Source organism: Prunus avium, chromosome 2, assembly GCF_965620075.1.
Source record: "Prunus avium chromosome 2, drPruAviu1.hap1.1, whole genome shotgun sequence".
Taxonomy (NCBI): domain Eukaryota; kingdom Viridiplantae; phylum Streptophyta; class Magnoliopsida; order Rosales; family Rosaceae; genus Prunus; species Prunus avium.
The window spans coordinates 12,114,685-12,186,773 of record NC_142285.1 but is presented as its reverse complement, the minus strand read 5'-3'; the positions used below and the strand labels follow the sequence as shown (position 1 = coordinate 12,186,773).

The 72,089-nt window shown below is 37.0% G+C and overlaps 3 protein-coding genes, 1 long non-coding RNA gene and 3 pseudogenes across 19 annotated transcripts; 5 read left to right on the top strand and 2 right to left on the bottom strand.

Annotated features, from left to right (window-relative positions):
- Window positions 1-10,338: 10,338 nt before the first annotated feature.
- Window positions 10,339-17,435, top strand: LOC110765992 (uncharacterized). 7 transcript variants are annotated; one of them, XR_002528074.2, is made up of 4 exons: window positions 10,343-10,501; window positions 15,443-15,541; window positions 15,774-15,847; window positions 15,948-17,435. It is a non-coding gene; the product is annotated as an uncharacterized LOC110765992 (long non-coding RNA). The 7 variants fall into 7 exon arrangements; XR_002528078.2 differs by having other exon boundaries at window positions 10,339-10,501; window positions 15,443-16,178; window positions 16,313-17,435; XR_002528073.2 differs by having other exon boundaries at window positions 10,340-10,501; window positions 15,443-15,847.
- On the top strand, window positions 13,729-13,871 carry LOC148296521 (5.8S ribosomal RNA; annotated as a pseudogene).
- A 19,101-nt stretch (window positions 17,436-36,536) lies between the features above and the next one.
- Window positions 36,537-37,506, bottom strand: LOC148296520 (uncharacterized; annotated as a pseudogene).
- Window positions 37,507-40,860: 3,354 nt separating this feature from the next.
- Window positions 40,861-41,446, bottom strand: LOC148296519 (uncharacterized protein At2g29880 pseudogene; annotated as a pseudogene).
- Window positions 41,447-47,637: 6,191 nt separating this feature from the next.
- On the top strand, window positions 47,638-51,629 carry LOC110765993 (uncharacterized). 8 transcript variants are annotated; one of them, XR_015834071.1, is made up of 7 exons: window positions 47,667-47,962; window positions 48,106-49,586; window positions 49,661-49,846; window positions 49,937-50,041; window positions 50,288-50,444; window positions 50,583-50,631; window positions 50,752-51,621. XR_015834071.1 is itself a non-coding variant. In XM_088249539.1 (6 exons), exons 3-6 carry the CDS (start codon window positions 49,189-49,191, stop codon window positions 50,709-50,711), a joined length of 831 nt encoding a protein of 276 aa, XP_088105665.1. In that variant the 5' UTR covers window positions 47,654-47,962; window positions 48,106-48,291; window positions 49,168-49,188; the 3' UTR covers window positions 50,712-50,745. The 8 variants fall into 8 exon arrangements, 5 of the variants coding, with proteins under 5 accessions (XP_088105665.1, XP_088105666.1, XP_088105664.1 ...); XR_015834072.1 differs by having other exon boundaries at window positions 47,638-47,962; window positions 49,683-49,846; window positions 49,937-50,444; window positions 50,752-51,629; XM_088249539.1 differs by lacking the exons at window positions 50,288-50,444; window positions 50,752-51,621 and having other exon boundaries at window positions 47,654-47,962; window positions 48,106-48,291; window positions 49,168-49,586; window positions 50,570-50,745.
- An 8,071-nt stretch (window positions 51,630-59,700) lies between these two features.
- Window positions 59,701-64,304, top strand: LOC110765994 (histone-lysine N-methyltransferase, H3 lysine-9 specific SUVH5-like). Of its 3 annotated transcripts, none has more exons than XM_021969253.2 (4): window positions 59,701-59,882; window positions 60,645-62,095; window positions 63,473-63,570; window positions 63,803-64,304. In XM_021969253.2, exons 2-3 carry the CDS (start codon window positions 60,679-60,681, stop codon window positions 63,544-63,546), a joined length of 1,491 nt encoding a protein of 496 aa, XP_021824945.1. In that variant the 5' UTR covers window positions 59,701-59,882; window positions 60,645-60,678; the 3' UTR covers window positions 63,547-63,570; window positions 63,803-64,304. The 3 variants fall into 3 exon arrangements, with proteins under 3 accessions (XP_021824945.1, XP_021824944.1, XP_021824943.1); XM_021969252.2 differs by having other exon boundaries at window positions 63,768-64,301; XM_021969251.2 differs by having other exon boundaries at window positions 59,702-59,882; window positions 63,670-64,294.
- Window positions 64,305-69,739: 5,435 nt separating this feature from the next.
- Window positions 69,740-70,372, top strand: LOC110765998 (uncharacterized). Its single transcript, XM_021969256.1, has one exon. The coding sequence runs from the start codon at window positions 69,740-69,742 to the stop codon at window positions 70,370-70,372; it is 633 nt and encodes a 210-aa protein (XP_021824948.1).
- The last annotated feature ends 1,717 nt before the right edge of the window (window positions 70,373-72,089 follow it).

The window sequence follows — 72,089 nt, the reverse complement described above, 5'->3', positions numbered from 1 at the left end:
AAAGGAACAAGCCATTTGAGAGAAAGTACACATCTATAACAAAAGATTCAACATATTCAATTGGACAAGTTTTGTTCATACCAATTTTTAGAGAGTTATAATGATTGCGTTTGGATGATCTTTGGATATGTTATAAAGAGGAGAATTTGGAGTAACTATCATGAAGAAACCATAGTGTTTTGAGCTTTTGAAATGAGTGTTTTGGACTGAAAACGAAGGAAGAAAACTAAGGTCGAAGACTATAAACAAGTTCCACTCTAAACGTTCCCAAGGTGGCTTTAGAAGTCCGATCAATCTGAAATTTTGATATATTATAATAGACAGCATTTCAAACAACGTTGATGAAGGAACTAAAGTCATTTGAGTACAGGAAATCACAGAAACAAACTGAAACCGAGCATACTGCTGTGAAATCAGGAAATGGTAAACTTATTGTGATCATACCAACGTTTCAGAGCCTATACTAGTCGGATTGAGCTGAATTTGAGTATGTTATAGGAATCACGTAAATGAACAACTGTTATGAAGAAAGTTTTCTCATTTGAGCTTCCGAAATTTGAGTTATTGGCTGCTCAAAGGAAGTGACGAATTTTGAATTTTGAAGAGGAACAAAAGAAGAATGAGGATGAAACTAAGGTGAATGAGGAAGAAAGGGATGATACAATGAATGATGATGATAAGAGTAAATTCATGATTGAAGAGCCTTAATTAGACTAGGTGAGTCATCCATTTTGAAGAGGGTGATAATACAACGAATGGGAAGAAGAGGATAAGAAAGAATCTTAGGCTAGACTAGGTGACTCACTCACTATAGGTTTACAACTCATCCCAAAATCAGATTTTGAAGAGAATGTAAGTGGGAAGGGGGGAAGAATGAAGGAGGGAATAAATGCTTGGCTTACACGTTGCCTCCTTCTTCTTCTTTTTTTTTTTTTTTTTTTTTCCTACAAGGGTATTTTGGTAATCTTTCACACATAGGGGTATTTTGGTCATGTTTGTCCAACTTGAAATTAAACACACTTAATTTAATAATCTCAATCCAAAATCACTTGATAAAATGCCCATAATCATTCTCCACCATAATATTATTTTTCACTAAAATATGAAAATCCACCTTGAATTTTTCCGGGTATTACACAATTGAACCAAAACGATGTGTTCCGAACTGGGTGGTGGAGAAATAGAGTGTGCAGTGAAGTGGGCTGCGTGGAGAAAGTGATGGGGGATGCTAGATGGGGTTGGGATCGATCAAGGTCTTAAATATCGATGTATCGGAAATATTAGTGGTCCAAAAATACGGAAATTTCGATGGAAATATCGGGACAATATTGATATCGATAAAAATTGAATAAAAACCACAAAAATTGTAAGAAAAACTTGGAAATTTTTATTGAAACTCTGGAGGATGTTTATTTAGTCAATTATATATTAGTTTATCACAAAAAATTGGAAGGAAATTCATTGCATGATGGGTTTAACTGATTTAAGTTGATTATATAGCGAGCTGACAAACACTGTGAGTGTAGAAAATATGTAGTAATTAATGAAAGAAGGTTAAACACACCATAATCATTTATATAATGATTTACTACAATATTTTACACTTTATACATTGTATGGTAAGATACATGATGAGTGGCTTTGAGGTTCAAAATTTTCAGTATCTTCATTATCTCTATGTGTAGAGTAAGTGTATTGTGAGTAGTCATCAAATGATAAATCCCTAAATTAGTTTTCCATGTAATTGTTAACATGCCACCATATGGATCCGAAATTGGTTGACGTTGTCCATAAGCAAAATCATTTGAAGATTGGGTCTCGGATTATTTCCATAAACTGCTCGATTCCATCCCAAAACGAAAGGTCAAAGACTCACATTCTCATGTGAAAATCTAATTATTGCAAAAACAGTTCAAAACAAAACAATATAAATATACATATTTTAGCACATTATCACAAAAACATAAGCAACATGGTGGTTAAGGTGTTGGAGGAGTGAAATGGCAAGGGTTTGAATCCCCTTGCGTATGTGCTTTGTGGTTTTTTTTCCATTACATCGATATTTTTGATATTTTCGATATTTTCGATATTTTCGATATTATAGTAATATTTTGACAAAATATTGCTGAAGTGTGAGCAAAATTATTGTCATTGATATTTTCCGATAGTATCGTCGATATTATCGATATTTATTATACGATATGTGTATGGATACGTTCCGAAATATCCGTGACCTGAAAAAATAATAATATCCTCGATATTTCGTCAATATTATGGATATTTTAGACTATGGGATCGATGGGTGGAGAAGGAAGGGTGGGGTTGCGTGCTGTTTTTATTATTTTATTATTTTAACTTTATAATTTTCTATGAAGTAATTTTAGTTTTAATGACTTTTATTTTAGTTTTATGTATTTGACTTTTATTTTAGTCAAAATTACAAATTTACCTTTATTATTAATGAAAAATTGGATGTATTGATAAGTTCAAGTGCTAAATTGACTAATTTTTTAGTTCATGCAGTTAAGTTAAATGCGGGTCCGAGTTCAAGGGGTATTTCAGCAATTTACTCATAACTAAATTAGACATGGTAAGGTATGAATTAACGGATCGAAAAAAAGAAGACGAAGAAGACGAAGAAAAGAACGAAGGTGAGAAAAGCGGCAAGTGGCTTGTAGTTAGGGTTTTTATAATTTTTTTTTTTATGAGAGTGAAAGGGTTATAAAGAAAAAAAATAAAAAAAGAGTGGGCCAGCAAATTCAATTCCATCTTTTTAACTGGAGAGCCAAAAAAAAAAAATTCATATATAAGAAATTGATTAATCAATTCCCATCAACAAAATAATTAGTCAAACAAGTAACTTTACTACCAATCCCATCATTCTGGGGATTCGAACTTGGGTGCATAGCAAAGAGCACATTTGCTATAGCCAACTTGGCTAAGCCCATGTCTACGAGAATTTTACATATTTTAGATAAGGTTAATGACTAAAATATACTATCCAATTTTACAATAATTTAATAAAAAAAACCTCAAAATTACACACATTGCCACTCCTATATTTTAACAAATTTATTTGAAGTCAATCACTCTATGCCACATGTCCGGTGACCCATTGCCGGCTAGTTGTCGCTGCCCCACCACTACCCTTTATTCACCCTAAAAAAAATAGAAAATTTTATGTATTTGAAGGGACTCGAACCTTGACCCTTGAGGAGGAAGCCTCAATCACAAATTACTACACAAACCTTGTTTTTGTGATATTATTACAGTTACACAATATTTATATTAACAGTCAAAGGTTTCTTGAAAAAAATATTATTCATTTCAATACCGATTTACGCACGATTTGTACCAAATCCTTGATGCTCTAGAGTTATACATTAATAGATCAATTTAAAGTTACAAAAATTTATAAATTTTGAGCCCTTATTTATATTATATTGGCATTTTTTAGGTTTATATAATAGAAAATGTACATATCAATTATGTAAAACAAAAAATAAAAACAGCAATAAACTACTACTCTATAACAAAACAATGTAGATATCAATGATGTCAGCAAAAACAAAAACTGCAAACAAAAACAAAAACCAATTTAGAAACTACAATAATTTGTATTTTTAAGTTATTCTAATATTGGCATTTTTAGGCTTATATAATAGAAACTACAATGCCGTTTGTATTTTTATGTTGCTCTTATATTGGTATTTTTTAGTTTTATAAAATAGAAATTGCAATGCATTTTGTATTTTTATGTTACTATTTGTTTCCCTCTTTTCGGACGGTAAGCCAATGGAAGGAGTTTTTGGTCCTTCTTCTCTTGAGATGCGTAGGCGTGCCACCACCAAACCACTTGATGGCTTGGATGGAGAGATTGTGTGAGTGTGTTTGCGCTTCTGACTTCTTAATCAAACGATTGATCGACCAAGCAAGGAACCTCCTCTTGGCCTAGGTTCTTTTTCTTCCTTGAGGTCAAGGATGATTGAGCTTTGTATGACTATTTTTAGGATTTTTGTGATAAGTGTAGTGAATGTAAATGCAGGGAATGAAATGACAAAAATATAAATGCGATTAAATAGATTAAAGCGATAAAGACTTGAATTAAATCCGAATGTAAAGACAATTGAAATTAAATTGCAAGAAAGTAAGCTTACACTAGAAAAACGAAGAACTCGGATAATCTGAATAGCTTGAAAGATAAAATCCTAGACTATGAATTGAAAAGTACAGGATAAAGAGATAGATTTTGGGTGTTCAGTTGGCGGTCCTCTTCTCTTCTTTTGACGACCAATTTATAGAGCTTCCTTCAGCTCATGGGTTTGGCCATTAAATGGCCTCAACTAACTTTCATTGAAAATCCTCCCGATGTTAATGCCTTCCGGAGCTCTATGCACGAACCACCCGATGTCTTGGAAGTCTTCCCAACATTAATGCCTTCCGGAGCTCTAGGCGTGAACATCCTGACAATTTGTTTCTCTCACACCCTTGCTCAAACACCTTGGAGAACTCAATCTACCCTTGGTTTTTCATGAACTCACTAGCTTCCAGCTACTTCACCTCTCTCTCATAGCTGCACTTTTGCCTCTATCTTTGCTTAGCTATATCTTCGACTGAAGATGAGAACATCTTGAAACAAGTCCTCAAATATGTTTCCTGCAGGTTGTTCTCTCCTTGGCCAATCAAAGGCAACTTAAAACAAAAGCCCTGTATGGAAAAACACCCAAGGAACCCAAAGAGAGAGGTTAAAAACATGTAGACAAAATAGCACAGCGGAAACTAGACGGCCGGTTGCTTTTCTTCAATTCCTTGTATCTTTTAGTTGAGCCAACTTCCTCCAACAGATCTTTCCATCCAACCAAGGATTTTTCCACTCAACCAAGGATCCTTAAATTCGACCGAGGATTTTTTAGTTCGACCGAGGATTTTTCCAAATAATTGGTGGGTGGGTCTAATAATACCAATCATGACATATATATATATATATATATATATATATATATATATATATATATATGATAGTTTTTGTTGGCCAACTAATTCAAACCGTGGGGCCTATTCATTATATATATATATAATGAATTGCAAACACTAAAGCTTCCTTCCATCTTTCTGACACTTTCTCCCCACATATAGTTTTATATTACAAAAGTTGCACTCCTCCACCTTGTTGAGCATCTTTCCTCAACTTTTTGTAGAGAAATCCCATGCCCCATTCATCAATTGCATCTGCTCAACTCCAACTCCAACTTCTCCATAGCTGTAACACGCCAAATTCTTTATCATACTTAAATTTAAACTGATAACAACAGGCCAATTGATGGCCTTTGAATTATTTTCAGATTTTAATGCATTTTTTCCTCTCACAGCCATGGTCTGCATACACACACACACAAATGGCAATAGGCCAATTAGTGGCCTCTCAGTCATCTTCAGCAAATTCTCACGCCATTTTTGTTCTGCACACACACACACACACACACACACATATATATATATATATATATATATATATATATATATAAAACTTAAACAAATGGCAATAGGCCAATTGATGGCCTTTGAGTCATCTTCAGCAAATTATAGATATGAATGAATTCTACCATGCCATGCAAACATTGCCCCTTCCAGAAAGGTAAACTCAAAGTACTCATTCCATTCAGAGAGCAATTTTAATGAATTGGTTTGGGTGTTTCCCAATGTTGTGTAAAACCACAGTGGTCAGAGCCCACTAACTCTGCCTTTTGCATGCTGCTGAGTGCCGCATGGACCAAATGTTTGAATATGCTGTGGCTCAAAACCAATGACAATATTATATTATAGATAGATAGCTGATGTTACTGGGCGAATGGTGTTGGGCGTGTGGATGCGGACCACACGATGGCTATACATCATTGATAAATATTGTTTGAGTGCCCCAACTGTAGCCATAATTGAAAAAGCCACGCCATCATATACTGGGATATTTCTGGATATAAAGGCAACTCATTGAGTGCATTTATATAAATACATTAGTTGAGGCTAACAAACCATTCTATCAGATGCAACTTGATCTGATGTGCCTTCTGCATGAATAGATATGAATAAATATATATTGGTGCACCATATTGTTGAAAGCATTCTTATGGGTTGTAATTAATTGCTGTGAATTTTCAACCACACTCAAACACTATTATATTGGTAGTTTTAGGATTATAGAATATAACCTTTACACATATATTCACTACAAGAAAAACACACTTAGTTGGCAGATAAAAAGCGTCAACATAACCATCTCTTGACTGGTCAAGAAGAGTCAAGAGTGCCAGTGTCAATAAAAGGTACCCTCAAACTTGACGCTTATTAGCCGTCAAGGAATAGTGTGCGTCGACAACTAAAAAGCGTCACAAACCAATCGAAAAACTCTCAGTGAACCCTTATACCCATCAAGAATTATAATTCCTGACACTTAAGTGTTCTTTGTTGACGCCTTTTAGACGTTAAAAACAATATTAATAATATTAAAAAATAAAAAATAAAAAAGCATCCTGGACAATTAAAAATAAATAATATCAAAATAACAAATTGAAACTCAACATCCACTAAATAGAGCAATTAGATACAAATATTAACGATCTAGACAAATTATATTGAAACTACTTTGCAAATTACATTCAAAACTTAACATACTGAAATTAACAAGTTAATTGTCACATATTATACGGAACTTGTCACTTGGAAGCTTTAGTTTCCTTATCACTTTATGTACCTAAGTCCGCCTTTGTTGTTTGAGAGCCTCCCTAATCAGCCCGCCGTTGTAGTTTGAGTCTCCCTAATCACACTAATTTTAGAAAATAGAAATTGCAACGCAATGTGTATTTTTAGGCTTGTAAAATAGAATCAACAATGTAGTGTCCATTTTTTACTCTTATATTAGTATTTTTAGAAACTGCGCACAATGTGTAATTTTTTTTTTGTGTTTATCTTTATATAAATAAAAAAACTTTAATCAATGAACAACTATTTAAGTTATCCAATTTGATAATAGAAAATGATCATTTGTGTAGACGAAAAAAAAAATATTTAAGTTGATGGTCGAGAATATAATATAAATACTAGAAAAACTAAACATCTATATATATAAAGGCAGAAGGCCTTAATAAGAATAAAGTAAAGCCTAGCTTTGTGTGGTTAAGTGCCACCTTCTGTAAAGTTGAGGTCATGGGTTCATGTCCTATAAGTTGCATATTATTATTTTTTAATTAACTTAAATGAAAATGGTGTCACATGACATTATGTGGTGGGGGATGGTCGGAGATGGTGGTCAGTGGGTGGCGCAGCTAATGGTGGCAGGGGACGACCGAGGTCCGGGTTGGGGTTTATAGGGGTGCAAAAAAAAAAATTGAAGGGAAAATGGAAAGAAAATAGGCCACTTACCATATGTTTACTATTAAAGTTTTTATTTATTACTATATACTAATTTTTCTTTTTAGGGGAATTTAATTGTACAAAAGATACAATTACCCAAAATATATATTTGTTAATAGCTTAAAGTCATGCGAAGCGTGAGTGATAAATGCCTCTCGCCTCTCGCACACATGATTCTATATTCTACTGGGACCTTGTATACAGTCTTTTAAAGTTAAATTTGTCGGGAAAATAGGACTTAATTGGTTTATCTTAGTAGCACATAAAATTAAAAAATAAATAATGCAATTCAGATTAAATTGAATGCCTACACACAGATAAGCAAAACATAATGTCTAATGCAAGTAAGTGTTTGCGGTAGAAAAACTCGAAACCGGTCAAGACTCGTGGTTTACTAAATCTTATCACTTAAGATACGATGATCAGATCACGGCCTTAAGAAAGGGGCACTCCAAATCCAAAGAACAAGTAAACTATGAATTAGAAAATATAGAGTACCTAAAGATAAAAGTACCATGTGTAGTCAAGTAAGACTCTGGTTTAGTAAAATTGAAAGGCGCCTTTTTACAAAATGTATTTTTAATTTGTCCAATGTATCAACAACTCGGTCACAATCTCTACATTCTAGTTCTAAAACAAGGTAAGAGGTGTGACTGTTGTATTCTTAGAAGAGCCACTTCATAGTGTCGAGATGGACAATGACAGTTTGGTTTCAAAGATACGCGACTGAAAATGCACAAAACCCATGGAAGCTAAATTTTCATTCATTTAGATCGTATGTACAACACAATTTTAAAAAAAAATATTTAATTCACTAACACATCTAATGGATGACTGAGAGTATAAATCATTAACTAGTCTTTCCCTCACCATTTGGGTAACCCAACAGCTTTTATTGTAATATGTAGTATTTAGTGCGAGTTCAATTTTCCTCCCAAACCTTAGCCCCCTCTCTCCCCAAAAACCCTTTAGAGAGGGGGGAGGAAGCTACTGTTCTTCCTACCCTCTCCCCTCTTATCTTCCTCCCTCTCTTCTCCCCTCATTTTCAGAGACAAAAGGTTTTTCCTATCTGTCTTCGTTTTATTATGATTTTCCTCCAACCATCACAGGTGGCTGCGTCTCGACATCGGATCTCCACCTACGTTTCAGCGTCGGATCTCTGCCACCATCCTTTTGGCAGTTTCTTTATGTTTGGAATAAGTCACAGAGACTCTTTGGATTCTCTGTGTAGTTTTCACCTCTCCTTTGTCAGAGCTTTTCATCTCTCCTTTGTGAGAGTTTTATTTGTATTGTAAGAAAAAGAAAAAAGAAAAAAGAGTGAGTTCAATTTTCTTATGCCCAATTTCCCTGCGCCCTCCTATTTATTTTTAAATATTTTTCCACCTGTTTTCATACTAAACAGAGATATAACAACGGTTAAATCCAATTGAATAATGACACAAATATTGAAAAGAAAACTTTTTTTTTTCTTTCTCTATGCACTCTTCTGTTAGCAACCCCAAACCAGTCAATCCCGTCAGTCACTCACCCAGTCGGGGACAACCCCCTGCCTTCCCGCGGCTGGCAAAGCCTCTTTTTTTCTACCTCTGTCCCCCTTCTCTCTCCCTTGATTTCTCTGATTTCTTCTCGATCTCCCTCTCTCTTTCAAAGAAGAAATCAGAAGAGCATGTTTTAATCTTGTTTGTGGATCCATATAAAACAATATGCAAAGCTTAAACTTCGTATGATTTTGAACAGATTGGGGGATGTTGATTTTCGATACGAAGAAGAATGACTTCGTATGATTTTGAACAAATCTAGGTTCATATTTGGGATTCACTCTCTAATTGGCCCGAGTGACTTCTATAACCATTTTGAAATAAATCTGGATCTAGCATCAAGGGGGAGAACGAGAGATACAAAAAGGGAAGGGAAACAGAGAGAAGGGGCTTGCCGACGATAAGGAGGAGAGGGGTTGTGTTGCGCCGACGGGGTGGGGTTGTTGACACAATTGGGTGGGCTTGAGTTCTGATGGCAGGAATTCTAATATATTTAATTATCTATTTATATAAAGCAAAAGGCAGATAATGGTAAAACATTCAAAATACCAAAAAATGCCATTGGCTAATGGAAACATTAAGAATTGAAATTATTAATTAAATGAGGATAATATTCAAAATACCAAAAAATGCCCTTGGTTAATGGAAACATTAAGAATTGAAATTATTAATTAAATGAGGATAGTATGGTAAATTCACATTTTTTTATATTAAAAAAATTAAAATTAAAAGAAAAATCAAATAATGGATCCTATTTTTATGGAACACAACTATCCATTATCTTTTTTAATTCTAAAATAATTTTTTTTTTTTTAAAAGCTTCTCGCAGGCGCTGAAGCGCGTGCGGAGAGACTAGTTTTAATTTAAAAAAGGGCTAAAAAGGAGTTAATAGAATTAACTCCTGTTAAGTTGTGTGCCGCATGTCACAAAACTAAGGAGGAAACAAAGGACGCAGGGAATTTGATAATAGGAAAATTGTATATACAACACAATTTTAAAACAAAAATATTTAATTCACTAACATATCTAATGGATGACTGAGATTATAAGTCATTAACTAGTCTTTTCCTCGCCATTTGGCCAACCCAATAGCTTTTATTTGGAGCATCTCAAAGCAAGATGTCAAATACAAAATATTAAATTTGAATGACTTGTGGGGCAATTTGACACATAGTAAAAAATTTAACTCCACTCAAAATGACAAATTTCATATTATTTTATTATATTTTTAAAATTAAACAGGACCTATATGATGCCTAATTCATGTAGAATTTGAATAGATCAGGAATGTCCACATGGCAATTTGCTGATTAACTTTTCCTAGTGGTAAATTCAGGGTAAAGTCGTGAGTTCCTAGGAATCCTTCTAAACTTGGGAATTAAGAAACCCTACACTCTTCTAAGGCCCATATATAAACCGAGGCAAAGAGAAGCGGAACAGACGAAACAGAGGAGCACAAAACCAGAAGAAGAGATTCAGTTACCAAGACTCTCAAAACATAAACAAGGAGAGAGAGCGAGAGACTGCACCACGATTTCTAGTTTCTACTTTACCAGGTATTTTTATTCTTTCCAAGTTATATTTGTACCACTATTTCTTCTTCATATGTTTTTTTTAGATGTGAAATATAGTTTTTATTTTGCTGTCAACGTTTGTGATACTCTTGCATTATAAATTTGAAAAGGTATAGTTTTTCTTCTGTTTCGTATCATAAATCACTTATTTAATCTTGGGTTTCAAACCAAAAGTGGTTTGTTTCTTCTGGATTTTCGTATATGACTCTGCTTGTGACCGGTAATTTTGGGGTTTAAAATATATCATTGTGACCGGTAAATATTATAATATTGATGAAGGTTTTTAACAAATCCGTAAGTTTAGGTCTTCACTTGACTTGAGAATCGTCTCTCTGATCTGAACTGTCTAATTGTATCGGACTCAGGTCAAGGGTTATCTTTACAAACTATTAGGGAAATAAAAAATAATTGGTAATCTATGTATCTTGATATTTTTGTGGTTCAAAATCTATGTAAATTGAGCACTCATAAAGAATAATTAATGAGAGGTTGCCTCTCAATTAAGAAAGAGGAATTTGTTTCCTTGTGGACCTTGGTTTCCAATTGTTCATTTGGAGAGAGCACTTTAATTACTTTGCTTGGAAGTAAAATTTTCAATTACGCGTTCTACCAGTTATGGTGTATTATTATTTTTTGGTCGAAAGCAGTTATGGTGTATATGCAATGCTTTTTAGATTAGCATAGTTGATGTTGGGTCCGTTGCCACTTTTTACTTTCTATGTAGGCGTTCCTGCAATACTTTTGAATCTTAGCTCTTTATGGACAAAACACTAGAGATACGAAAAGTCGGCCTTCTTCCCAACAAAAAGAGGACGAGAGTTGATGATAGAGATGGAATCATTCATAATGTCAAGGAGGCTTTGGATGAATATCGAGAGACATTAGCTAAGCTCCGTCAAAAACATGGTAGTGAAGCCAACAAACGAGATTGTTGGAGGCCTGATATTGAAGCAGTAATGCGTCTGAGAAAAGAAGGAAAATTGGTTAACATGAGGAAACAATTAGGACCGATTCTAGGAGTTGAGGTTGGTGACGAGTTTCGTAACAGGGCTGAACTAATTGTTGTTGGCCTTCATCATAACTTTCGGCGTGGTATTGAGTATATGAAGAAGGATGGGAAAATTTTGGCAACAAGCATTGTTAATTCTGGCCGTTACGCTAACCATGTAGGATCTCCTGATATCTTGATTTATTCAGGTGAAGGTGGAAATCCTAGGGTTGAATGTAAAAAGCCAAAGGATCAAACACTTGAACGTGGAAACCTTGCACTAAAGAATAGCATGGAAGTACGAACTCATGTAAGGGTAATTCGCGCCGTTAAACATTTTGAAGTGGGTACACGTGCTAAGAAACGTTCTTTCACAACTTATGTTTACGATGGTCTCTACAAAGTCGAGCATTTTTGGCAAGAAAGAGGGGAATTCGACAAACTTGTGTTTAAATCTTTGTTGAAAAGGATACCAAGGCAACCAATAATCACATGGGAAAAAGTTTCAGAACAGTCGAAAAAGCCTATGATGTCGAAGGATATTGTTTGTAAAAATGATATCTCTGAAGGGAAAGAGACGATGCCTATTCGTGTGGTCAATGCAATAGATAGTGAGAGTCATCCAGCTTTCAATTACACGCGCTACGTGATTTATCCAAATTTCTTCAAGGCAACAAAACAAAGGGGTTGCGATTGCCTTCATGGATGCTTAGAATGCAAGTCATGTCCTTGTGTAATGAACACTGGAGGGGGTTTTTCATACAACAACACAATAACAGATAGGAAATCCCTTATTTACGACTGCGGTACTATGTGTAAGTCCTCTTCTTGCAAAAATAGAATTTGTCAACGTGGGATTCAGTTTAAACTTGAAGTCTTTAGGACTAAATCAAAAGGATGGGGTGTCAGATCACGATCATATATTCCACGTGGAAGTTTCATATGTGAGTACGTAGGAGAAATTCTTCAAGAGAAAGAAGTTAAACAAAGAAGGGGGAGTGACGAGTATTTCTTTTGGACAAAGGGTAAATTTGTTGACCATGCTTTTCGAGATGCTTCTCAACATGTCTCTTTTCCTATGTTACCAAATTTCTTCGGAGACGGTTTTGTCATTGATGCCACACAACATGGGAATGTGGGAAGATTTGTCAATCATAGTTGTTCTCCTAATTTGACTGCCCAAAGTGTCCTTTATGATCATGACGATGTGAGAATCCCACACATGATGTTATTCGCTAAGAAGAGCATTCCACCTAACCAAGAGCTAACTTATGATTATAGTTCTAGAGTAGGTAAGATTGCACCATAAGATGGCAATTTCAGGATGAAAGTTTGTTATCATGGTGGGATGTTGCGAAGACTCGTATTATTGGAAGAAATTTATGTGTATATTTATATATTTATATTTTATATATATAAGGAGTGCTCAGGCGCTAAACGATTAGTAATAAGTTAATGAGGCGAACTACTGGTTTGGGCCCACTCGACAATGTCATATCTTCTTCAGCATAAGTGTTTTCTATAGAAGTAGTCCCAACGGGCCCTTAGAGCCTGTTTGGGATTGCTGTCAATGTTTGGTAAATAATATTTTTAAAGTGGTGTTAGTATAAAATGCAATGTCAAAACTGTTTGGTAAATTTTAATGTAAAACTATTGTAATTGTGGATAATGAATTAACTAGATATGATGTTTGGCTCTATTTCTCATCATATCATGGTTATAGGAATTTACTCTTATAACTACGATATGACACACCCTTATTCGGAAATGCTCTTAAATTCTGGATTAAGGGGTGACATGTGGGTGGTAGAAGTGAGTGGTGGTGGTGAAAGTCGTGGTGGTGACAGAGGAGGGGTGAAGGAGGTGGTGGTGGTGGTGGTGGTGGTGGTGAAGGTGGAGGTTGTGGTGGTGGTGGGGATGAAGGTGGAGGTGAGGTGGGGGTGATGGTGGTGGAGGATATGGTGGTGGTATTGGTGATGGAGGTGGAGGTGATGGTTGTGGTGGTAGACAATGTCATTTTTAAAAATTAATTATGGTATTATGGGAACTGAAAAATATTCATTAAAGGCTATTCTCCCCTTCTTTTGATAGCAGCTTTCAAAAGCAACCTAGAGGATCTTTTAAAAGAATTGCGCCAAGGAACTTGAATGAGAGAGCACATCCTTGTTGCCCCTGAAACAGTGTGTTCGGATGGCGTCGTCATCTCCAAATATGTCAAAATGACTCTCGGCAACGAATATCTTGGCTCTCGCATCGATGAACATAGCGAAATGCAATACTTGCAGAATCCCTTGAACCATCAAGTCTTTGAACTCAAGTTGCGCTCGAAGCCATTAGGCTGAGGGCACGCCTACCTAGGCGTCACACGTCGTTACCCCCACTACTCCCTCGAATTGCGGGGGCGGATGATGGCTTTTTATACGCTCCGTTGCGCAGTTGACATAAATACAAAGTCCTCAGCGACACACGCCACGATACAATTAGTGGTTGTGAAATCTCAGTTGCCTGTCGTGTGCGATCATCGAGCATCGAGGGCTCGAAAAAAATGCTTGGCTCTAGCTTAGTTTTTAACACGACCCCAGGTCAGGCAGAGTTACCTGCTAAATTTAAGCATATCAATAAGCGAAGGAAAAAAAACTTACGTTGATTCTCGTAGAATTGGGCGCCTATGGTGTCCGAATTGTAGTTTGGAGAAGCGTCCTCAACGGCGGAACGGGCCCAAGTCCACTAGAAGGTGGCCCTGGCAGGGTGAGAGCCCTGTTGTGCCCGGACTATGTTGCATTATGAGGCGCTGTCGGTGAGTCGGGTTGTTTGGGAATGCAGCCCTAATCGGGCGGTAAATTCTGTCCATGGCTAAATCTCGGTGAGTGGTCGATAGCAAACAAGTACTGGGAGGGAAAGATGAAAAAGACTTTGAAAAGCAAGTCAAAGAGTACTTCAAATTGTCGGGAGGGAAGCGGATGGGGGCCAACGATATGCCCCGATCGGATGTGGAACAGTCACAAGCCGGTTCGCCAATCGGCTTAGGACGTTGACTGATACGGATTGCAACAGTGGCGGCGGCCAAAGCTCAAGCTATTGATATGCCCGTGGAGACTTCGTCGACGCTATCGTGGTTGCCAGCATGCACTGTCTTGGCATGCCTTGGCATCTGCGTGCTCCTAGCATCCGCCTTTGGGCTTTCCATTTGGCCCGTCTTGAAACACGGACCAAGGAGTCTGACATGTGTGCGAGTCAACCGGCGATTAAACCCGTAAGGCATAAGGAAGCTGACTAGTGAGATCCCTTTGAGGGTTGCACTGCTGACCGACCATGATCTTTTAAGAAGGGTTCGTGTGAGAGCATGCCTATCGGTACCCGAAAGATGGTGAACTATGCCCGAGCGCGGTGAAGCCAGAGGAAACTCTGGTGGAGGCTCGTGGAGATACTGACGTGCAAATCGTTTGTCTGACTTGGGTATAGGGGCGAAAGATTAATCGAACCGTCTAGTAGCTGGTTCCCTCCGAAGTTTCCCTCAGGATAGCTAGAGCCCATGAATAAGTTCTATCGGGTAAAGCCAATTATTAGAGGCATCAGGGGGCGCAATGCCCTCGACCTATTCTCAAACTTTAAATTGGTAGGATGGTGCGGTTGCTTTGTTGAGCCGCGTCATGGAATCAACAGCGCCATGTGGGCCATTTTATAGTTCTCTTCTAGATCATGCATTTTCAAAAGTTACATAAAAGTTTTAGTTCAGTTAGGTGTCAAATTAAGAACTAGCTGTGTGTAAATTTATCATTTGAACTTTATCTTTGAGTTTATCATCAGTAGAAGCTTTTTATGTGTAAAAGAAAGGTGATGTTATCTTTTATACTGCATAGCTTGTATTGTGGAACATGGTTCTCCCATTTTTGACTTAAATTTTTATTACTCGGTAATGCTCCTGCTTGATGCAGGTGATTCAAGTGGCACTACCATCACAGAAGCTCCTCTTCCACAAACCATCTGGAGTTGCACCTAATCTCATCGAAGGAAACTCTTTTTAGCAAATGGAGGTACGCTCTAGTGCTATAGTTTGGATGGACGTTTTTTGAAATTTTGGTGTTTTTTGAAATTTTGGTAATCTAGAAGCATGCAGTTTCTGCAGACAAATATTAGTTCCATACGCGCATATGTTTTTCGTTTTAGTTTTGGGTTAAAATCTTTCTTTTCTTTTAAACAATTTTACTAGACGTATTTTTTTCGCTGTTATGCCTGATCATCTCTGATCATTTTATCAAAGATTAGACAATGGAATGATAGATGTAAAAGGCCAATGGAAGTCTGAGGAATATGAACTGAAAAAGTTCAAGTTTGCTTTGGTGAGTGTGTGTAGAGTCTGCCCCATATTCTAATTATTTACTTATTTCTGTTTACACAAATTTAATGAGCATTTCATCAGATGGTTTTCTGTTTTTCCAGACATATCCTCCTCAGATACGTATAAGATATGCTTGGGGACAACCCTATACTTCAGTTATATGGTTTGGGGAAAATAAATATCTAAAATTTCCCAGAATCTGTTATGAGAAACCCTCTTAATTGGAGGCCTGTTATTTTGTAAAATTCCGCAACCAGAACCCTTCGAGCCAACCAAACGGGTCTTACTGATGGGTTTCAGTTATGCTCCTTTTTATTGTTGGAATTTTGCAGGTATGTACTTAAAAGCTTAATGATCTGTTGCTGTGTTATATTTCAGTCTAGTGATAAATGCAGGGGTATTTTGAGAATAAGGTGGAATTGTTTGGGGCTGTTGAAAATAACAACCAAATTTGATGCTTGCGAAGAGGTTGCGGCCGAAATCTTGGAGTTTTCGTGGCCGGGCTGCACTGGAAGTTGCGGTTGGTTTTTTATTCTATTGAGGCAAAGGTCACGGCTTGGTGTTGTTACTTGGAGTTCCAAGATGGAGCAGATGGGGTTTTGTTTAGGCTGGGGCAGATTTGCATGCTTGAATGTGGCTGAAGGCTTCCAAGTACGGTGTAATATAATATAATATAATATAATATATATATATATATATATATATATATATATATTAGAAAGTGAATACGAACGTGTAACCAAGCTGGAATTCAACCTTCATCATTGCATACTTTTATATATATATATATATATATATATATATGTAATAAGTTGGTTGAAGAAAAATTGGCTGAAGAAAAGTGGGCTGAAGAAAATAATAGGAAGAATTCATAGAGGCGGATTCTAGGTGGCCGAGTGTTTTCTCAAAAAGTGGCCAAGGTGTTTTCTTTTGCAAGAATGATTGGGCATATCTTTAAAGTTGGTCGAACACTACTCTTGCAAAGAAAAAGTTGGGCTAAAGTGATTGGGCATATCATATTGATATATTCATTTATATATATATATATATATATATATATATAAATGGGTGGATGCATGCATGAATACGGCCAAAGTTTGGAGTTCTTTGGAATTGATATGGCCAAAAAGTTTTTGTAAAGCAAATTGCAAAGGTGCGGCGGGGCACGGCTGAAATTACTAGGATAGTTCGGCGGGATTTTTGTACAAGTTGCGGCCGGATTTTTTGGTTTGGAGCAAACACAGTTTTGGAGAATGGCGGCCGGGGTATTTGGTTCCTTTGCAAACCGGGCTGGAAGGGTTTTGAGTTGGGAATTAATTGACTTATTATATATATATATAGTGAATGAACGTGTGGAGGTGGGATAATCCACCCAGGCACCTTGGAGAAATCGACCGGGCTAGGAGCTGGAAAAATGCGGCCGAGTTCTTGGGCAAAGATGTGGCGGCCGAGTCTTTTAGTTTGGAATACTAGAATTGTTGTGGCTGGAGGGTTTTTGCTTGAGCCCTCCTTATCCTACTTCATGATAGTATAATATGTATATGTATATAAATAAGGGAATGAAGACATGCGGCCAGATTGGAAAGCTTGAGCCTTCCTCATCCTTATGCTATTATTATATATATATATATAATGAGTAGTGAAAGCATTCAAAGTTGGATGTTTGGCCGAAAGCTTCTTTGTCTTTGTCTTGCTCTTATATATATATATATATGTAATGGAGGAATTTGCTTTCCAAGATTTGACAAACAAATGGCTATAGAATAATAGTAATATATTACTTTGATAATATAATTATTCATATGGGAGGCATCCACTCATCGTTTGGGCGGAAGACATCTGTTCATCATGCGGCCGACAAGGTATGGCCATATAAACAAAAAATAGAGAATTCCTTTGCCAACAGGTTCTCAACCAAGGTTAGAATTTCCAAATATTTGGAGAATTCATCATGCGGCCGATATCAAATATTTGGAGTTCACATGCCACTTAATGTTGGTGGGAGTCTTCATCAAGTCCAAAGCCCAGCCTACAAGTTCCAGCAGATGTTTTCCTACAAGTGGCGGAGTTTAAAGATAGGAAGACATTAATATTGGGAAGATTTCCAAGACATCGGGCAGTTCGTGCCTAGAGCTCCCGAAAGCATTAATATTGGGAAGATTTCCAAGGCAGAGTTAGTTGAATGACCAAACCCATGAGCTGAGGAGCTCTATAAATAGAACATCAGATGAAGAAAGAAGGACCGCCAACTGAACACACAAAATCTATCTTTTCATCCTGTACTTTTCAATTCATAGTCTAGGATTTTATCTTTTCAAGCTTTTCAGATTATCCAAGTTCTTCATTTTCCTACTGTAAGCTTTACATTCTTGCAATTTAATTTCAATTGTCTTTACATTCAAGTTTAATTCAAGTCTTTATCGCTTTAATCTACTTAATCGCATTTACATTTCTGTCATTTCGTTTACTGCATTTACATTCATTGCACTTATCACAAAAATCCTAAAAATAGTCATACAAATATCAATCATCCTTGACCTCAAGGAGGAAAAAGAACCTAGGCCAAGAGGAGGTTCCTTGCTTGGTCGATCAATCGTTTGATTAAGAAGTCAGAAGCGCAAACACACTCACACAATCTTTCCATCCAAGCCATCAAGTGGTTTGGTGGTGGCACGCCTACGCATCTCAAGAGAAGAAGGACCAAAAACTCCTTCCATCAGCCTACCCGGCCGAAAAGAGGGAAACAGGAATATTAAGATATGAAGAATTAGATGGGTAACAAAATTGGAAGCTAGAGTTATTAGTTTAGACATTCAAATTAAACCAGGTGCAGCACTATAGCATGGGCAATGTTTTTGTGTTCTTTGATCGGTTGGATTGAGCATTTGGGGTCAGTTGTGTGTTGCGTTAGTTGGATCCGTTGTAGTTAGATTCATAGATGTGATTGGGCAACTTTGTTCAGAAAAAGAATATAATAATTTTTCGACAAAAAAAAAAGAATATAATATTTTATAACATGGTAATAATTTATCTAGAGTTTTTTCTTTCTTTTTTAAATGGACGTTAACTAGAAAGAACTAATTCTTGCAGCCTGCCTGAAGTTATCTATATTCATGAGAAAAAAAAAATTATAAAATCGGAAGTCATCATGATGAGAGGTGAAAGTATAGTTCCCAAAGTTGTTCTTAACCTAGTGGTATTTCTTCTCCCAATATTAGAAAAAGGTCTTATTTTGAATTCTTCACTCACTTTAAATTAATGCACATAAATAATGGCTTGGTGAAGGGGAATGCAGCACTCAGGAGGACCACAATAAAATCTGGAGGAGTATCTGGTGTCTGAAGGTACCTCTCAAGATTCTACTTTCATTTGGAAGCAGTTTGGTATGCTTGTCCGTTGCAAGTTGACACTAGCAGATTAGAGGCGTATGTACTGGTGGAGGCTTTGTGTATTTTGGGTTTTGAGGGAGGAGCAGATGGGTTTGAAAGTGATCGGTGGGTGGGGAGGGAAGGGAAGAGAAAGAAGGCGAACAAGAGAGAAAGAGGGAGAGAGAATGAAGAGGGTACAAGAGGCCCTGCCCACAAGGTGTGCGAGCTGCGTGACGGCACAGGGTGTGTGGGTTGGGCGACGACATAGGGCCCCAAAAAAATAGGGTCTCCTACAAAACGTTTTAGCTCAAGAGTTATAGTAGCAAAAAAAGGCATTTTATGTAACCCATACTTTTTGGGCTTTATTCTAAAACTTTTTGGGCATTTTTCTTTACTTTTCATTTAGTGGGCCTCTTTTACATAAACTAACAAACTCAGCACTTAAGCTTGAAACATTCTATTTTAATTTTTGTTCAAACATAAAAGGCCTCAATTTTTATTTCTTCTCAGGGCCTCAAAAATCAATGGACCGACCTGAGAAGAAGTAGAGGTAGTTTAGGGGTTTAGGAATTTTTTTTTAATAATAATTTTTTCAAAATTGACTTTACATTAATTTAATTTAATTTTTTTGTACTATTTTTTGACACATTAGCACAAGCCATCAATTTAACTAAAGATCACTTGCCACATCATCAATTTAACTAAAGAACAAACGGTCAAACTAACTGAGGGTGTAAATTGTTCAAATTTAATAGGTTACGGTGTAAATTTATTACATTAAAACCTCATGGCCCATGCTAATAATGAGTCTGAGCCTAAAGGGTGTAAAATAAGGATCCATAGTCTCTGCATTTAGCTATCATGTATTTTGGTGCATTTCATAAAATCTGGTCCACTCCATTAATCTAGTGGTTCATATTATACCACATCAGATTAATAAGTTTTGGGCCTTTCTTTTCCGAACTGCCGTTTAATTCCGTTCTTCACTTACGAACTATGTTCTTTTATTTACACAAAACTCATAAATTTGCTTATGTTGAAACTGAAAAATAAATTAGACACAGAGGATGATGGAATCAGAAACAAAGAAAATAGTGTGCTCTCAGAAATTGAATCCAGTGAAACTTTGTTCTTTAGAGCTGGGTGTATAGGCCTGTATGTGATCTGTTGTACGGGGTTTGATGTTGGTTTGTTAGAGCTCTTTGCAATGACCCAGAGGCGCCACTTCCACCGCTAGCTTCTGTACGTATCCAAAGAGACATCGTTAAACTTGGGTGGAGGCTCACAGTCACAATCGTTGAAGTTCACAAAGAAGCACAAATCCGAAATTTTATATATTCCGTAGTTGAACTACAAAGGCAAACTCTTCATTGAAAATTCCACAAACCCATTCATCAGTTTATGCAATGTATACATAAAATTTCACAAACCCAATCACTAAAACTAATACCTCCCTAACATATAGAACAAAACCCTAGACATATGTAGATTACTGATCCATAAGTCATTAGAGAGATAATACCAAAAAAACCCATCTCAGATTGTGAAGCACCCGACCCAACCCAATGAGATCAAATGGGGTTGAAAATCTGAGAAAGTTGTGGCTTAGGTTCCGAGATGCGAATGATGACACTGATGAGGAGAATGAAACTATAAGAGCACTTCCACCCATTTGCCATGGCACCATGGCAAAGGGCAAGTGCAAGGCTAGGGCTGTTACTATTCATGTGAATAGTGACAGCCCTTGCAAAAGGCTTGTGGTGTTTCAACCTATTGCCATGACAACCCAAGGGCAACCACTATTCACATGAGATATGAGGAGATAAATTTGTATAGAGTTTTGGTGTGAGAAGTAAAGAATATGACTAAGTATTTATTAAAAAAAAATTATGAAATTTTTAGTACTTTTAAAGATTTTTTTTTCAATTTTTTTAATTTTTGCTGATGTCAGCAAATCCAAGCAATAGCCTAGGTTGTTCTTACCTTTGGGCCTACCTAGGCTTGTGGAGCCCACCAGCTGCCCGGGTTGCATTTGCCCGCTGGAACATCGAACTGGGGCTTGTGCCCCCTCCTGCCCGGGCCACAAATAACCGTTGGACCTGCTCTAATGGGTGATGACCTCGGCCTTCTTCATGGTCAATGTGCTCCACTCTTTCACGAGCTGAGCCAAAGAGCTCTCCTCAGGTTGAACTTTTCTTCTCTAAGACCATCTCCAACCATTGGTGTGGAAACCCAAATTTTCAGTTTTGAGTCCAAAATTCTTCTCCAACCCATATCTTTTAGGGGGGTGGAAATTTGAGAAAGGTGAAATTTGGGGTGAAATTCCAGTCTAAGTTTTGCCTGGATTAGTAATTTGTGTGGAGCCCAAATCTCTATTTTGCAGCCCATGTGAAGAGGGAAAAGAGGTGGGCCCCGCGTGGCAACAAAACTGGCTGGCCAACTGCCCTTTTGAGCGACACATGGCAGCTTCAAGAGAGAGAGAGAGACGTTGGAATCCAACGATTGAATTTCAAAAGCTGGGTGGTTTATTTATTGCAAAAGCCACTTGTTTTTATTTTTAAGTGAAATTCTTTAATGCTTTGGAATTTTAATTTTTTTAGGTTAAAATGTTCACAAAATAAAATCACGAATGTTGAAACAAAAACAATGTCAAGAAAAATTAATGACAAAAAAAAATTATTGGTTAATCATTCTTAAACAATTTAATAAAGTTGTTGACCCAAATTATGAGTCAGCAAGGTTGGAGGGAAAAAAAATTTGAGTTGTGAAAATACATGAATAGTTGTATTTTGGAGGGTGGAAATTTGAGTTTAGCCCCAACATGGTTGGAGATGGTCTAATTAATTTCTAATTTGTCATTCATCAGAAGAAGATTTGAGAAGAAAAAAAAAGGGAAAGAGAAGATGGATGCGGTGGTTGTTGAAAGCATAAAAGGGTTAACGTCATTAATTTTTAAATAAAAATACAAAATTTATTAATTTGATGTGGTATAATATGAACCATTAGATTATTGGAGTGGACCAGATTTTATGAAATGCACAAAAATGCACAATAACTAAATACCGAGACTCGGAATCCGTAAATGAAGTTAATCCATTATTTTATTATTATGTGCCATATATTTGTTCTAACTTATCCAACTCCAAAAAGAAGTGAAAAAAAACCTCCAAAAAGAAATTATTTTTATTGCTTCTTTCAAATGGATCCCACATAATATAATAATACATTAAAATTACATATAATAGGAGCCATTGATCAATATGTGAAGTTATCTCTTTAGATGCTCAAGGGATCCCTTTTACCTCGTGCAATGGCCAAAAAGACAATTATGTTATTTATAAGATATTAGACTGTACATTAGCAAACCTAAATTGGTTCTTTACCTAAATTGCATCTCTTGCCCTATTAGCTCCTACTCTACACCTAGAGCTTTTAAGTTTGAGGCCATGTGGCTATCTCACCATGATTTCCCTCGAATTGAACAAGGCTTGAGATGAAACTATTGAGGCAACTCTGCCCAGAAAATTAGTACTCGTTGTAGAACCTTTCAACATCTTTTGAAAGGTTGGAACATAGAGGTCTTTGGTAACCTCTTCCATAAACTTAAGACTATTCAAGATGAGTTGTAAACAATTCAAGAACAACTAGGCTTGCATCTCACTGACTCTTATCTCTTGAATAGAGATCTTTCCCTCAATAGAGAACTTAAGCTTCTTCATGGACAAGAAGAGACTTTTTATGCTCATAAGGCAAGGGCTAACTAGTTGCAGTTAGGTGATAAGAATACTAAGTATTTCCACACTCAGGCTCTCATTAGCAGAAAAAGAATAAATTAAATAGACTACAACAATAAATTAAATAGACGATACTAAATAAATGACGAAAGCCATAAACATTGTCGTCTTATTTTATTAGAAAACAATTTGTCCTTAAAATTGAAAGTATTAATGTGCACAGTTGGACCTCAAACCCATGCCCTAAATGTAACACAAAGCGCAAAAAACCAACACAAACAAACGTCACATTGTGTAAAAAGTCATGTGCGCTCAATATATATGCTTTTAAAGGGTTATTGACAGAAATAGTCCCACAATTTTTGCTCCAGTCTCATTTTGGTCCATGAACTAAAATTTTCATTTCAATAGTCCTCCAACTCTCCATTTAGAATCCAATTGGTCCCACCGTCAAATCTGTCAATTTTGCTATTATATTGAGAGGTAAAACCGTCCATATAAATTAAAAATTAATAAAGTTTTTTTGCTAGAAAAAAAGTAATTAAAAATTAAAGTAAAATATTGCAAAAATTATTACAAATTAACAAACATGAATGGCCTTTGATCAGAACTACGGATGCATTGATTTGGTAAAATACGATTGAAATGGTCTCTCTCTCTTTCCTACCTCAAACCGCGCAACTCTTCAATGTCGTCGACGTCACTTAGCGACAAAGCGTTGATATCTAGAATATGCTTGGACTTAACTCCAAGCAGCCAATGCTTGCTCCTAACCGCACTGCTTGTACACTCCTCACATTACCCATTACTCCAAATTCATGGCTTGGCGACCGTGCATTCCGGTGCATGTGAGGTGAAAGCCGCACTCGCAGCCGTCGTAGCCAACCACATGGCTGTGAATCTCGGGCTTACCGCAAAAGGGGCAAGCAGAGCCGAGAGCTGAGCTAGGAACATCGAAATGGAGAGACCGATGTTTCTTGGATTCGATGGCTGAGATTTGACACAAAACAAGGAGCTGTTTTGGTTTTGGTTTTGGTTTTTTGGCTTTGGGTGTCTCTCGAGGGACAGAGAGAAAATGAAGACAAAAATGAGACCGAAAGAGGAAAGGTGGTGGTGGGTATCTTGAGAAGTTTTTGGTAGGAGAGGAAGCTCGTGGTGGGAAAGGGAGAGGAAGCTCGTGGTGGTATAGAGAGAGGGAGACAGAGATACACTTGTGTGGACGCATCTGAAGGAAACATGTATTTAAATTCTTTTCATTGAATTTTAAGCCATAATAGACATGAATCAACCATTCAAAAGCGGAAGCTAACTATTAAACCATGTTCAGCTAAACTCTATTCGATTTTAGCCAAGTATCTTGAGGTCTAATCTTAGTATGCACAAATCAAAAAAGGAAGAAGGTTATGAGATTACCTTTAAAGCTCATCTTGGTTGAACTAAGTTATACACCTTAGGTATGGCATTCTTTCTTCTCTTGGATCTTCCAGGATTTCTTCCACAAAGACACCAAATGAGATACCCTTTAGTTCAGCACACCAAATGCATAGAGGTGAAGAGAAGAGCAACCAAGAGATGGAGATGCTAGACTCCTTCTCCTGGTGGACTAATTTTTAGCAAAGGTGAAGAGAGAATTGTTTATGCAAATTTCTCGTAGGAGAATATTCACGTGTAGATCCTTCACCCTTTGAACTTCCTTCTCTCGCTTCCTTGGTTCATGTGAAACAAATAGGGGTAAAAGACCACACTCGGGGGTTGTTGGCCAAAGGCCCTCATATGCCTAAGTTAATTAGTTCAATTGGATCTTTGAGAAAAGATGCGGCAATAGCTAAAAAGGACGTTGTTTTCTCTCACGGGGAGAGCCGGGTGGCCTTAGCGGTGTGTGGTGGCTAGAGCCGTGTGAGGGAAAGTGTAGAGAGAGGTGGACGAGGAGAGAGAGAGAGAGAGAGAGAGAGAGAGAGTAGGGTTCTTGGGTAAAGATCGGATTAGGTTTAGAATTACCTCAAGTGTTGAATGTGGCTGTGTATTTATAAGGCTCTAGCCATCTAGGGTTTTTCAAAGAATAATTCCTATTTGGAAGGACGATATTCTTTCCCTTAAATGGAGAGATTGAGTCAATTAGGGATATTATCTTTAATTGGTGATTATATTCCCAAATAAAGATAATATCCCATATTTAAGATAATATCCTTATTTTTGGTCTCAATTAATTGGCCAAATAAATGGGCCCAATTAATGACATAGGTGATCTTCTTCTTGTCCACAGGGCGCCTTGTGATTGGAAGCAGGAATATTTGCTCCCACAAGAATCTCACCTTCAACACCACAACCTAAAAACTTAGGAGGCTTAAAACCCTAACTAGATAATGGTCATATGTGTGACTTAAATAGGTAAGACCGAAAAATGAGAAGAATCCCTCACTATCAAAACTGGCCATGGGTGGTCTTAGGCCCAATGGGTCTTTGGGTATTTTTCTTTTTACACTTAAAATGATTTAAAGCCTAAACCTAGTCTTATGTCAAACTAATTTTATAATTAACTTTTAATTATGATTTATGACTTACCTATTAAGTCACACTCTTAGTCTAAGTAGTTTGACTTGGTCAATTATTTTGGTCAAACATGTTGACTTTTACTTGACCGTTGCCTTTGACTTTTGATCCCAGGTTACTTTCCTCTTCATTTGTCCCTTTGACTACATGTTTTGGTGTGCGATCCATATGTTCCTTTTAGCAAGGTAGTGGGTTGACTCAACTCCTCTAAATTGATTGTGAATTAAATACCGCCATTTAATTCTTCTTATTGGTGAAGGTCTATTGTGATTGAACCTTATCGGACTTCCATAAACCATGGTTGACGCCGTGCAGCATGTCATGGCTATCTAAGCTAAATAGGAAATGGTGAAGAACCTATTCAAGTTGGAATGATCGTGCAATTGAATCCTTCTCATGTACAATACTCTTTATTCACATTGTTAGATTATGGAATCACATGTCAAAACCTTAATGTGAATGATGTCTTATATGATTATCCTAGTAATGTTTTGAAGACTTCTTCTTTCAAATCTTATCCACTACTTTGCACAAAGATTTGATCAATCATATCTTAGGAGTATTCTCTCTCCTTATTGAGAGTAGAGATTCCTTGTTGTACATTCATTTGTCTCAGTGACTTTACCAAGAGTCTCGATAAGTACCTTTGGGTCATGTCTTTATAACATAACTGTATAGTGCTTTCAAAGACAAACAACATAGTCACAAGACAACTATGATGTCTCATGTCTTAGGATGAGTTTACACCATTGCAACTTATGAGTTCTAGTTTGACATTTAAGTAAAGATTTCCATTCTAGAAGTCATATTTTATGATCACGTTCATTGTACTTGTTCCCTTGCAAGCACCTACACAAATATCTTGGTGTCACTACACTCAATGACTTGAGAACTTGTCATCCTCTAATTAGAAAAGATATTGTGTGTACTGGTCTCTGTGGAAGATCAATGCCCCGTTGATAATTCTGTGACTAGGAACACTTTTAGGATATGACTAGGAACCATGAGAAGTCTCAATATATGCAATCTCATAACATAATTCTCATATCCTCTTTCATATTCCTAGGACTGTTGTTGTTTTACATTTATGGTTATTGGAATAGGAATCATGGAATGAAATTAACTGTCTTGCCCATAAATAACTTAATATGTCATTACAAAAGATGTCATTAACATTAACTATTACATAATTAGTTGGCTTCAAGGGCATACTACTAACAACATCCACACAAGCAGAGCAATTCTGGTTATACACTTGTTTGGACGCATCAACACAAGTAGAGCGATCTGTAGCCCCAATCATAAAGCATTTGCAAAATCAATGTGGGCGTTAAACCCATTTATAACACAAAGTGCACTTACCCTTTACTAAAACGAGATCTCTCACCCATTATAATCTTTTTCATAAGCTTTACAAACTTTCCCAACTATCAATGCATTAATATATAGAAAACCAAGTCTGTCACAACCCGGGATCGGCTCCGCCGTAGCACGATATTGTCCGCTTTGGGCCCCCCCTCTCTGCCCTCATGGTTTTGTTTCTGAGAGCTCACGAGCAACTTCCCAGTGGGTCACCCATCCTGGGATTACTCTAGCCCCAACTCGCTTAACTTTAGAGTTCCCATGACTCCAAAGCCAGTGAGCTCCCAAAAGGCCTCGTGCTAGATGGAGGTGGGCATGTACATATAGGGCACATCACCCCCTCTCCGTTGGTTGATGTGGGATGTTACAAAGTCCATATATAAAGCCCTTCTAAAGCTAGATAAACCCTTCCCTCAAAACTCACTTAATGCTCAACTTATAAGTTCATAAGAAAAACATATATATTAGCCGACTCGACTTGTAAAACTTTTATAGTCAATTTTGAAATCATGAAAGAGCTACATCGCATTACCAATAGTAAGCATTTGAACCACTTCCTCAAAACCCCAAATATGCATAGTAAGCAAAACATTTAACTAAAACTATTTGGAAAACAAAGCCCACTCAAAAACACATCATAACCATTTGGTCTTGACCGAGCCGGCGAGGCCCACCTACTAGGGAAACTAGGTCACTGTGGCCCACGACCTCTGATCTCCGGTTTGAAAATTTCTATAGGTCCACAATGGTCCACCAGATACGTCTTCGGAGTTTAAACGATCCAACGTTCAGATCATCCTCGATCGCATAAATAGATGACGATCGACTAACCTAACCCTAGAATCCTCAAACCAACAAATCCGAACCTCCCATTCCAAATCCATAAACTCCTACACGATCCTAGGAATACAAGGAACCATATATCCTAAAATGGGACCGATCCGACAATTCAATCATATCGAACCTAACTATTGAATCACGCTAATCCAAGCATGCTGTCGGATCGGAACTACATGGGTAATTCTAGGACAAATTCAGCCATCGAGCAAGGCCTATACCAAAATTTTTAGAGCGACGAGGGAAACAATTTTTGTACTTGGCTCAGGTAGTCGATTTTGCCCGAAAACTAACCCAAAACAATAAAATCGACCCCAACTACCTACACCATTAGCTATAGCACGAAGAGTGGATGAAGTTTCATACCTGGATCGACAAAAATGGCTCCAAAATTGCCAGTAATGGTGTTAGAAAAATCGTAAAACCCACGAAGTCGAACAGAGTCACTGCTCGCCAGTGACTATCGCTAGAGAAAGAGAAAATCGGGAAGAGAGAGTGAGAAAAAGATGGCTGCTCATATTTTAAAATTTGATTTTCTCCAAAATTACGATTATGCCACTAGACTTCTTTTGACCCCTATGTCTTCGTTATAAGTCGAAATTGAGCTCACCACGTGTCTGTGAACTCGATATAGGGTCCTACATGTGTCTGTGAGCTTTTTTCGTCCGAGGCGGCGAACAGAAGGAACTTTTGGTCCTTCTTTTGAGTGCGGGGCGTGCCACCACCAAGGCACGAATTTGGGCTTGAATGGAATGTGAGTAGATGGATATGTTGTGCTTCTGACTTCTGACCAAGTGATTGATCGGCCAAGCAAGGAACCTCCTCTTGGCCTAGGTTCTTTCACTTCCTCGGGCTTGAGGATGGCTAGGCTTGATATGGATGTTTTTGTGATTTTTAGGTTTTTTTTAATGAAAATGGCACAATTAAATTAAACGTGCGTTTAAATGTAAAGATAAGAATTAAAGTGCGATAAAATAGATCAAAGCGATAAATAAAGCATGAACGAAATAAAAGCGATAAGAATGGTAAGAATGATAACCTAAATTAAACTTAATGAAAATGCGGTAACAATGAAAAGTAAAGCAATTGAAATAAACTTGAATTTAAAAGACGGGGAAATGTAAATTGAACAAGAATTTAAACTAACACTAGGAAAGGGAAGAACTTTCTACACTAGGTGCTTGAAAAGTAAAATCCTAAATCTAGGAAAAGAAAAGTGCTAGACGAAAAATAGATTTGTGTGTCTGATGATGTGTGTCTTCTGCCTTCGTTTGGTGAGGTTTATATAGGGCGCTCGTTGGCCCATGGGCTGGCCATTGAATGGCCAAATGTCAACTCTTTAAAATTCTTTCCTTTCAAGGCTCTCTAAATCCGCAGGACTACGTTAGTGGAGATCTTCTGATTGCTTGATTCTCTCTTGTTTTGGAATATTCTGAACTATCATCAATCTCCTTGATTTCTTTCCTTGTAAGGCCACCTCCACGCGCATACACTCTTCCGGAAATCATGGGCACGAATCCATGGCTTTGGCTTGGACCTCCGAGCTCCTTGGAATAATATGGGTTGACTTTCTCCTGCCTGGCCCCAATACTTCTCTAGTCCGGCCGCTAAAATTTTCCAGCATGGCTGCTACTCAAGCTCGGCTGCAACTCCTCAAGTTCGGCCGCTACTCCGCAACTCCAAGCCCGACCAGCTCCAAACTCCTCCAAGATTTCTCCTGGGCCAAGACCTCCAATCCAGTCACTTTTTGCAAGGGGAGATCCGGGCACTTTTTACATTTTTGTGGAAATATTCAAAAGCACACTTTTTCGGGTTCATCTTCAATTGATGCCTTCACATTCTCTCGAAGGCCGACCAAAGGTCATCCAAGTGACCTGATCTAGACTCCGACTTTATAACCATATCATCGATGTAAACTTCTAAGTTTCGACCGATCATGTCATGGAAAATGGCATTCATTGCCCGTTGATATGTGGCCCTAGCGTTCTTTAGGCCAAAGGGCATCACCACATACTTAAAGGTTCTAATAGAGCCAGGGCATCTGAAGGTTGTTTTGTGGACATCCTCCTCGGCTATGAAAATTTGATTATAACCAAAGCGACTATCCAGGAAGGACAAAACTTCATGCTTGGCCGCCCCCATCAACTAAGAGGTCGGCTGTGGGCATGAGGATATTCATCTTTGGGAGTTGCAAGATTAAGATTGCGAAAATTGACACATATTCTTATTGCTCCCTTTTTTTCTTTTCAGGTACAATATTTGGAAACCATTCTACATATCTAGTTGACCTAATAAATTTGGCTCTCATAAGCCTTACAATTTCTTCCTTAACCTTTTTCTTTCGCCGACATTTGACAGGGCGGCTGCTTGAAGGGCTTAAAATGTTCCACCGTTGGTAGGCGATGCTCGACCAAGTCACGACTCAATCCGGGCATCTCAGCGTAATCCCAAGCGAAGCGATCCTTGAACTCTCTTAAAAGCTCTTCCATCTTGGCCCGAAGTTCTAGCTCCATTAGACCACTGATGTAGATTGGGCGCTGGTTGTCTTCCGTACCCAAGTTGATATCTAACAGAGGGTCTTGGACTTCCGCCTTCGAATCATCCATCTCGCTTGGTGCCAACTCTACTTCCTTTATTTCGAGTAATCTAATATTAAGTTGATAAGTAGAGTGGTACTTTGAATACCTCTTTTGGTGGCCATCCACCATGGTAGGCCCTTATTGATTATAACCAGTAAGCCATGCTTCACCCTAATATGGGAAACAAAAAGTATGTGTTTGTTTTTGAAGTGGCTTATTCCAACACATTTGATGTTGTGAAGGTAGGCAAGGAGTAATGCAAATATTCTATTATGATAAGGTCTTGCTTGAACCCTTATACTCACAAGCATTGTGAGTAAGACTTAACTAGTACAGTGGTGCCTCGTGATAATATCAGGGGTACACATTTGCTAGAGGCTAAGGCGATGGGTAATCACATCATGGTTTCAATGGAAAAGAGTTCTCTCTCTTTGCTATTTACCTAGCCAATAATCTATTATGATGAGGTGAGTTTGGTAGTGGTGAGCGTCCCATCCCAAGTTGTATGAAGAAGAAATGCATCATTTATGCTTCTTAATTGTCTGTAGTCTTGATATGACCAAGATAGTCAAAAGGGGCATTAGTCCATCATAGACTGAGAATAATTTAAATCATCATAAGGGTGGAGAGCTTATGCCCTCCACTAGATAGGAAACAACCGACCTATGACTTCTTCCTTGAGTCCCACTATAACGAGTTCAAGAAGTTTATTGTAAACAGGAGAATGACATGAAACACACTCTCTCCAAATTGTTGGACATGTGCATCATAGTTGAAAAGTTTCAAGAGAGATAGTGGGAGGGGGACCATGAATAGTCAAGGGAAGAGTCAAGAGGAAGAAGGAAAACAACTTTGAAGGGAACATGTTTTCATTATTGAAAGGATGGACGTTGAAAGAGGAATTGCATGGCTTACCTTGCAAGTCTCAAGAGCATACTCTTTTTGAAGGAATTCTTACTGCTCTTGGATCAGTTCTATCAATTAGATCTTCTACTTGGATATTTGATCCATGTATTGTTGGCGAGGTATCTTTTTGGAAATTTGGTCTCAAGACAAAATGGACATAAAACTCACATTTCTGGTAATCTTGTCTCAAGGCAGAATGGACAAAAACTTGACGCTGCGATATGAGAGTTTATTTTTCTTGTAAATAGAACTAGGAGTTATTGCATTACGTGGCCTCCAAGGCCTAATCGTATTGTAAATAGAACTAGGAGTTATTGCTTTAGTTTGCCCTTAAGACTTTATTGTATTATAAATATGAGCCTCGTACATGGAGAAGAATATATCAGAAAATTCTCCCATATACTTTATTTAGCATGGTATAAAAGCAGTCGACTTTGGCAACCTCTACTTAACCTTGTCCTTTGCCTTTGACTTTGCCCCTACCCATGCCTTTGCCCTTTTCCTTTACCTTTGTTGGTACCTTTTCCCTTTTCTATTTTTATTTTGTCCTTCCCTGTCATGCCCTCCTGTATCTAAGGTTCTTTGTTCTATTACCTACTCTGCTCTCTTTTTCGGTTGCATTCCTTGCTACTTGATGCATGGGTGATTCCCCTCCACCGCCAAGTCGCCCATCTCATGACTACTCAAATTACCCCTGACAAGTTGGATATGTCTAATTATCCTTCTTGATCTCGCAATGCTCGATTGACCATCACTGGTCATCAAATGGCCAACTTCATCAATGAGAAGAAGCCTACGCCAAGTAATGATGATCATGATTATGACTCTTGGGACGAAGACAACTATTTGGTAAAAACTTGGCTTCTTAACTCCATGACTCGAAACGCATGTGCGAAATTTGATCATTGTGAAACTTCCCATGCGGTGTGGGAGGCGGCTAGGAAAACATATACTGTTACTTGAAATAGCTCCAAGTTGTTTCAATTCCGTCGCCAGTCTGTCATTACATGCCAGAATGGTGAGCATGTGAATATCTTTTATGAGAAATTACTTTTACCTTGGTAGGAAATTGATTGCCTTCACCTTTCCAAGCTTACCCACCCTGTCGATGTGGCTTTCTATCAACAAAAGACTGAAGCTGATCATGTGTATGATTTTCTTGGTGGTCTCAACCCTCATTTTAATCATGTTCATAGTCAGATTCTGGCTTTGACTCTAGTTCCCTCCGTTCTCGAGGCCTATGTTCTTGGGGTTGAAGAAGATACAAGTCAATCTTCTATGCTTGGTGGTAATAGTGCTATGGTGGTCATACTCCACCACGGGCCCACTCGCACATCCCCAACCTTGGCCCCCCGTGCACCCAAACCTAATGATGTGAAAGGGACCTGTAAGTGTACCCATTGTGGTGGACATTAGCTCGTTGAGAAGTGTTTTAAACTTCATGGTTATCCTGAGTAGTGGAATGCAAGCAAGGCCCGAAACTGGATTCCCAAGGCTGCTTGTGGCATGACTTCTGGCAATCCACCATCTCATGTTACCGTGCTCTTTGATTCTCATCCTGACTCATGCACTCATCCCACTACATGAATAATTGATATTGGTGCCATTGAAAATATGATTTGTGACTCTAACTATTTTTCTTCCATGTCTTCTAAGTCTCGTAATCCATATATCACTAGTGCCAATGGGTGTTCCTTCTCATGTTACTAGTGAAGGGTCTATTTCACTTTCTCCTTTTTTAAACTTGTCCAATGTCTTGCTTGTTCCTTCTAATAATTGCAATTTACTGTCTGTTGGGAAATTACATGACTCACACCACTATTGTGCTACTTTCTATCCCTCTCCTTGCTAATGACACTTGCACTAGCTCTTTTCTAGTTCGTGTTCTTGTTCCAAGTACCATGTTCGTAATGAAGATCATATTTGGTTGTGGAACCGTCATTTGGGACATCCATTCTTTGGTTATCTTAGACGTTTATGTCCATCCTTATTTCATGGGTTAGAATGACGTTGTTTTTCAGTGTGAAACTTGTGTATTGGCCAAAAGCTATTGAAAGTTTCCTTCAAGTGATAGTAAAACTAAGTTACCTTTTGATTTGATTCATTTTTATGTTTGGGGCCCTGCTAAAGTTTCCTCCAATGGAAAAAGATGGTTTTTTTTTACCCTTATTGACGATTGCACCCGCATGCTTTTGGTGTATTTGTTAGCCCATAAATGTGATGTTACCTCCACTATTTGTGACTTTAAACTATGATTGCCACTCAACTTCAGGCTTCCATCAAAAAATTTTGTTCAATAATGGGGTGGAATATGTGAACAACACATTGGCTCAATTCTTTCATGACCATGACATCCTTCACCAGACTTCCACCTCTTTCACTCCATAACAAAATGGAGTCGCAGAATGCAAGAATTGCTAGTTACTTGTAGTTGCTCATGCCTTTATGCTTGACAAGTTCGTTCCTCACTATTTGTGGGGTCATGCCTTTTTTTTTTTTTTACCGTCTATGTGATTAATTGGGTCCCTAGTAGTGTGCTTGCCTTTCAAACTCCCCTTGACACAATGGCTCAACATGTTTCCCTTCTCATCAACGAAGTAAGTTGGATCCTTGTTCTCTCTGCTGCATTTTTGTTGGCTATGGCTCGAATCATAAAGGCTACAACTGTTATCATCCCCCAACACATAAGCTCTTTGTCATCATGGACGTTACATTCCATGAGGACCGGTCGTATTTGTGGCTCCCATGACTCCTTCTCCTCAGGGGGAGATAGGGAGTGAAGAGAATACATTGCGGGGGGAAGAGAAAGATGGAAAGAAACACAGCACCCGACCGATCCCTTTCCTATTCCCAACGGGTATGTTGACAAAGACAAGGAGACAACTGGTCGCTTTCCAGCAACTGATCGATCGAAATTGTTTCAGAGAGGGATTTGACGAAATTGACCTAGACAATTAGCTGAAGTCACATAAGATCAACTACACACTACAACCCCGTTGCCCTGCCATCCATTCAGTTAACTCGTGAGGAAGAAACATTTGAGGTAGTTTCTGAATCTATTAATACTATTGTTGATTTACCTTATACTTTTCCACCTAGATCCAATAGAGGAAAACCTAAACCTCAATACATTGCCGAAGGTTTTCAAAGTCATATGCATCTTTTGTAAATCAATTATCTATTGCATATGTTCCTAGTAAGTGGCTTGATGCTGTAATAGATCCTAGATGGGTATAAGCTATGACAATTAAAATGGAAGCCTTGAATAAGAATTCCACTTGGAAAATGGTGCCTTTGCAATAAGGGAAGAAGCCAGTTGGATGCCAATGTATATTCACTATGACACACAAAGCATATGGAATGATAGACAAGTACAAATCCCGATTAGTAGCTAACGGGTACATTGAAACATATGAAATTGACTACCAAGACACATTTGCACCCATGGCCCAGATCAACACCATCCGTGTACTTTTGTCTTTGGCTGCTATCTTGATTGGCCACTACTACAGTACGATGTAAAGAATGCATTTCTTCATGGGGACTTATAAGAAGTGTATATGGACCCACCACCTGAAGTTTCTGTGACATGTGGTTCTTTTGTCGTTATATGGGTTGAAGCAGTCACCTCGAGCCTGGTTTGGGAAATCACTTGTTCCGTGAAGAGCTTTGGATACACTCATAGTAACTCGGATCACACCTTGTTCTTGAAGCATCGTGGGACAAACTTACGAAAATTTCTTACAAAAATTGAATAGATGGATTACTTACAAAAATTCCTTGCAAGTGAATTTGAGATGAAGGAATTGGGTGAGTCAAAGTATTTTCTTGGAATAGAAGTCTCAGAATCAAAACATGGTATATTTCTATCTCAAAGGATTTGTTAACAAAACTGGAATGTTGGATTGTAAACCCATTGATATACCTACTGAGCAGAATCACAAATTGCGTTTATATCTTGATTAGGTACCTACTGATAAAGAAAGGTATGAAAGATTAGTTGGATGACTAATTTATTTATCTCACATAGGTCCTAACATAGCCTATGCTGTGAGTGTAATAAGTCAGTTCATGCACGAGCCCAGTGAAGCACATATGAATGGAGTAGCACGAATTTTGAGGTACTTAAAAACTGCCATCGGCAAGGGGTTGATGTTCTCCAAATAGAGACACATATATGTCGAAGGATATACTGATGCCGATTGTCTAGGCTCCATCATTTTTGGGTATTTTACATTCGTTGGTGGTAACCTTGTCACTTGGAGAAGAAAGAAATAAAAGGTGGCGGCTAGATCAAGTGCTGAAGCTGAATGGAAATGGCTCAAGGAGTGTGCGAATTGCTATGGTTAAAGAAATTATTGAAGGATCTTGGGTCGGAATCAAAGAAGGCCGTGAACTTTTATTGTGACAACAAAGCCACTATTGAGATAGCTCACAATCCAGTACAACACTACCGAACAAAACATGTTGAAGTTGACCGTCACTTCATGAAAGAAAATTTGGAAAGTGGTGTTATTAGGGTGTATTCAATTAGGATTCTAGAGCATTTGAAAAGATTTTGTTTAAGTGCCAGATTTCATGGAACTTTATGGAACTCATAGATTTCGTATAGACTTTCAGATGAGTTCTATATAATTTTTTATAAACTTACTTAAGATTTGTATGGCTTTTATTCTAGACTTCTATAATTTCTTTAACATATTTTTTAAAAAATGAATGCTAACTTCGGCATCCTTACCCAGATGAAGCACTAAATCATGCAGCAGGCTAGTTCTTACCCAGATGAAGCACTACATCAAGCAAGCGCAGTTTCTGAAAGTTCTAATGAGGGATGAGAAAATTTCTGCATTGACGTTGAGATGTTCTGATGTTTAACAGTATGGGAGAAATTTTTTGCTTGATTTGAAGGAAGCCATCTTATGTATACATGCACAAACTGATCTAGGTACTTGAAGAAATTAGACCCTACTTAGTAGGGGCAGCGGCTGGATCTCTTGATTACATTGACGTTTAGAATAAAGAAATCAAATGTCGGGGAAACTTGTTAGAATAAAGCCATTATTTGCAATTTGCAAACAAAACTGAATACATTATGAGGTTTCAAACTTCAAGTTTCATGAAAAACAATCAAAAAGCCAAATTCATAACATCTTTTCCTTGAACAACATGAAATAAATTTTTTTTTAAAAATTTTGTTTAACAAATAGCAAAATTCATAAGAATCTCATAAAAAATATAGTGACAAATGTATTACAAATTTGAAAGAAAAGTTTAAGGAAAATATTTAACTTTCATTCATCATCCTTGATTCTCATTGTTGTCATTGTGCCCGACATCTTTCCACATATCCAAAGCTATACCAACTCTACATTCATTAGCATTCTGTCGTTGTTTTGTGTTTGGAAAACTAGTTTAGGATCCCCTTCATTAACCGGTAATGATGAAGATGAAGAAGATTCATTCTCCAATTCAACAGGAAATTCATCAGATCTACATTGTTTTTGAAGAAAGTTGTGTAGTCCTACACAAGCTAACACTATCTATGTTTGTGTTGTATATGAGAATGGAGGTGCGGACTTGAAAATTGGGAATCGTGACTAAAATATACCGAATATCCTCTCAATGACATTCCTTAAGGACGAATGACGAAGATTGAACAACTCAACTTCATTTGCAGGTGCACGACCTTGACCACCAAACTCTTGGAGATAATATCGAACCCTTCGAAATAGATTACACATATGTTAGTATCCAATGTATGACCTAATGTAAACTATAAATGATAAAATTTAAAATTTAAAAATACCTTGTGGCACTTTAAGTCCATTCCTCCTTGTTAAAGCATCATGTAATACTCTTGAATCATGAGCTGAGCCCTCCCACCCACTAAGGACATATATGAATTCCAAATCAAAGTTACAAGCTGCTAATACATTTTGTGATATCGTACCGTGACGATTACGATAGCTACTTACGTCTCGTCATGTTACCATTGTTGGAATATGTAGTGCCATCTATAGCTCCAACACTATCCTGAAATAAACACAAAAGCACAAAAGATATTATTAAATGAAAAAGTATAATAAATCAAGTTGCACCAGAAAATACATTTACCTTAAAGTATGGGTAAAACCTTGTACTTTCCCTTATTTTAGCTGGTATCGTGGATCCAGGTTTGGCTAGCATCTCTGGTGCTATTGTGTTCAAGGCCTTTAAAACTTTGTTAAAATTTTTACTACCAGTGAAGTGGGATCTGCCAAATGTATCACGTACTAGACAATATCTATTATTTTGACCCACAATAAGCAAAAAGGTTACAACCATTTCTTCTACACAAATGAATTTTGTATCTTGTAAGAATGTTTTTTCTCTAATAATATTACGTAACTTTCGAAACACATCAGGATACATTCTATACCTTTCTCGGAAATGCTCTAAATCATTATTCAATACATAATGTATATAATTATATCCTTTCATACTAATTGGTCACCGAGTTAATGGACGTTCAATATTTTCACTATGCATGATAATCTCATTCAATGCATGAGGTGCTGCTTAAATTCCAAATTGTTACATAAATTTCTTCATCCTCCTAAATTTCTTGACTCTCAATTTCTTCTACCTCCATTATATATATTGATATGCCTAAATAAAATGATAAACAAATTACACACACAATTAATAATAAAGTCACATATGCACTGGAGCTACAACAAGTCACACATATGCACTGGAGCTAATAAAAAATTACAATTAATAATAAATTTCAAATTTCCAAAAAATAAAGGATTCAGAAAAGCAAAATGAGTTGATGAATTCATCATAAACTAATTAATAACCAATAGAGTATTTAATCATAAACAACAATGTTTGATAAACAAACAAATAGTCCAAATATCCTGATGCATTATTAAACAAAAAACAATCCCAAAAATCAATCATTCCAAACAAAACAGTCATTCCCAAAAACTCTCAAAAAAACCACTCATTCCAAATTGTAGGATATCCAATTTGAGCGCTCCTCAGGGGACATTTTTAAAAATGCATCCTTTTTTGTGTTAGTATTCAACAAAGAAAGCGCTTTATAACAAGCACGTTCATCCAAATTTGGGGTCTCCTTAATGGCATCCCACATATAACTCTACTGGTCTCTCTCTCTTTTTCCCTTTTTGCCAATAGGTTATGGACTCCCGGGAAGTTGGTGGCAATTGAATCAATGCTAAGGCTAATTCTTCCCATAGCTTGTTGGGTGGTCTCATTTGAGATAGCATTCCCTTCCAAATCTGTTCTAGTTCGTTTCCTCTAGCTTGAGCTTTCTGAGGGACCTTCACAATTAGTGCCCTGAAAGGGTAAGGATGAAGAAGAATGTCCGAGTGGTGGATCTTGGTGTAGTGTTTCATTATGATTTGGTATAAAAGCCTGACTTTCATCATAAAAAACAAAGTCCTCTATTCCAACATGTCTATCTTCCACCCTTAAAGTTCTTGCATCAGTATCTGATCGGTTCATAATTGTATATCATTTTGTACCCTTCTAGCTTATGATTTGGTTATGTTTTTGAGTTAAACTTGTGCTTTTAATCCTTTTTGTGTTTATCTTTCAGTTCATTGAGCTTTAGGTAATAATGATGGCTTTAGAGAGCATAATTCATGCAATTCAAGCATGTTAAGGCCTAATTTGGATGAATGGATGAAGAGCTTAAAGACAAACTCATTTTGGCTACAGCCCCCTGCCAGTCCAGTTCCGTAGGTCATATTGCAAGCTTTGTTTCAACAACCTACATAGCTCGAATGAGGCCACATTCTTCATGAAAGTTGTTCCAATTGGTGTGTGCTATAACATATCCAAAATTCAGCCCCATTGGATAAATCTGGAGTCCGTTACCTAGCAAACACAGAACCATGCTCAGGATGGATCTTATCAGCGCGGAAAATGAGTTAGCAATTTGTTTCGGCCTTAACTTCTTCCTCCGACCTTGGATTGGCCCAAATAACATATGGCTGGAAAGAAGACATTCTGAACTTCAATTTAGAGTGCTTAAAGTCCTAATTTGATTAAGCGAAGCCCAAGTTGTAAGCCCTTGAAGTTGCTGGTCATGCTGACCTCAGCATGTGCTGGTTGGATGCTTGGTCATGGTGAGCTAGGTATGAGCTATCATTTCTGGTTGGAAGCTTGGTCATGGTGACATGAAGATGAGCTAGGGTTGCTGGTGGGATTTAGTGGTGAAGTGCATCAACCAATTCAAGATTTTCTAATACAAGTGCATCACCCATTTCAGATTTTCTAATACAAGTGCATCAACCATTTCAGATTTTATAATTCAAGTGTTGTATGCATTAGTCTTATTGAATTCTGATTTTCACTTCCCTAGGCCTATAAATAGGGAAGTTCTCTAAGCTTGTAATAACACCCCAATGGGGGGAGCTCTCAAGCACTTCTCTAGAGCTCCCTTCCCTTCTCTCCCTCAAATTCTCTTAGTTTCCCTTTGTAGTTCTCAATTGTTGTAATAAGATCATTCTATTAAATTTTCTTTGTACTAAATATCAAACACTTTTCCTTTCTCTTCTTCTAATTCTCTAAAGCTTTCAAACACATGTTCTTCCAAAATCCTCAAAGTTCTCAAACATCTCTCTACTTCCCTTCTCTTCCAAAAGTCTCCATGTCTCAAACACTTCACAAACACATTTCTCTTCCTTCCCTAAGTTCTCAAATTCTCCAAGTTCACAAACATCCTCCAAGTTCTCAACCACTCTCTTCCAAATTCTCAAAGTTCCTAAACACTCTCTTCCAAAATCCACAAAGCTCTCAAAACACCTCTCTACTTTCTTCTCCAAATCCTCCAAGTTCTCAAACACTCTCTTCCAAATTCCCCATGTCTTAAACACATTCCCTTCCAAAATCCTCAAAGCTCTCAAACACATGTTCTTCCAAAATTCTCTAAAGTTCCCAAACACTTTCTTCTCCCTCCTCAAAGTTCTCAAACACTTCCTTTCTTCCTCAAAGTTCTCTTAGTTTCCTTAATGTTTTCTTAGTTGTAATTTATTTTTCTTTGTTATGTAAATTCTTTTCTTAAGTTTTCAAGTTGAATTAGTTTCCAAGTTTCAATTATGGTTTTTGTTGTTATTCATTATGCTTATAAGTTAATATGCTAGTTTGAATGATTGATCACCATTTAGGCTTGCATGTTAGCTATCTTGGTTTGAATTAAGAGTATACACCATGCTTTAATTCGAATTGAACTATGAATAGGAAGAGTATGTATGGACATTCGACAACAGGGATTAGATACATACTTGGTTGTTTAAAATGTTCTTCTATGCTTAATGGGTTCCTAATGCTTAATTTTAGGTTAGACAACAAATGATCAAATTAGGGAATTAGGAACACAAGGTTATGACCACACACCATGGCTTAATCATACTTTAGCTAGAATCAATCCATTAATCTAAATTGAACTTGGGAACTTATTTGCTTGAGTTACTTATTTCTTTCTTCCTTGTTTTATGTTCTTTGTTTTTGTTTCTATTTTGTGTAGGGAAACTAAATTGGATCATTCAATCACCAATCCCTGTGGAATCGACCTCGCACTTACATATGCTATACTACCAACGGTTCGTGCACTTGCGAGTATCACAAGTTGAGGATGCAGCTTAATCCATTTTGGTGGAGCTAAATCTACGCAACAGTATCATCACCCAATCCTAATGAGTTTCTTCCAATAGCAATTGCATTCCCAATTACAACTTGTAGATCCTCATAGTCCTCACAAGTTTTTGTTTGAATACTTGAGTCTTTTGGGTGGGACTATAACAAAAACAATAAAATAATAATAATTTAACAGAATTATGTATTCAAGTTAATTACCAAACGAAATTATTTAAAGAAAATTTAATAACCTAACCTTAAAGTAGTCTTTCCAAACTTCTTCAGGAGCAGTGAATTTCTTTGTGGTTGGATCCCTCCCAAACCCAGAGCTGTGACGGAGAAGCTGTGAATATTTTTGCTATTCTCTTTTAAAGTATTTCAACTGACTCTGGTATTGAGAATAGGTTTTGTGACACCTAAGTTTTTCATTAATCTTGAGGAGTATTTTGGTTTCTATAGTTGCCTTGCTTAGCATTCCATTAGCATCACGCCATCCACGGGATGTAGCATCAACCATGAGTTGCAACAACATTCTACTCTCTTCCACACTCCAAACGTTATAATCTTGTTTGCTCTTCCCTTTTCCATTTATTTGTTGTGCGTTTTCAGACTCCATTTGAGTGGTGCGGCTATAAATTTTATCACATCAATCACAAATAAAGCATAAAAAATATACAAAACTCATAAAACACTACAAACGTTGATCCCAAAAAATGTACATCAGCAACAATAGATCCGAAAAGACACATCTTATGTTGAATACACACATGAATGATGTAGAACAAATGGCTGAATGGATTTGTTTGGGGGTGGTGAAAATTCACCCAACCCGAGGACCATTCGAAAACACAAAGAGCCGGGCTTCCTTCTTTCTTCAAAAACCAAGCGCTCCTCTAGCAAAAATTGGGCAAAACAGATATGCCCACAAAAATGTAAAAGTGGTTGGATTAGAGGTCTTGGCCCAAGAGAAATCTTGGAGGAGTTTGGAGCTGGTCCGGCTTGGAGTTTTGGAGAAATGGCGATTGGGCTTAAGTAGCAGTCGGGCTTAAGTAGCGACCAGGGTTAAGGAGTAGCAGCCCAGCTTGAGTAGTGGCTGAGCTTGAGGGGTTGCTGCCGGACTTGAGTTGGGGTCAGGCTTGAGGAGTTGCAGCTGGGCTTGAGTTGCAGTCGGGCTTGAGTAGCTGCTGGGCTGGAGAAGTTTGACGGTCGGACTAGAGAAGTATCGGGGCTGAGTAGGAGAAAGTCAGCCCATATTATTCCAAGGTGCTCGGAGGTCCAAGTCCAAGCCCAAGCTATGGATTCATGCCCAGGATTTCCGGAAGAGTGCATGCGTGTGGTGGTGGCCTCACTTTGGGACGGTTATACGATTTTTGGGCCGAGAGAGTAGCTGAGCATAGGTCCACCGTTAACTTGATGAAATTTCTTCATGAAGGTCCGGAAGATGATGTTGAGGGAGTCTAAGGTCTCATCATACGTTCAACATAAATTCATTCTAATTTCATTAAAATAAATTTGGTCCTATCACAATTATTGGTCCAAGTGTGTTTGTGCCTAATAAATCACGGCCATAAATTGGCCGAAAGGACCTTCCTCGGCCTTAGCACCTATTTCATGAACTAAAACGTGGCGTTTCGTCAGATGTTTGGCCTTCCTAAAAACAAAGGAAAAGCTGCGAAGGCATAATCATCTCGGCCTCGACTGCGGCATTATGGGCCAAGGCCGAAGGACGAAAGAGTCACGATCGAAGGGATTAGAGTCAAATCGCCACGTGGCAGCAGGGTCCCACGCTTCATTTAATGAAGTAATGCCTCTGACTAGCAAACCCACTAGCCGCAAAAGGGCATTTAATGCACGAGGGAAGAAGGGAAGTGACTAAAGTCAGGATTTGGTGACAGAAATCAGAGTGGTTAGGCACAAACATACTTACAAATATTCTTACAAATTGAAGTCAGATCACCAACCACCAAACAAGGGCATTAAATGCCCCACGGCCAGAAGCGCAGAACCCACGATCAGGGCGGCGGTCGAGATTTACCAGGATTTCACGATCCCAAATGTCGATTAGACTACCCACTTGTTCTAATCAAGCTCCACCATGCAGATTTTCAGCCTCAATTACTCCTCCAAGAGCTTTTCCTATAAATATCAAGCTTGAGCTACATTCAAAGGGTTCAAACACCAAACCAAAGCCTCCCACGGAGCAAATTATATTTTCCTGTAATGCACTTTCAATATTTTTACTTGCTTTCCTAGGAGTAGTGTTAGATTGTAAGGAAAATCCGTTCATCAATATATCATATGACCCTTGATTTTCAAGGCGCCGGAGCACCATCTCTGTTAATCTCTCATTCACCCCATATATCATACGACCGTCGCTCCCTGAGCAACGCGCCGGAGCACCACCCAAAATCCACCATCAATACCACCACTAAACGGCCTTGTAGCTCAAGCCGTGAACCTGACGGCCGAAATCAGTTCCTCTCTCGGCCACAATCGTTTGATTAGGAGTCGAACCCAAACAGGCCCACCACTTAACCATTTCATCTACATCACCATCTCGACGCACGGTAGATCGTGCTGGCACGCCCGCGTACAACCGCACCGCATCCAAAAGAAGGACGTCACATGTTAAACGCATATAACACTCATACTATTTGTTTTGGAAAAGCAGACTTATTTCATAAAACATTTTGCTTTGAAAGAGTGCCTATTACTACTAATGAAATGATTTGCTTTCTTAATTGAACATATAGTTATCTTAAGCCCTTAAGATGATCATAAACTTGTAGGTTGATCCAACAAGAGCCTTATGGTGGATCTTAGGTCTCAGGACGCTGGTTTAATTTAGTTATGCATTTAACTACATGGATACATTCCTAATTGAGCTTAAGGCCCATCTAGCTTGAGCCTTGGACTTCATCTCTTATTTTCTTCTTCTTCATGTGCCTCCTTTGTAAATTACAACATATGATAAGAAACTCTAGCCCAATGGGTTAGAGGGAATTCCATAATGGGGAAAGAAAGAATTACAATAGATAACAGAGATAAGAGAGGTATGCAAGCCTCTATTTGTTTACAAAATGAATCATTTAGTGATAATTAAATTACATTCGGGGTTTAGATCTCTGAAGGGCTATTTGAGGAGCTATTCAAGGTACTAACTAGAACGCCTTTCATGGGTGAGGCTGTGTTGGGGAGTTAGGATGGTTCAATCCACCCAATACAACCCTCAATCAAATGGCACATTTGAGGCTAGCAATAAGGTGATAAAGGGGTTCTTGGAAAAATGATTGAGAATAATCCCAAAGAATGACATTCTCTCATCTTCAATACTTTATGGGTATATAGGACCTTGAAAAGGTCTAGTTCAGGAGACAGGCTTCACTTGAACCTGGAGCATATCGGCCGATTCAAGGCTCAATGTGCTGAGATTGGAGATCTTGAGGCGTTGAAATTAAGGCTATTCCTGAGCACTCGTACGGGAGCTACTATCTCATCACTACTACAAAAAGTGAAAAAGACGACGGTAGAAGAAAAAACCGTCGTGGATAAGTGACTTAAACAACCAAAAAACGGAGGTGCTATTGAATATTTTTTTATAACGACGCACACAAATAAAAAAGCGTCGTCTTATTAAAAAGGTTTTCTTCAGAGTTAAAATCTGACCAAAATCTGACCAAAAAACGACGACAGCAGATATGACAAGCGTCGTCTTTTAAAAATCAAGTGTCTTGTTTTTGGTAAAGACATGGTTGTTTTGAAAAAACTGTCGTCTATTATATGTAAAGATGACGGTTTTTTTTTTAAAAGGGTCGTTTATTATATGTAAAGATGACGCTTTTTTGTAAAAAAGGGTCGTCTATTGTGAAGTAAAGATGACGGTTTTTTTTTAAAAAGGGTCGTCTATTATATGTAAAGATGACGTTTTTTTGTAAAAAAGGGTCGTCTATTGTGAAGTAAAGATGACGGTTTTTTTTTAAAAAGGGTCGTCTATTATATGTAAGGATGACGCTTTTTTGTAAAAAAGGGTCGTCTATTGTGAAGTAAAGATGGCAGTTTTTTTTAAAAAGGGTCGTCTATTATATGTAAAGATGACGCTTTTTATAAAAAAACCGTCGTCTATTATATTTAAGGACGACGGTTTTTTTTTAAAAGGGTCGTCTATTATATGCAAAGATGACGCTTTTTTATAAAAAAAAAGGTCGCCTATTATAGGTAAAGATGACCTTTTTTTTTTAAAAAAAGAGTCGTTTATTATATGTAAAGATGACGGTTTTTTTTTATAAAAGCATCGTCTTTTAAAACACGCTAAAAAATGGCCGCTTAAGTGAATTCGTGCTCGACAAATTTTCAAATTTTCACCCGTCTTTAAAAACCTTATCTCTCATTAACAAGTGTCGTCTTTTAAAACACGCTAAAAAAAGGCTACTTAAGTGAATTTGCGCTCGACAAATTTTCAGATTTTCCGCCATCTCTGAAAACCTTATCTCTCCCTCCTTGAAACCCTCCTGCACTCTCTAAAACACCCTCATGAAACTCTCTACAAAATCATCAAAAAATCGATATCAATGAAAGAGTTGAGAGATTTTCGCAGATCCATAAGATGTAGAGGGAGGTTCTGTATTTGAGAATCAAAGCTGGTTGAAAGGTTTGATTTGAAACTCATCTAATCTCTCAATACCCTTCTATATCTTGCTAGTGAATTCTGGATTAGTCTCTTTGCGTTTCTAGTATGTTCTTTGTCTCCCTGATTTCAAATTTTCTGTCTCTCTTGATTTGTCTGGTTTGTTTACATATATTTTTTTTATATTTCTGGTTTCTTTTTAGATTTTCTGATTTTATTATCAGGAGATGAGGAGGAAGCTTGCAGATTTATAACTTTTTCTTTTGCAGGTTTTCTATGTGAGTCATATGTTTTTTTGTTGTTGAAAATTTGTTACCTTCTCGTTTCACTATCATTTTATTTATATATTTTTTCTTTTGCAGGTTCTTGATGGTCTTTTTTATGCTCATTTTACAAGTTTAAATATGGTCCAATGGTAAAATTTCTCTTCCACCTAATTTTTTATGTTTATAATCTTAGCTTTTTTTTTTTTTCTCTCTTTGTCATTTTGATTTATTTATAGGGATGATGGAGGAGACTTCAGTTGTGCATCATTTGCATGTTTGGATGAGGAAGGCTTGGATTAGGAGTACGTAGGTCTTGTTAGGAATTATGTTTGTTGTAGAATAAAGATTGGTTAACTATGTAATAACTATTGAATCTTCAAATTTTATGAAAGAAACTATTTTTGAGTGTATATATTCATTAATAAAGCATTATGGTTGGTTTTCTAGTTAAAATCGTTGTATAGCATCATAGGAAATCAAAAAGAACTAAAATGTAGCAATTGGGAACTTATTAGACGACGGTTTTTATAATAAATCATGATCTTTACAGATAATTAACGACGGTTTTTATAAAAAAGGTCGTCTATTATAGGTAAAGATGACATTTTTTTTAAAAAAGGGTCGTCTATTATATGTAAAGATGACGGTTTTTTTAAAAAAGGGTCATCTATTATATGTAAAGATGACGGTTTTTTTAAAAAAGGGTCGTCTATTGTGAAGTAAAGATGACTGTTTTTAAAAAAAAATGGTCGTCTATTGTATGTAAAGATGACAGTTTTCATAAAAAACCGTCATCTTTACATACAATACACGACGGTTAAAAACCGTCGTCTTTCATCCTATAATTAACGATCTTTACCTTTAAACAACGACGATTTTCTTTAAAAACCGTCGTCTTTACAGATAAACAACGACGGTGAAAAGCCGTCGTAGTAGTGCATGGTATGTCAATTTCATCCCGAATAGGATGACCAAGAAGCAGATCTTGCATGAACAATTCTATGGGCTGGAGCCAGAGATCTCGATGACCGACTTGGAGAAGATGCACCAAGGATCGAATGAGTAGGTACAAGAATACTTTGGGAGGTTGATAGAAACAAGGTTTAGATGCACTGTCAATATACCGGAGCATGAGTTCGCAAAGTTGGCCCAAAGTGGGTTACTGCTCGACTTTTGGAAGAAGTCTGAGGGGATTGAGTTCCACATGAAGCTCTTCTGAAGGAAGACCAATAGAGGAATCTGGCAACTTCTTGGCCATCCTTTTATAGGGATCCACCAAAGACCTCTACATCTGGAACCACAGTTGTTCATATTGTGGATGTCGAAGATCTGGAGTAAGTGGAAAGAAATGATGAAGTGTTTCTAGAGCATGAAAAGGACTCAGCGAAGGTAAACTTGGCCAAGATTGTGGTCAATGTGCCATATGTGTACAAGGCTTCATCTAAACCCGAATAAATCTTTGACCAACTTTTAAAAGAAAAGATCGAAAGATTGTCTAATATTTCGTTGGCCAATGAACTTAGGAATAAGACTTATTGTAAGTGGCATAATGTGTGGTCTCACGCAATTAACAATTGTCTTGTTTTCTAGAATGCATTGCAGGACTTTCTTGATCGAAAGATCTAGAAATCCTCATAGAAAGCTACAATAAGCGTCGATCAGAACCCTTTCCTAAATGGTCAAGTCAACATGCACTACAAGAAAATAGGCCTTAGTTGACACTTAATAGTTGACGTTTTTTGCAAAACCATCAACTATTTTATGAAACTTTGACGCCTTTTTAAAAGCGTCAACTACTTAGCGAGTTTACTTGATGTTTTACAAAAAACATCAACTATATATCACTTTCCTTGACACTTTTAAAAAACCGTCAACTCTATATTACTTTTCCTTAACATTTTATAAAGAATGTCAATTGTTTATTACTTTTCGCTGACATTTTACGAAGAATTTCAATTAAAACCATTTTATACCAGCTGACACTTTTCTAAAATATCCTCAGGAAAAGAGCGCGCTAAGTTCGCGGGCATTTCACTCCAAATTCATCTAAGTGTTTTGCCCTATATTCAACTCCTCTTCCTCTTGGTCACCACTTTTTCCCTTCATTCCAAAACCAAAAATATCAGAGTCCTTAGGGTTTTCCACTCTTCATTTCTTAAATTGGATACAGAAGTTCGAAGAGAATGTGAGTATCAAATCTTAGTGTGCTCATGCTCTGCTAGTTGGGGTGGCAACAATTCAGGTGTATTTCTTATCTATCCAAAGTTATTATAGTTCATATGAATGTATTTTTGCCCACTCTGTTCATCTTTCATTCTCTACAGAGTATTTTCTCTCTCTATGTACATCTCTCAGAAAGTTTTGTGCTTTCTTTCCATTCCTTAGGTACCTGACATGAATCTCACTCAATCTCAAGATGCTTCGGGGAGTTGAACCAGGGAGAACGTTGAAATGGGAGAAAAGTGAAGATTTTTAACAAACAATCAAGAATATTGAAGAGTTTGCTGCCGACAAAGAACTGGGTTTGTGTTCTTTATTGGCCAATATTCCTAATTTTTTCAAGCTTTATAGGTGGGCATTCAATATCTCTACATATCTGAACTACAACTAATCGAATTAAAAAAAAATTAGCATAATTTTTAAGTAATATAAATTATCACTCTCCAGTCAAGTTTAGTTGAGTAGTGGAGTTAGATTCCTTTCTTCTTATCTTTCCCATGGATTTGAATTGTATTCTTTGTCTTATTAGGAAATTAGGATAGTTCCTCTTCTTTTTAGTTAGTGGCGGCAAGGAGTGCCCACCACCTACTCGACATTTTCCCTCACTGAATTTACTACATCTCTTTATATTTAATCAACATATCAATATCATTTTATTTATAATAAAAAATTCAAGATATCACTATCTTGTGGCACTGTAAAAAAAAAAAATAGAACATGCAAATTCATCTTTGTTGGATGATAAAATTGATTAGGAAAGGTTCTTATGCTAATATAATATAGGTTATAGGTCTTTTCGTGAACTTTTTAATGCTTTTGTGTTTTAGTTTTTGTTAATTGGTGATATTATGTCTTCTGGTAATGTATGGCTGGTTGTTTTGATATAAGTTATAACTATAAATTGAGATCAGTAGCTTTTTTCTTCTAGAAAGGAATATATATATGCTTATTGGCAATAGTAATATACTATTTTAATTTAATTAGGATGATTCTATTATAAAAAACCTATAGATCTAGAAGAAATTGATTACCAATTTTAATCATACTTTTCTGGTATTAGTTCAGTAATTGCAGCCAAGTATTATTATTATTATTTTTTGTATGAAAAGGAAGTATGATTTACAAATTTCTATACATTTCTATTTATATATTGCATTGCAAGATTAATTCTTATCTTGGTAATGTGTGTAACCATTGGTGAAGAGAATGAAGTGGCCTATATTGCAGGGAAGGTTTTTTTAGTTTGAAATGGATAAAACTTGGATGTCAAAAGAATATGAAGATGGTGTTGAGCAATTTATTGCGTTTGCTGTAAGTCATGCTAGTAACCCCAAACTCATGAAATGTCCATGCCAAGTATGTGGAAATTTGATGTTTGAGACTCCTAAAGGGATAAGAGATCATATGTTTATAAGAGGTGTTGATCGAAGTTATAAGATATGGAGTTGGCATGGGGAGGTGGCTGATATTGGAGGAACAACAAGTAGGGAAGTAAATTTTGATCAGTCACCTAAATACGAGGAGGTCCAAGAAACTTTACAAATGGTTAATGCTGCTTATGATCCTTGTACTGCCAACCATGATTCTTTTACATGTCTTACTTCAATGCTTGAACTTACAGTGAGTTGTATCATTTTATACATGAGGTAAGCCAATGCTACATGACATTTTTTTGAGGTATATTGTATTGCACTGCTTTGACGTATTTCACTTTGTTTAGACAATTATATGATCGTATGAAGGATGAAGGTCTACTTCAGATGTTTGGCTTTATCAATCCTGCTATTGTATCATTGGCTGGAAATTTAAATAATCAACGAAAACGGGATGAGAGATCACGAAATATAGCAGATCGTTTGGTGAAGGCAAAAAAAAATCAACTCATAATCATGCCTTATAATCCTGCGTAAGACTACTCTTCAAAGCTTATTAATTTAGATTTGATTATGTAAAATTTACTGAACTCGACTAATATGTACATATTCATTTGCCATAGGTTCCACTGGATCTTAATTGTCATTGACTTCTCATCCATGACTGTTTATTATTTGGACCCATTAAGGAATGATATTTATGAGGATGTCAGAGTAGTTGTAGACAAGTAAGCCATTTCCTATTATATTAAAATTTTAACATACTTTTCATTATGATACAATCAACTAAACTAATGATATTATGCTGGTCTATAATTTGTCTAGTGGGGTTCGAATCTTATATATATATTTCAGTCTTTGCTCTGTTAAATCAATTTATTGTATTTTATTACAATGAGTATGCTAACTTGGTATATGCTGTGTGAGATCTTATTGGCTATTTCACTCAATTAATATTAGCTCTCACTTGGTAGATGATGTGTGATGGGAATTCCAATTTTGGCTTTTTGAGAAGATGATATATAGGATCACAAATGTGATTTCCAGTAAGCTCTCTGTTTTTTGGAAAGAAAGTGAAAGCCATTGATTGTTTGTATGGCTGCTGTGGTCTTAGAATCTTCATGAAATATGGTAAATTTGTTCATAGTTTATACTTTTCATGTATGTTACTTTTCATCTTTGGCAGTTTTGGCAGTTTTGTATCATATGTAACTGCGAAATTGTTTGCCCACTGCAAAATTAAGTATCATATGCAGTTTTGTTTGGCAGGTCTTGTTTGGCAGTTTTGTTGTAAGGCTGCTGGTCATCTGTTTTGAAGGTCTTGTGTGTGCTTATATTCTATTTTTGTCACTTATAAAGTTATTTGTGCAGTTAGACTCTAGTAGTTGTACTACTTGATTATTTGATCCTACTATCTTTCTTTTAATGTGCATTTCAGGTCCTATCGAAGTAAGAACTCTCTGGATGTAAAATGGGGAATATTGTACTAGAACACAAGAGGTTTCTACTGGAAAAACTCATTTTATTTATGAATTTTAGTGTGTATATTTGGCAATGCATGGCTTGTATAGTTTGTTGAAACTAAGTGAACAAATGCACTAGTATGATGTATTTTCAGTTGATTAGTTTCAATACATGCAAATTATTTTAGAAGTATTCTGTGCTTTGAATTATTTTTTATTGTGATAAAGTTAGCTCTTTTGGTTTCCCAGATTTGGTTTTGATTAAGTGATAAGCTCTTAATAATGAGATTAGTTTTCATAGTTGTAAAATAATATATTGCATAGGCCAAACCTAGTCCCAGCTGGATTTTATAAAAATAAAAAAATAATAAATAAAAATAAAAAAAGGGCTCTTTATCCCCACCTAGTCTAGCGGGATTATAAAAAAATTGTTGGCTCCCCCTTGTTTGGGAAAAAAAAAAAGGACACATACAACAAATGTCACATACGTGATGCATTTTAGCCGTCAAGTAAACTTCCATGTGACGGTTCTTACATGTCAAGTGATTTTAATTGACACTTATTAGATGTCAAATAACTACAATGTTGATACTTAGAGCCATCAATGAATTGTTAGTTGACGGTTAAAAGGTGTCAAGCGGAACGATTAGTTGACGGTTACAAAGCGTCAAGCACAACGATTACTTGACGGTTAAAAGGCGTCAAACATAATAGTTACTTGACGGCTCAAAGCCGTCAAGCGTAAGGATTACTTGACACTTCAAAAGCGTCAATAAATGGGGTACCCCTTTCCTGACAGTGGTATTCTTGACGGTTTCTGCACCGTCAAGTATTACGTTTCCTGACACTTTTTAGCCGTCACTAAAGGGTGTTTTTCTTGTAGTGATGGTGAATGCCAACTTGCTAAGGCTAGACAAACTTAGACAAAGGTTGGATTTAGGTAGCTTAAGGAAGGCCACAACGAAGAGAGGGAAAAACGGGGGACCCAGATGGATCCCAATTCGAAAGACAAGGCCAAGATGTACCCAAAGGAGAAGCCTTCAAAGGAAATCATGCTATCCAGCTGCCAATGCGAGTTTATACTAAAGGTGATTCCGCCAAAGCCTAAGGAATTGACCAAGGAGCAAACTAGGGAGCCAGCCAAGGATCAAGTCAAAGTGAGCAGACCCAGTAGCTCTTAGACGAATGTGATAGCAAGTCATGCCGAGAACCAAGTCCCCTCAATTTTTATCTCTATTTCCTCAAGCATCCTCTTTCTTTTCATTACTTCTTCTTTCCGAGAAAGAGAAGAGAAGAAGAGAGCGGAGAAGAAGGAGAAGGAATCTCAATTTTCAGGAGAGGAACATAAAACATAAGAGGAAATTGGCAGTTAGATTTTTCATGATCCTTACTATTTGTATGGCTTATCTTTTCAATTGGCGCATGACCCTAACCCCTTTCCAATTAATTAAAAGGCTTAAATGCCATGGTCCAAGGTTACTTATTTTACTTTCCAGTGGTGGACGAATATCGAGACTTTTTTCCAAATAACTTATTGGAAATACCACTACTAAGAGAAGTGTAGTTTAGGATGGATTTGGTAATGATACTCAGCCAATTTTTATCCGAGCCTACTAGATGGTGTCAATATAGTTGGAATAGCTAAAGGTACAATTAGAGTATTTGCTGAAGAAGGGTTTTATTAGAGAAAGTAAATCACCTTGGGCAGCTCTGGTATTGTTTGCCAAGAAGCATGACGGCACGGTCCGTGTATCATCAGTTAAGGGTAAGAGATAAGGAGACACCGAAAATAGCTTTTCGTACTTGATATGTTCACTATGAGTTTGTGTTGATGTTGTTTGGTTTGAAAAACGTACATGTCACGTTCATGGACATCATAAATCGCATGTTCTGCTGTACTTGGATATGTTTGTCATCATGTTCATTGATGACATTCTCATCTATTCGAGGTCTCGGGAAGAAGACAAGCAATATTTGAGGATTGTCTTGGAGACCTTATTAGAGAACCAATTGTATGCAAACTACTCTTGGGTGATGGAGTCCATGTTGATCCAAGTAAAATTGCAGCAATACATAAATGGGAAAGACCAAAGAGTGTGGCGCAGATAAGATGTTTTCTTGGTTTAGATGGATAATACCAGAGATTTGTGGAGGATTTTTCGAACATCGCAACTCCGTTGACTTAGTTGACCAAGAAAGGAATGAAGTTTGAATTGAGTAATAAGTGTGGGAAGTATTTTGAAGAGTTCAAGACAAGAACAGCTTCAGTGTTGGTTTTGTCAAATGACAAGGATCCAGAAAAAGTTTACACTAATGCTTCGGGTACTTGGGTGGGTGTTGATGCATAATGGGAGAGTGGTTGCTTGTGCATCAAGACAGTTGAAGAATCATTAGAAGAACTACCCTACACCTGAGTTGGAGCTTGGAACAATAGTTCATGTGTCGAAGACTTAGAGGTGTTATCTGTATGGGAAGTGGTTCAATGTCTACTCATATCACAAGGGTCTCAAGTATATCCACCCAACGTGATCTAAATCTCATACAAAGAAGGTGGATGAAGTATATGAAAGATTATGACTTCGAGCTATTGTGTCATCCACGAAAGTCGAATGTGGTTGTCGATGCCTTGAGTAGGAAGACTCGAAGTATGTTAGCAAGTTTAATGCTAACATACTGATATTTCTTCAAAACGATCGAAGAGTATTGGTTGGAACTACGAAGAGACAACATTTTAATTAGTTTATTTAGTTTAATTTTGTAATAAAGTAATATATATTAGCCTTATCTAATTACTTTAATTAGTAATTAGCTTCTAATTTGTATTTATTTAGTGAATAATTTGTACTTAACAATTTTTAATAATTTCCTAAATTACTTAGTAATTAGTAATTATTTTATAAATTATTTTTTGGACTTTAAAAATTAGTTTTTAATTTCCAAAATTATTTAAAAATCCTAGAAAACTATTTGAAATACCAAAAATATTTTACAACTTATTTTAGTGTTCCAAAATTTGTTTTTAGCCTCCAAATCCTAAATCCAAGTCCCTAACCAAAAACCCTAACTTCCGAACTTTTTCAAACTTGTTCTAAAACCATTTCTAAGTCTCGAACCATAACCCTAAAACTACTCTAGGGAACTTAGGACTCGATTAAGGTTGAATACTCACGCAACTTGACCTAGGGTTCTACAATTAGGGTTTCGATCCCAACCTACACATAGTACAACATAACCGGACCTAAGCTTAGTTAGTTGAATTCGCCTTGAGGTAGAGTTTAACAAGTGTTTTGTTGTCGGAATAGGGAATCTAGTTACCTAAGAAAGATGTTAGCGACATGTGGTTTGGTGACAAACTTTGTGCGAGCAGGCTCAAGCTTGCAATCTAGGAAGGGGGACTCACTCCAAGACTTGTATTTTCGTGCTTGTATTATTGTAATAGATATTGATGCATGAGAAAACTGCATAGTTTTTGTTTGCCATTTGATGTTTGGTTTTGGTGAGAATATGGGTGCTGGAAATATGCCCTAAAGCCAAACATGTGATGTAGCTTTCTGAATATTTCACCATTATTTATGGGCAAGATCGTTGTTTTCAACTATGATATTTGGTCTATAATCATAACAGTAAAAAGTAGTCCTTGGAATATGAAAAAATTTCCTTGGCATATAAGGAGACCTCTCATACTTTCACAAAATTTCCTAAACAGTCCTAGTCATAGGATTATCAATTGGGCATTGACCATATGCAAAAATTAGTGCACCTGCTCGATTAGGAGAATGAGTAGTCTCAAATCATTGCATGTAGAGACATTAAGATGAGTGTGTAGGTGCTTAGAGAGATAAGTACACTAAACGCGATCACACCATGAGTTCTAGGATGGAGGTCTTTACTTGAATGTCAAACTAGAACTCATAAGTTGTAATAGTACAAACTAGTCCTTAGACCTAAGACACCATATGGTGTCTTATGAGCAAGTCGTTTGTCTTTGAAAAAACTATATGGTCATGTCAAGAGATATGATTCAAAAGTTTTATCGGGATTCTCGATGAACTCATAGAGGGAAGTGAATGTACAAAAAGGGATCTCTGCTCTCAATGAAGAGAGAGAATGCTCCAAAGATATGATTGGGGAATCTTTGCAAAGTAGTCTATATGACTAGAGAGGAAGTTTCTACACATAACCAACGAAATCTGCTAAAGCCTAGGCTTTTATAGCAGTCCTTGGTGTGTAGAGAAGGTCGTGCTAACTCAATTCTATAGCCCATTTCATGAGTCTCTGAGAAGTGTTAGGGCTATGGAGAATTGATCTGAAAGGAAAGTCGATCATGACAATGATCCGGTGAGCTTAGTTGTAGGGTCTTAACTTTCTTGCAGAAACTGCAAGGGCCAAAATGAGCTTCTCCACTTTTCGATAGCGAGTCTCTGTATCGAGGAGAGCTTTTAATTGTAGAATACCAGATGTTGAGCCCCCTTCTCGGATAAGAGCTAAGCTGACAGCTGAGTCGGAAACTGCCAGGTAAATGAATAAATCTTGGCATGGTACATGTTTTTAGAGTGAGGGAGGTGAAGTGAGGTAGGTCTTCAGGTTTTTAGAGTTAGAAATTTAATGGAGATCAAATCCCTAATTTATGGTATTATTCCTATTTGAAGTCTAAACAATTGACCAATCAAATGGAGCGCAATTATTGACCTAAAGGAATATTTGAATTGTCCACGTGGCGCCTCATAATTTGTTGCCGAAATATTTGCTTCCACAGGGGGCGCAAAATGTGCCCCTCAATAAAAGTGAACAAATACATTAAAATTTTCAACATTAGATAAATTTGAATCCTAAATTTATCATAATTCAGACTCTCTTTCCCTCGTCATTTGGGTAACCCAATAGCTTTGTAATATGGATCCGAACCATCTGCTTGTTTTTTCTCCAATTATTATTTATTAGCCTCTTCGCACGCGCTTCCAAGTCTGCTAGAGGCTTTCTTTTAAAAAAAGAAATTAATTTATTTTAGAATTAAAAAAGATAATGGGTAGTTGTGTTCCATAAAAATCGGATCCATTATTTGTGACAGAACCCGACCCAAATTCCAATTTGGAATCTGAGCCGAGCCTTGTGCGTGTCCGACACCTGGCGGTTGCCGGACACAATTGACCATATTGCCCTTCTAACCAAAATTCCATGAAAATTCAGGTGTGACTTCTGCCGAAAATTCAGCAGAGTCTCCCCTGTAAATTGCTCATTCCCAAAAATTTTACCTGTCGAATATATATATATATCACAACTGCCAGCATGTATTCAACTTTTATCCAGACAAACCAACTATAATTTAACGGCCTCATGCCTCTCGTAAACAAATAAAATGTTCTGCCAGCAGCAACGGATTCAAAGATATAACGCGAATACATTTATGGGTTTCAAAATGACTTAACTGAACCACTTTTCAAACACTGGGTCTCGTGGCTGCACCTGGTAACTCTAGGTTGCCTACGTACCCTTAACAAGGGATCAAGCCACACGTAGTTCTTTTTACCCTTTTTCTTCATATATGTATAAATCCTTATTATTTGTTATAGTTCAATATGATATCAACCAATCCAGGTCTTATATTAATAATATACTTGATGGCATTCACCAGCTATCCTTGTATTAAAACCAGACCTCATATCACCATATGTGAGACGTCCTCGCAGGCCTTGGTGACCCAAAGTCGACTCAAGCTGCAATCCTCGCTGAATCAGGAGACGTTTAGTCCAACTGATCTGCATTCCTCACTCCCTAAGACTCGTGGGGCAACAGTCAATCATACTGATTTATTCAACAGCAATCATAACAATCAGGTAACATGGTTATATTCCGAAAGTAATATAAATATTTGAAATCAAGCTGGCATGGTTGGGAAGTAAGCTTTTATAATAACTCCTTATGATTAGGTAATTAAACTTAAATGGCATAAGATCACTTAATAAACAAAAAGTTCACTCACTGAATTTCCTCTAGTTCATAGATCAATTTATGTATTGCTGGCTTAGATTAATATATTTGTGTATATATATAATAGAAATAAAAAATAGAACAAACATTGATGATAACATTTTAACCTTTCTTTCAAACCTTATGTGAACTCAATTATAAATACATATATGTTTATAAAGATTTATAATTAACTTATTATAGGAAAGTAGGAAAACGAGAAAATTATTAAAGTAATATATGTATTGCTCTTTCACTTATAAACAAACTCATAGCTTAAGAAATTTATTGTAATTTGTGTAAAATCCTTTAATTTAGAAAACTCACCACTCGGACGTACCCCCATCCATATTCCGTCAATTCCATCCTCGCAGGCCTCGGAGACACCAAGTACACTCGAGACACCAAGTCAATTCGAGCCGCAATCCTCGCACCACAAGTTTCGGGTGTCCCCGAAACTTGTGGGGCATGTCATAAATGACAAATGGTTTCAAGACACTGGGGGGTACTCCTTTGGTAGGTTTGAAAGTCATATTCAGAAATTTATCACAAACTTTGCCTTCTATTCCACAAATCTATTTTCTGCTACTGAGTCTATGGACTCAATATAGATCTATATTTAAATATTTAACTAGTTTGTTAGTCCCTTCGGACTCTGATTAACAACCCCTTCCAATATTATATTTATAATCTTAACAACAAAATTCACCATATGAATAAGTAAATAGGTGATAAATGAACAGATAAATAAATACTCATACTTTTAAAGATTTCCTTAGCTCCAATTATGCATAATTCCCAAACACTGAAATAACCCTTAGATATACCCTCGCATAGTATAATATGCTTCCAATAATGCATGCTCATCTCGAGATCATATATATTCATGAAATTAATGCCATAATTAAACCAATGAACACTCGCACGTACATGAGCTTCCTAAAAGCTCCTACACAAACAGTAGAACTCATCATCATTATTTTATTCGAAATCCTGGCCCTGGGTTCCTAGAAGTACGTGCACTAACTTTAAAGTCATTCCTACGCCCACAAAAGCTTTCCCAAGGTTTAGAATGATCTAAGAGTGTCTTGGGACTCAAAAAGCGAAGATGTCCCAAAAGGTCAACCTGGGACCTCGTGGGGTCCACGATCTCAAAATTCCGATCCGGAAGTTCCTAGAGATTCCAATATACCTAGGACACATGTTCCGAGAGTTTAGTCTCGATCGGACGGTTGGATTGATCACGATCGCTCGATCGGACAACGGTTCCTATAACCCTAGCCCTAGGGTTGGCATTTTCGAAGTATCCGGGACTCCGATTTACGATCCATCGAATCCTATACGATCCTGGAATTATGTAGATCAACATATATGAAATTGACTATGATCCAACGGTTCAAACGTATCGAACCCGGAAATCGCACAATAGGTGAGATCCGGATTGAAATCCGCAAGTTCCTACGTTGTCGTGAAAACACGAGGATCGCTCTAGGACTGGAAGTGGTCCCTGACACCCAGCCCATGCGCCGGCAGCGCGTGGGTGTGCAGAGTAAATTCCGACGGCCGGAATTTCTTCAAATCGCCGGTCCAAACTCCTACCCTAGGTGTAACGCCCCATTTCGAACCACTTTTGTTCTTGGACCTACCCCAAAAAATGAGTGGAAGTGGCCGGAATTGCGATCCCAAAATCGGCCAAAATCCAATTCGAAAATTAACCCACCAAACTTAGAAATTCCTCAAATCCTGCCCAACCATCAGCTATAGCATGGAAAATAGCTAGAAATCCATACCTTACTTGCCCGGATTGGTGGCTGGAGGAGAGAGATATCGCGGGCCAAACCAGCCGGAATTCTCGAGTTTTCGACAAAATCGTGGCGTAGGCAGGCGGGGAAGGGGTCAGGCTGAGCTGCTAAGGTGACGCCGGTCCTTTTTGGACCGTTCCGGCGTCCTGTGGTGGTGGGTTGTGGTGGAGGGAGGTGCGATTGGAGGTGTCGAAGGGGGGGGGGGGGGGGAGCTGCAATGCGAGAGAGAGAGGAGGGAGAAGAGAGAAAGGGGTTGTTCTAAAAAAAATCTGATCCGCAAAATTACTATTTTGCACCTCACTGTATTTCAATCGTATTTTCTTCACTACGACTCGGATTTGAGCCCACTACGTTCAGTGTGATCTATGCAATGGTCCAATAAAAATTTTTAAATTCCTTCCCGATCAAAATGTCAACTTTAAACCTAATAAAATATTCTAGGGGTATAATTGTCTTTTAAGTGATTATTTTATTAATTAAATATTAATTTAGGATCGGGTTATTACAATTTGATTTTTCTTTTAATTTTAATTTTTTTAATATGAAAAAGTGTGAATTTAACATATTATCCTTATTTAATTAATAATTTCAATTCTTAATGTTTGCATTAACTAAGGGCATTTTCTGGTATTTTGAATGTTTCACCATTCTCTGCCTTTTGCTTTATATATACTAGCCTCTCCACACGTGCTTCCGCGCCTGCGAGAGGCTTTTTTTTTTTTTTTTTTAAATTTAAAATTTATTTTAGAATTAAAAAAGATAATGGGTAGTTGTGTTCCATAAAAGTAGGATTCATTATCTGATTTTTCTTTTAATTTTAATTTTTTAAAATATGAAAAAGTGTGAATTTACCATATTATCCTCATTTAATTAATAATTTCAATTCTTAATGTTTTCATTAACCAATGGCATTTTCTGGTATTTTGAATGTTTCACGATTCTCTGCCTTTTGCTTTATATATAGATATACAGATATAGATATAGATAACTTGCCACGTCACTGTTTAATTTCTTATAGCAATGTTGACTCTAAATTGAATTTCTCTTAAATTAATTTTCTTAGTTGGCGTCTTGTAACACTATTCCTTCCTTGTGTCCAAATCAGGAAAGTCGCGACTTCCTAGGACTCCTTCAGAGACTTGCGGATTAAGAAACCCTACATTCCTCTAACTTCCCAAGGCCCGTATATAAACCGACGCAAACAGAAGCCGAACAGACGACCGCTCTGAACTTTTGGTCAAAACCGCTCAACTTCCAATTTCAAAACATAAACAAAGAGAGCAAGCCAGCGACTGGTGCGACGATTGGACCACTATTTCTAGTTTCTACTTTACCAGGTTTTTCCTTTCTTCTTATTTCCAAGATATTCTTTGCATTATAAATTTGAGAAGGTACAGTGTTGTTTATTTATTTATTTTACTTTTATTTTTGTTTCGTGTCATAAATCGCTTCCTTAAACTCTGCTTGATTTTTCAAACCAAATTCAGTTTAGCATATATCATTGTAACCGGTAAATATTGATGAAGGATTTTAACAAAATCCTGAAGGGTATGTCTTCACTTAACTTGAGAATCGTCTCTCTGATCTGAACTATCTAATTGTAATTAGGACTCAGGTCAAGGGGTAACTTGAGAATCTATGTAAATTGACCAATCATGAAGAATAATTAATGAGGGGTTGCCTCTCATATAAGAAAGAGGGACAAATGTGGTAATTTGTTTCTTTGTTGACCTTGGTTTCCAATTGTTAATTTGGAGAGAGCAGTTTAATTACTTTGCTTGGAAGTTAATGTTTTTTTAGAACAATTTTCCTGCAGATTTTTCGGGTTTGATGATGTATTTAGCTATTACATCTTTCGTATATTTTGTTCTACCTTTCTTTACCGTAGTGTGCTGCTCTTTAAGTTAATAAATGATCACTCTCTGTATTCGTTAATTTTGTCTATTTTAAATTATAATGCTGATGATTATACAAAATTTTCAACCAAGTATTCTATGAGTTATGGCGTATTTTTGCAATGCTATATATCTTTTTAGATTAGCATGGTTGTTGTATTTGGTTAATGTTGGGTCTGTTCCTACTTTATACTTTCTATGTAGACGTTCCTGCAATACATTTGAATCATAGCTCTTTATGGACAAAACACTTGAGAAACGAAAAGTCGGAGTTCTTCCCAACAGAAAGAGGCCGAGAGTTGATGATAAAGATGGAGTAATTCATCATGTCAAGGAGGCTTTGGATGAATATCGAGAGATATTAACTAAGCTCTTGCAAAAACATGATAGTGAATCCAACCAACAAGTTTGTTTGAGGCCTGATATTGAAGCAGCAATGTGTCAGAGAAAGAAAGGACACTTGGTTAACACGAGGAAACAATTAGGACCGATTTCGGGAGTGAAGGTTGGTGACGAGTTTCGCAACAGGGCTGAACTAACTGTTGTTGGCCTCCATCATAAGTTTCGTCATGGTATTGAGTATATGAAGAAGGATGGGAAAATTTTGGCCACAAGCATTGTTAATTCTGGCCGTTACGCTAACCATATAGCATCTCCTGATATCTTGACTTATTCAGGTGAAGGTGGAAATCCTAGGGTTGATCCTAAAAAGCCAAAGGATCAAAGACTTGAACGTGGAAACCTTGCACTAAAGAATAGCATGGAAGAAGGAACTCATGTAAGGGTAATTCGTGGTATTAATCGTTTTGAGGTGGGCACACGTGCTAAGAAAAGTTCTTTCAGAACTTATGTTTATGATGGTCTCTACATAGTAGATAGTTTTTGGCAAGAAAGAGAGGAATTTGGCAAACTTGTGTTTAAATTTTTGTTGAAAAGGATATCGGGGCAACCAATAGTCACATGGGGAAAAGCTTTGGACAAGTCGAAAAAACCTACGGTTTCAAAGGATATTGTTTGTAAAAATGACATCTCTGAAGGGAAAGAGAAGATGCCTATTCGGGTGGTCAATGCAATAGATAGGGCGAGTCCTCCAGCTTTCATTTACATGCGCAATGTCATTTATCCAGATTTCTTCAAGGCGACAAGAAAAGGGGGTTGTGATTGCCTTCATGGATGCTTAGAATCCAAGTCATGTTCTTGTGTAATGAAGATTGCAGGGGTTTTGTCATACAACAACACGATAACAGACAAGAAATCCCTTATTTATGAGTGTGGTACTACGTGTAAGTGCTCTTCTTCTTGCAAAAATAGAATTAGTCAGCATGGCATTCAGTTTAAACTTGAAGTCTTTAGGACAAAATCAAAAGGATGGGGTGTCAGATCACGATCATATATTCCACGAGGAAGTTTTATATGTGAGTATGTAGGAGAAATTCTACAAGATAAAGAAGTCAAACAAAGAAGGGGGTTTGTCATTGATGCCACACGACATGGGAATGTGGGAAGATTTGTCAGTCATAGTTGTTCTCCTAATCTATTTGCTCGAAGTGTCCTCCATGATCATGACGACGTGAGAATCCCACACATGATGTTATTTGCTGAGAAGAACATTCCACCGAACCAAGAGCTAACTTACGATTATAATTCTATAGTAGGTAAGATTTTACTATAAGATGGTCATTTCAGGATGAAAGTTTGTTATCATGGTTGGATGTTGCGAAGACTCGTATTATTGGAAGAAATTTAGTTAGGTGCTAACTGGTTAGTAAGTTAGTGAGGCTCTGACTACTAGTTTGGACCCACTCCACAATGTCATATCTTGATACAAATTGTTGATTTGTTAGGTCATCATTCAAAGATCACCCTTGCAATTGTGCTTCTTTAGGAAGCACTTCCAAGTGATTTTTCAAGAAGCACTTGGGTTGTTCACAAAAATTTCGACATTCTTCTAATAACGCTTTTGTTAATAAAAAAACTCTTCTAACAAAAGCGAAGAGCCTTCTATAGAAGTATTCCCAAACGGCCCTTAGTCATCTAAATGTGATCAAAAAAATAAACTAACATAATTTTTTCTATAAACAATAAAAATATTCTCGATATCAATAAAATGGTTAAATGATCCATTTAGGTAAAATTTTGTAAGGGTGATCGATGAATGATGACCTAAAAAGTGAACCGTTGGATCATGAGATGACATTGTGGAGTGAGCCGGAACGAGTGGTTAGCCCCAATTAACTTACTATCTAGTTAGTGCTTGAGCATTATATATATATCCAGAAATTTTCCTATGCGGACGTTCAGACGTTATTATCGTGTGGATTTCCGGACGTTATTATCGTGCGGATGCCATGTATTTTCTACTACCCATTCCTGTTTTCCTCCTGGTTTATAATGGCATTTGCACGATAATAATGTGCGGACATCTAGATGAGAGAATAACTGTTAGATTTTCTCATATGTGGACATCTGGACGTTATTACAGTATGGACACCGTGCATTTTCTACTACCCTCCCCTACTTTCCTTGTTGTTTTGCAATGGCTTCCACACGGTAATAATGTCTGGCCGTCCGCATAAGTCAAGTACTGTAAATATGTTCATGCATATTTATTATTTATTGTGTTTCATAATGGAAATGTATTATTTATCTATGAATATATATACAATAGAATTCAAAGCTGTTGCATGCAGGATCACGTCGTGGTCCTCTAGAATTAGTATCTTTAGTTTCTTTAAAAATAGTTCTCTTCCAGATCATGCATTTTCAAAACTTACTTAAAAGGTTTAGTTCAGTTAAATGTCAAAACAGAACTAGCTGTGTGTAAACTTATCATTGAACTTTATCAGCACAAGCTTTTTATGTGTAAAAGAAATGTGATGTTGTATCTTAAGACTGCATAGCTTATATTGTGGAACATGGTTCTCCCAATGTAGTTATTTTTTACTTCAATTTTTATTACTCATATTTGGTCTTGGATGAGGCTGTAAGTGTCTTGTGTAATGATTATGAGATAATGCTCCTGCTTGATGCAGGCGATTCGAATGGCACTACCATCAGAGAAGCTCTCCTCGACAAACCATCTGGAGTTGCACCTAATATCATCTAAGGCAACTCTTTTTAGCCAACGGAGGTATGCTCTCGTGCTATAGTTTCGATGGTTTTCTGACGTTTTGATTTTCTCGAAGCAATTTTACTGGACGTATGCTTATGTCTGATCATTCTATCGCAGAAATCTGAGGAATGAATTGAAAAAGTTCAAGTTTGCTTTGGTCATTGTGCAGAGTCTGCCGCATATTCTAATTATTTATTTATTTCTGTTTACACAAGTAAACACTTCAGCAGAGGGTTTGCTTTTTTTCCAGACATATCGCTGATGCTGCCGCTAAGCTTGCCAAAAGGAGTTTGTGCTTTAGTAAGTGGGCCACGTTTCCCCCACCCTCCTTTGGTCTCTATTCTGTCGCGATACGATCTGCCAGCCCCTACGTGATCGAGTGGTCTTTTGTTGCTTAGGCTGGTTTTAGTTTGGTCCAGCTGTTTGACTCTGTACCTATCTGCAATGTTCAGTCTCTAGTTTTTGTGTGCTCTTTTTCTGTTAGTTACTTCTGGTGCCGCCTTTCTTTGGGCATGCTTTGCTTTGTATTGTTTTCTCCTCTGCCTGCCTTTTCTGGGGCCTTTTAATGAAGTATCTTTCGACAAAAAAAAAAAAATTCCTCAGAATATTGTTTACTAACCATAAGCTTGGGGAAAACCATATATACTTTAGTTATAAGGTTTGGGGAAAATAAATATCTAAAATTTCCCAGAATCTGTAATCAGAAACCTTCAATTGGAAGCCTGTTGTTTTGTAAATTTCCACAACCGGAACACTTCTAGACAACCAAAGGGTTTTCGTGTGGAACTGGGTTTCAGCTCTGGTCCTTTTTAATGTTGGAATTTTGCAGGTTTGTACTTAAAAGCGTAATGATCTGTTGCCGTGTTATTTTTCAGTCTGGTGATAAATGCAGGGGTCTTTCGATGAAATATCAAGATATGAAGTGTTAGGTACAGCAGCACCATAGCATGGGCAACGTTTTGTTTTGTTTTTGGTTCTTTGATCAGTTGGATTGAGCAGTTGGGGTCAGTTTTGTGTTCTTTGATCAGTTGGATCCTCTGTAGTTAGATTCCGAGATGTGATTGGCCAAGTTTTTTCAGGAAAAAGAATATGATAATATTTTATAACTTGTTCATTCTTGCGGCCTGCCTGAAGTTATCCATATTCATGAGAAAAGATTGCTCCAGTTTGAAACCGTAAAAGAATTAAAAGGTAATCGGAAATGATCATGATAAGAGGTGAAGTTTGCTCTTTATCTAGAAAAGGTCCTCTATTTGAATCTTTCACTCACTTAATTTCAGAACAAGACAAGTCAACAGATTCATCTACATCCATTAAATTATATTCTTCTGGTTCTGGGATTGTGAAGAAGTGCTCGTGGGGCTTCATAACTCGCATTAATCCTTGGCTTGTACATGTGCAACGGAGACTTACTTTCTAGGTTGGAAGTCATAGATGCACGCCAACCTGAAACTAAAACCCAAAGATCCAGAGATGCATGGGGTAGAACATCATAAATCACTGGTATTCAATTCGGATAACGGGGCAGTAATAAGCATCTCTCAAGGTTGAGAGAGTAAACTAAAAGGAGAGGCGATTCCGATAAGACATGTAAACTGACTTCAACTTTTCTCAACCAATCCTCGACCAACCGCTAATAAACAATCGGGGTTAATGACCTAAATGGTCCCCCAACTATTGTCCCAGTATCATTTTGGTCCACCAACTAAAATTTTCAATTCAAACGTCCTTAAACTTTTTATTTTGTACAAAGATGGTCCATCCGTCAAAGTCTGTGTATTATTCCGTGAAATCGAGGGACAAAACTGTATTTTTAGATTAGTATCCTCCTCTAAAAGGGTTATTGATCCCAATGGTCCCCAACTATTGCTCTAGTATCATTTTGGTCCACCAACTAAAATTTTCATTTGAACCGTCCTTCAACTCTTTTTTTTTTGTATCAAGATGGTCTTATTGTTAAAGTCTGTCAATTTTATTGTTAAATTGATGGGTAAAAATGTATCTTTGAATTAAAATAGTAATATATAATTAAAAATTAAAGGAAACTATTATAAAACTTAAAAAAATTAAAAAAATTGAATGTCACCAGCCACATAGCTTTTTTTTTTTCGTGAGACTGACCTAACAATTAATAATAAAAAATTCTCTATTGTATAAATTAATTAAAATCACATAAATATAAAAAGAAAATAACAATTTTTTTAAAAGAGTAAACAATAATTAAAAATTAAAGGAAACTATTATAGGAACTTGTACCTAATTTTAAAATTGAAAAATTTGAATCTCACCACCAACATGGCTTTTTTTTGCTGACATGGACTTAAAAAGTAATAATTTTTTTCTCTATTGTTTAAATTAATTAAAAAATTTAAAATCAGATAAATACAAAAATAAATAACAATAAAATTGACGGACTTTGACGGTAGGACCATCTTGATACAAAAAAAAAAAAAAAGAGTTGAAGAACGGTTCAAATGAAAATTTTAGTTGGTGGACCAAAATGATACTAGAGCAATAGTTGAGGGACCAGAGGTATTTTGGTTTTGAACGATAGAGCTTCTCAAAAAGTCGCATATACCCTTCAAAACTCAGTCACGTGGCCATCGCGTGATCAGAAGTAACGGGATCTGTAACGGATGGACCATCTTGGTACAAAATAAGAAGGTTAAAGACGTTGTTTGAATTGAAAATTTTAGTTGGTGGACCAAAATGATTGTGGGGCAATAGTTTGGGGACCATTTAGGTCATTAACCCTAAACAATCGTAAACAAATTTTGTCCCCTACACATTAAACCACCAGTAACTGCTCCCAACCGCTCTGCAGTACATTCCCCGCACCACTTCTTGTATAATGTCCACTGGAAAAATAATCTCCTTTACTGCCAGTAAAACCCAAGCAAGCAACCTGAAAATTGCCCTGCATAGATCAGTGAAATTAATATGATAACAAACTCATCACAGCAAACAAGTAACAAATAACTACTTCAAAACAAAAATCTTTCGATAAAATCTGTGAAGGATCAAGTGCAAAATACAACTACCAGAAATTTTAACTTCGAGAAGCCTTTCAATGCACAATTTTAACATTGAGAGGTCTTGAACTAGGGCCTGAGTCCCATGGGCCGAATTGGGTCGGCTTGGGCCCAATAGGCCAAAGCCCGGCCTGAGGTCCATGGGCCGAATTGGGTCGGCTTGGGCCCAATAGGCCAAAGCCCGGCCTAGCCCATTATTTAGGCCCATCCTGACCCACTCTAAGATTCGGTAGAGCTTGGGCCAAGGTTTTGAAACCTTAGCCCGGCCCGTTGGAGCTTGTTTAAGCCCTTCCCCATTAAGCATGTCTAAGTCCGGCCCAGCGCGCCCATGAATATAACACTATACTTCTTCACTCAATTTTCTCACTTGTCAAGCTTTATTTTCTCAAGTTTCAAACTCCAATTTTTTCAATATCTCTTTAAATCCTCATTCGTTGTTGGTGATGCTCTCATTCCTTTACTATCTCAAATCTTAAGCTCCAATTTTCTTAATCTCTCTAAAACCTCATTCATTGGTGGTGGTGGTGCTCTCATTCCTCTATGGTGGTGTACATAAAATAAAGTAATATGTAGCATGAATTAAACTTCTTATTTTGTTTTACACATCTTATGAATTAAGTTAATTTTCAATAATGTTGTCTAAAATTTGTAACAAAAAGTTATAAGACTTATTAAAAAAAATTTTAAAAGCTCCACCCATCTAAGCCCATGTTCCCGCCCCTCAAGTCCATCTATCCCCGGTGTAATGGGCGGACCTGGGCCAGGGCCAAGACATTTGAAACCTAGGCTCGGCCAATGACGAAACCTGTAGACGTTACCTAGCCCAATGATGAACTGTACCTTGAATGTCTGCAATACCTGAGCGATGTAAAAGAGGTAACTACAATAGAGGGAAAGAAAGGCAAGGTGTTATCGTAGAAAGGCAAAGTATATTATAGTTTTGTTTCGGAGGAATTAACGTTACCTGACTTATGAAGGAGCAGTGTATATTATATGCTAGTTTGTTTTGCATGAACAGTGGCGGTCCTACAGCCAAGGCAGCCTACCCCAAATGTTTTCCCTAAAAAAAAACCCTATATGTAAGCAAAGTTATTCTACCCAGCCATGTGATGGTGTAAACCCATGCCTACCCAAACACATAAAAAAAAAAAGACTTAAAAGCAACCCACATGTGTTATAGCTAGAGGTGTCAAACGGGATGGGCCAGCCCAGCACGACACAACCCTAGCCTGTTTAAATAAGGCACAAAAACTTGGGTCGAGCCGTGCTTGGCATGGCACAAAAACTTGGGCTGGGCCGGGATCAAAAAATTAGGTTCAATGGACTGGGCTGGCCCATGGCCCAACATGGGACGAGCTTGGCTCGAGCCCACTTCAAGCACGACACGAGCCCAAGCCCAGCCCACTTAAAAAAAATTTCTTTCTCAAAAGTCAAAATGCAATAATTTGACATCTAATGTCATTGTTTATATGGTTTTTTTAAAAATAAAAATAAAAAATCATAAACATATATTTGATGTCTTTCATTTTAGGGAAATTACTTGGGTCCTTAATTAATTAAACATATCAACTACAAATTAATTAAACAACATTGGACTTGATATCTAATCAGTACATATGACATATACGCTGCTCTTATAATCAAAGTAAGACATTTCTTCACATATAAAATAATAAGTTGTTTAAAGATGAAAAGTTGAAGTGGATTTTGTGGAGTTGGACACTTTTTGCCTTCCGCCCTTTAATATTGTTTGGATGTTTGATTGATTAATGTTTTCAAATAGATCATCATTTCTTGCCTCTAATTATATTTTTAATGTTTATAATTTGAATTATCTAGTGGAAAAAAAATCAAGTGAAAAAAATTCAAATTAAATGGGTTGGTTCTTGGGCCCAAGTATGGCATGAGCATGAGCATGGGCACGACACGAGCCCGGCCCAGCCCAATGATTTTACTAAGTGGGCTGGCACGAGACGGCCTGATAAATTTAATGGGCCAGCTCGACCAAGCACAAAAACGTTAAAAGCACGATTTTAAATGGGACCGGCCAGCCCGGCACGGTCCGTTTGACACCTCTAGTTATTGGTGGGAATACAAGCAGCCAATTACCTTTCAACTGTGCAATTGTCAATAGTCTTGGTAGCTTCTTCTTGACATTCTCTTTTGGCATCATCTTCTCATATCTAAGGAAACAAGTATTCTTCTTATTCTCTTTTCTTTAATTATCTTCTTCTGTTGGGTTTTTCCTAAAATAAATGTATGCATCTTAATTTTAATTTTAATTTGAAATTGAGTCTTCTACGGTTTAAATAGGAATGAATTATAATTTGGGGATTTTGTTGAAATTAATTTGGTCTTTGATTTTAAGAATTTTGTTGAGATGTTTGATTTGATGTTGGTAGATGTTTGATTTGTTGTTGGTATGTTAATGTTTGATTAAAGGCATTGATGCTATTATGAGAATTTGTTTGATTTTTTGTTGGGATGTTTGATTAAATAGGTTATCTTTTATTATGTCGGATCACAATCGGAACCCCAAGAAAACAAAGAATTTGTTCGTTTTTTTTAAAGAAAAAGAATGATGGGTCATCATCTAATATAATGCCTTCCATTTGTGATGAGCAAAATCTTCTCAACTCTCCCATTGTCGAGTCTCAAGTTGAAAGAGTTGAAACCCAAAGAGTCGATAGTGGTCAAGATTTTAATATCAATTATCTTGAGCGTGATCTGGGATTACATCGTCAAATATGCCAATATTCGGTGAATGAACAAGATAATAAAGCCTATATTATTTTAGGACCATGTCAACCGGAGTTAGAAGACTATCCAAGCCATTTAGAAGGGCGAGACTTATGTCGATTTATAAATTGTGGTTTGGTAAATTTCCTTGGCTTGAGTATTCAGATGCAGAGAGTACCTATATTGCTATGATGTCTTTTGAGTTTGTGTTTTCATTGGTCTTGATGGATAAAATTATAGGATTGACCAACTTTCTTTGTCAAGTGTTTCAGACAAAAACTCAAGATTTTGTAAGTGCTTTAAATTTTGTTGAAAACACAAAAATGCAGTTCCAAGATATGAGGGAACATGACTAGGATGATTTATTCATAAGTGTGGTATCATTTTGTGAACTACATGGTGTTGATGTTCCCGATATGGGTTCTCGTTATATGACGGGCACACATCGTTCTTGTCAACAAAAAGATTTTATTACAGTTGAACATTACTATTGCATTGATGTATTTAATGATGTGATAGATTGCATGTTGAGGGAGTTAAATGACAGATTTTCAGAGCAAACAGTTGAACTTCTTATTCTTAGCTCAGCATTGGGTCCTCGTAATTCCTTCAAGTCATTCAATATTGAGGATCTATGTAAACTTGCTAAGAAATTCTATCTTGCTGATTTCATTCCAAGTGACTTGAAAGCTTTAGAAATTGAGTTGATGTATTTTCAAAATGATATGCGTCGCCTTCCCTGCTTTAAGGAAATCACCACTCTTCCTCAGTTATGTCAACAATTGGTGGAAACAACTTTGGTAGAAAACTACCATTTGCTTTACAAATTGATTCGGTTGGTGTTGACTCTTCTCGTTTCTACAGCAACAACGGAACAAACTTTTTCATGTATGAGAATTATTAAGAATAGACTTCAGAGCACCATAGCTGATGAATTCCTTGATGATTTCATGATCCTCCACATTGAAAGAGAGTTTGCTAATAGTATCGATAATGCAGAGATAATTGAGGAATTTAAGATTTCTAAGCCTTGTAGAGTCGTAGGGTAAAGTTTTAGATTTAAATAGGTTAGCTTTGTGTTGCATTGCATTTATTTATTTATTTTAGTTTTTTTTTTGTTAAGCTTTTATTTATGTATAGAGATGCATATATTTTAGGGTAAGGCTCATTACGTCCCCCCAACTGAGTTTTTAAGGTAAGTTTTGCCTACTTTACTTTTGAATCCTGGATCCGCCACTGTGCATGAATTTCTTCTTTTCCATCCATTCGATTGGCCATTCCCAACCTCATAAAGAAGTATGGTTCTTCTTAGAAGCTAACTAATTAATAAGGAAATATCATACTTTGAATCTAATTAGCAACTGGGACATGTTGGTCATGTTGGATTACTTGCCTTTAGATTTTGAACTTCTGATGAGGATGTGAAGAATTAATTAATGGTGTCAATTTTTTGCTTATCTGTTTACATGATTGGAAAAGCCAAGTGACTCAACCTGATGTGTATCCAAACAGAGAAGTTGAGCATAAGAAAGAAAACCACCAAGAACCCATTTTTTCTGTTGCCTTAATTTTAATTTTTGCTTTTTCAAGAACGACTTTAAATTTAATAATTTCTTAATTGGGTTTGTGGGTCAACTTTTCGTAGTGGCAAAATCTGGAAAGTCGTTTCGCAAAAAACCAAAAAAACAAATTTGGAAAGTCATTTGGCAAGAAAAAAAATCTAGAAACTCGTCAATGCATAGGATTCCTTTTCTGTGATAAAAAAAAAAAAGGATTCCTTTTCTAAGACTTTGGGGTTAAGAAATAGTCCCCATCTATTCAGGGATTCCTTAAATAAAATTATTTAAGGGACACCCTTTAGGGCACTCTACGAATTTTTTTCCAACGATCCAAACCATCTATTTTTTAAGTCTATATTTATAGATCACCCTAGCTAAAAATTAGACAAATTGGAAACCATTTCTACATCCAATTGTGTCCTACAAAATCAATGAACACGGTGTTTCAAGAAAATACTAAAATTTCAATAACACATTTGAGTGGTCAAACGATATCGGATTCAAGTGATTTTTTATAGATATGATTTTTGAATGATTATCTAAAACATAGACGGTTTGGATTAGTGAAATACAATGTGAAGTGGGCCCGACAAAGGTGTCCCTCAAATAAGCTAATTTGAGGGATCCTCAATGGAAGCCTTGCACTAAAGAATAGCAAGGAAGAAGAAACTCATGTAAGGGTAATTCATGGCTTTAAACATTTTGAGGTGGGTACACGTGCTAAGAGAAGTTCTTTCACAACTTATGTTTACGATGGTCTGTACAAGGTAGACCATTTTTGGCTAGAAAGAGAGGAATTTGGCAAAATTGTGTTTAAGTTTTTGTTGGTAAGGATAATGGGACAACCAATAATCACATGGGGACAAGTTTCGCAAAAGTCAAAAAAGCTTATGGTTCCAAAGGATATTGTTTGTAAAAATGACATATTTGAAGGGAAAGAGAAGATGCATATTCGCGTTGTCAATGTCGTAGATAAGGAGAGCCTGTTATGTTTCATATTTAGATCGGTGCACTAGATACTAAGTTAAATCAGGTTTTGATAAAAGTTTAAATTAAGTTATACCTTGAGGCCCAAAACCTTGTGGAATAAGGAAAAGTTTTGAAGCCTATTAAGGAGTCCTATTTATTTCCTTTTTTGAGTGAACCGTTGCTTGGTGGGCTTGGAAGATTAGTCAGGTCGGCCCAGGGTGATGCGTAGAGACGACTT

Bases quoted from the DNA above. Each gene is read 5' to 3' on its own strand.
- LOC110765998 (XM_021969256.1), top strand. From the start codon at position 69,740: ATGGGTTCTCGTTATATGACGGGCACACATCGTTCTTGTCAACAAAAA.
- LOC110765994 (XM_021969253.2), top strand. From the start codon at position 60,679: ATGGACAAAACACTTGAGAAACGAAAAGTCGGAGTTCTTCCCAACAGA. The intron at 62,096-63,472 runs GTAAGATTTTAC...TGCTTGATGCAG, and splicing joins CGATTATAATTCTATAGTAG to GCGATTCGAATGGCACTACC.
- LOC110765993 (XM_088249539.1), top strand. From the start codon at position 49,189: ATGGATAAAACTTGGATGTCAAAAGAATATGAAGATGGTGTTGAGCAA. The intron at 49,587-49,660 runs GTAAGCCAATGC...CACTTTGTTTAG, and splicing joins TGTATCATTTTATACATGAG to ACAATTATATGATCGTATGA. The intron at 49,847-49,936 runs GTAAGACTACTC...CATTTGCCATAG, and splicing joins ATCATGCCTTATAATCCTGC to GTTCCACTGGATCTTAATTG.